The sequence below is a fragment of the Budorcas taxicolor genome, chromosome X, assembly GCF_023091745.1.
Source record: "Budorcas taxicolor isolate Tak-1 chromosome X, Takin1.1, whole genome shotgun sequence".
Lineage (NCBI taxonomy): Eukaryota > Metazoa > Chordata > Mammalia > Artiodactyla > Bovidae > Budorcas > Budorcas taxicolor.
The window spans coordinates 5,926,973-5,999,061 of record NC_068935.1 but is presented as its reverse complement, the minus strand read 5'-3'; the positions used below and the strand labels follow the sequence as shown (position 1 = coordinate 5,999,061).

General features: G+C 39.8%; 1 pseudogene; it reads right to left on the bottom strand.

Annotated features, from left to right (window-relative positions):
- Positions 1-37,281: 37,281 nt before the first annotated feature.
- LOC128070105 (MAGUK p55 subfamily member 7-like) lies at positions 37,282-40,211 on the bottom strand (annotated as a pseudogene).
- Between the last annotated feature and the right edge of the window lie 31,878 nt (positions 40,212-72,089).

Here is a 72,089-nt window from a genome sequence, read left to right as displayed (position 1 = left end):
GGCTATTATATCAAAGTACTATAAATGGGTTTATAGCCCAAAACTTTAGTTTTTACAGCCCTGGAAGCTGAAAGTCTGAGAACAGGGTGCCAGCATGGTCCGGTTCTGGTGAGAGCCCTCTTCTGTGTTTGACTGCCCCAGACTTCTTCTTGTGCTCTCACATGGCAAAAAGAAATAGGGCTTGCTCTCTTCTTCCTCTTATAAGGACACAAATCCCACCCTGAGGCCTTCTACCCTCATGACTTAATTCTCAAAGGCCCATCTCCTAATAACATACTATTGGGGATTAAGGTGAGAGTTTCAACATGAATTTGGGGGAGAGACACAAACTTGCCATCCATCAGTTCAGTTCAGTTCAGTTCAGTCACTCAGTCGTGTCCGACTCTTTGTGACCCCATGAATCACAGCACACCAAGCCTCCCTGTCCATCACCAACTCTCAGAGTTCACTCAGACTCATGTGCATCGACTCGGTGATGCCATGCAGCCATCTCATCCTCTGTCGTCCCCTTCTCCTCCTACCTCTAATCTGTCCCACCATCAGGGTCTTTTCCAATGAGTCAACTCTTCACATGAGGTGGCCAAAGTATTGGAGTTTCAGCTTTAGCATCGGTGCTTCCATTGAACACCCAGGACTGATCTCCTTTAGGATGGACTGGTTGAATCTTCTTGCAGTCCGAGGGACTCTCAAGAGTTTTCTCCAACAACACAGTTCAAAAGCATCAATTCTTCAGCGCTCAGCTTTCTTCACAGTCCAACTCTCACATCCATACATGACCACTGGAAAAACCATAACCTTGACTAGATGGACCTTTAATGTCTCTGCTTTTTAATATGCTGTCTAGGTTGGTCAGAACTTTCCTTACAAGGAATAAGCATCTTTTAATTTCATGGCTGCAATCAACATCTGCAGTGATTTTGGAGCCCCCCAAAATAAAATCTGACACTGTTTCCACTGTTTCCCCATCTATTTCCCATGAAGTGATGGGGCCAGATGCCATGATCTTTGTTTTCTGAATGTTGAGCTTTAAGCCAACTTTTTCACTCTCCTCTTTCACTTTCATCAAGAGGCTTTTTATTTCCTCTTCACTTTCTGCCATAAAAGTGGTGTCATCTGCATATCTGAGGTTACTGATAATTCTCCCAGCAATCTTGATTCCAGCTTGTGCTTCTTCCAGCCCAGCATTTCTCGTAATGTACTCTGCATATAAGTTAAATAGCAGGGTGACAATATACAGCCTTGACATACTCCTTTTCCTATTTGGAACCAGTCTGTTGTTCCATGTCCACTTCTAATTGTTGCTTATTGACCTGCATACAGATTTCTCAAGAGGCAGGTTAGGTAATCTGGTGAGATCTCATCTCTTTCAGAATTTTCCACAGTTTATTATGATTCACACAGTCAAAGGCTTTGGCATAGTCAATAAAGCAGAAATAGATGTTTTTCTGGAACTCTCTTGATTTTTTGATGATCCAACAGATGTTGGCAATTTGATCTCTGATTCCTCTGCCTTTTCTAAAACCAGCTTGAACATCTGGAAGTTCACAGTTCATGTATTGCTGAAGCCTGGCTTGGAGAATTTTGAGCATTACGTTAGTAGTGTGTGAGATGAGTGCAATTGTGCTGTAGTTTGAGCATTCTCTGGCATTGCCTTTCTTTGGATTGGAATGAAAACTGACCTCTTCCAGTCCCTTGGCCACTGCTAGGTTTTCCAAATTTGCTGGCATATTGAGTGTAGCACTTTCACAGCATCATCTTTCAGGATTTGAAATAGCTCAACTGGAATTCCATCCTCTCCACTAGCTTTGTTCGTAGTGATGCTTTCTAAGGCCCACTTGACTTCACATTCCAGGATGTCTGGGTCTAGATGAGTGGTCACACCATCGTGATTATCTGGGTCATCCATCCATAGCACCAATCAAAAAACAAAGGAATGTGAGAAATCATAGGGCTACAGAAAACTTTCTATCATTGAAGGTTTTTTGTCATTAGAGTCATAAATCATCAAACCAGAAGGGAACATAGTACATATTTTCCAGTCTCATTTCCCAGGTGAGAAAACTAAGACCTGAAGCGTGGTATGTGCTTGCTAAGTCACTTCAGTTGTGCCCCACTCTTTGGGACCTTACAGATTGCAACCCAATAAGCTCCTCTGTCCATGGATTCTTCAGGCAAGAATACTGGAGTGGGTTACCATGCCCTCCTCCAGGGGATCGTCCCAACCGAGGGGTTAAACCCCTGTCTCTTTCATCTCCTGCATTGTCAGGTGGGATCTTTACCACTAGCGCCACCTAGGAAGCCCAAAGAGTGGTAGGGGTAGATTAAACCCAGAGCATAAGACGATTTCTGACCAGTATTACTTCCTCTATATTGGGTGCACTGTTTCTCATATATCATTTGATAATGTAAGCCCTTGAGGCTTTTTAATATTTTCATTAAAATATTTGTTTATATTTATTTATTTATGTTTTCTAATATGTCCTCTAGTTGAAAATAAGAAAGCAGAATTTCTTTAAATAATCTTCTCTACCATAAACTCTTCTCAAAGGTCGACTGGCCCCCTTCTCAGCCTCTAAATATTTAGAATGAGTGTAAAATTTTTTGTGTTGGCCCCCCTCCCACAGAAACCATGGAGTAATTAGCAAGTAGAAGACACACCAAAGGCAGATGATAGTATACTGGCTTATAAGGATAATTGTAAGTTTACTGATAAAAATCAATTTTTATTGGCTTACTTATAGTTCATAATAAGGCCACTGTGGCACTTCCTGCTCAAGGCACATAAGTGAGAGCTAGTGTGTATTTGATTTTAATAAATACTGTCTGTGGGAAGCCCGGACAGGAATGAACAGATGTTGGAACCATATGATAATAGTGTGGCAGGGTAAAAAAACCTGTGCATTTGTAAGGCACACCTGGTGTTTATGATACTTTTGCAACTTTCATAACTACAGCATCTGGCCCTTTGCTGCTGTTCTTTAATTTTCAAATGCCCAGGATTTTATGTTTCTTGCAGTGCAGACAAGTCCATGAGAAGAAAAAAAAGTCATAAATATGTCATGAATCATGAAGAAAGATACTACTGCCTCCCCACAAGGAACTTATATTAAAATTGATAGTGAATTTGAAAAATACGAGAAAACATTTTGATCAGTTTTTCTCAGCTCTTAAGGGGCAAGAAAAATTTACTCAAGGATTGCTACATGATCCATCAGCACTGCAAACTTTCTCAATATTTTTAATCTGCAATATAGATCATTTCTGGAGCACATCTAAAATACATTTAGCACTATAGGCTCTATGTTATGCCATGCTGTATGTGTGCTAAGTCACATCAGTAACGTCCAACTCTGTGTGGCCCCATGGACCATAGCCCTCCAGGCTCCTCTGTCCATGGGATTCTCGAGGCAAGAATACTGAGGTGGGTTGTCATGCCTTCCTCCAGGGGATCTTCCCAACCCAGGGATCAAACCCCTGTCTCTTTCATCTCCTGCATTGGCAGGCAGATTCTTTATCATTCATGCCACCTGGGAAGGCCCCTAAATTATATCACTTGTATTCTACTTGATCCAAGTAATATAGGTTGAGGTGAACAAAGAGAATATAATCTGATGTTAACTCAAGTTTTGTTGAATTTCATTTTTCCTCTGAGCTTTAGGGGGTGTTCATGTGTTAAACGGTATCAAATGTATATGCCTGAAACTAACGCAATATTGTAAATCAACTATACTTCAATAAAGTTTTTTAAAATAACTTTTAAAAAGATACCAAATGCAAAATAGTTCATCTAAATTTTTAGTTGTTCTAATGAGTAAATTAATAGTATAACTCACTCAAGAACTGATTTTAAAAACATCACTAGACACACATATAGCTTTATATACTGAAGTTCATTGAGTGACTCTCTAAATCTTCTGGGGTTTTCTGGACTAGAACTTGGAAGAAACTTCACAGTAGTGAATATGATCTGATTTGAATAGCAAAACATGCTCCCTGAAGATGACCCCGCAGTATATTAAAAAAAAAAAATCACATCCTACTTGGGCTTTTGTGATGATGAACCTTCTAGTGTTTGCCAGACATCAAACTTATATTAAGACTTTCATGAATTGATAGATTCCAGTGAGAAAGAAATCTCTCAGATGGCAATCTAATTCAGGGATGGAAAGCACTCAGTGGGGTAATGGATCATGGATTCTTTTACATTAAGTACCAGAAATCTTCAACACAGGGTCCCAGGAGCCCACTCCCAAGCATTCAGAGTTGGTTTATGGGATAAACTAGGAGTGGAAGACAGAGGGAAAGAAAAGAGAACCAATTCAAGTCTGCATTATCAGGTGGCCCACCACTCTGAGTGCACAATCATGTAGGACCATCTAAGTTACCTCATGAAATGCAACCCAAGGGCATCCGTGTAGAAGAAAGGGAAAAGCATTCAACTACTGGCTAAAGGTTGCCCTACAGGGTATTGACTTTCCACACCCGTTTCCAGTTTGCCCCTGCTTGAATGCCAAATGCCTTCTTAGAGTATCCCTGGGCAAGGAATCAGAGAAGCCCTGTACCCAGAAGAGAGAGTCGTTTGTGGCTGGCCAAAGATAAGGGACTGCCAGCGGCACTGAAGTTGGCTGAAGCCTACCAGGTTGCCCAGGTATGACTGGGTAGGTGATGAAACCAGAGGATTTGAAGTGATGCACAAGCAGTGTTCACTACACCTTATACAGGACCTGCCAAAGAGAAATTATTGAACTATTCTATAGAGTAGTGACAAACAGAAGAGCACTTTGTTTTTTACACCGGCTATTTTTAAGCTCACCCACATAATTTAAGCCTAAACTGTAAAAGTTTGTTCCCCTTTCAATTAGTATTAATGAATTAATGCCACTGAGATTGGTTACCATGGTAAGCACCATGGAACTGATGAAAAATTGATTTTTTATTAGTATTTTATTCTTATTAGCAAGGAAATTCCACAATCATGCCATTACACATAATTTTGAATCAGCAGCTTCTCATAATTATGAAATATAGAGTTGTGGAATCTAATTTAAATAATTCTGCTTATTCTCTGAGGGTTTTAATCACATCTGTGATTTTTCTTTTCAAGACCAAAGATGACAGGTTTGCCTTTTGTGAAAGAAGACAATTTACTTATCAACAAAATCTTATTGTATCATAATTACTAATGTGTCTATTTCTCTTTCTGGCATTGATTTAAAATATTTTGAAATAACAAAACTGCTGTAACTTAACTTTGTGCATATGCTTCACAATTCTCCTACTTGGCCTGGTTTACTAAAATTACCCAAGTATATATCTATATGTACGGAGTTTGGGGTGGAGCATTGAGGGGAGCGTGGAGAAAGTTCATTTTGGAAGGCAGTATTATTAATACCTGCCGTTTGCTGAACTCTTGAAATGTGCTAAACAAATGATATTTCTGTATCATGTCATTTAATATTCATCAACAGGCATTTTAATCTGCATTTCATAGGTAAGGACAGTGAAGGTGGGTTGAGTAATATGTCCACAGTCACATAGCAGTAAGCAATTTGCGTGCATGTGTGCATGCGTGCATGCTCAGTTTTGTCTGTCTCTTTACGATTTAGCCAGGATTCAAACAAGTGTCTTTTATTTCAGCATTCAGGCTGTTATTCAGTACAGCTAGCTGCCTATGATTTAGATGTCTGCAATGACCAGGGGAGGACCTATAATTCTTGTACACTGAGTCCATTAGAAATTGGGTCTCTTGCTAAATGTCCGTAGTCAAGTGTCTGGAAGCATCTGTCACTGCTCACTCCTTTTGCAGTTTAGAGCCATGGACACCCTGTCCAGCTTGGCTGCCAGGTACTGTCCTTTCCTTGTCAGCTGGTCAGATCATATTGCTTGGCTTTCTTCTGGTATATTCTCATAGCATTCTAAGCAGCACATTATTCCCAAGAAATGCAATGCATTAAAAACAATCACATCTCTATTCATCAATTTTTCATCAACCTTACAGATGTCCATTTTGAGAGTTTTTAATGAAGTTTTTAAATATTACCTCAATTGCACTAATAATTTGAAAGCTTTGCTGTTGTTTGGGCCTCTTTCACAGGAAAAGTCCATACGGCCTCCCTATTCACTTTAAACCCACATCACTCCCATCCATATTCTCAAATATTGAATTAAACAGTATTCATTAAATTCATCAAAATCACCTATTATTTCTTTTAACATGTCTAAGTAGGGACATGGGCAATTAATGAAATTATTGTTCTTCATTTCTCATCAAGCAGAAATGACCCAGCCTCACTCTAATGGCAAAAAGTGAAGAGGAACTAAAGAACCTCTTGATGAAGGTGAAAGAGGAGAGTAAAAAAGCAAGCTTAAAGCTCAACATTCAAAAAGTTATTATCATGGTATTTGATCCCATCACTTCATGGTAAATAGATGGGGGAAAAGTAAAAACAGTAAAAACAGAAAAAGTAGAAAACAGGCAGATTTTGTTTTCTTGGACTCCAAAATCACTGTATTGTGACTGCAGCCAGGAAATTAAAAGATGCTTGCTCCTTGAAAGAAAAGCTATGACAAATCTAGAAAGTATATTAAAAAGCAGAGACATCACTTTGCTGACAAAGGTTGTATAGTCAAAGCTGTGGTTTTTCCAGGAGTCATGCATGGGTGAGAGTTGGACCATAATGAAGGCTGAGCACCAAAAAACTGATGCTTTCAAATTGTGGTGAGAATCCCTTGGACAAAAAGGAGATCAAACCAGTCAATCCTAAAAGAAATAAACCCTGAATATTCATTGGAAAGATTGATGCTGAAGCTGAAGCTCCAATACTTTGACTGCCTGATGTGAAGAGCCAACTCACTGGAAAAGACCCTCATGCTGGGGAAGATTGAGGTGAGGAGGTGAAGGGGGTGACAGAGGATGAGATGGTTGGATGGCATCACCAGCTCAATGGACATGAGTTTGAGCAAACTCTGGGAGATACTGAAGGACAGGGAAGCCTGGCATGCTGCAGTCCATGCAATCACAAAGAGTTAGACCCAGCAACTGTACAACAACAAGGCAAAGTGGGTTAGAGGCAATATTCTGGGTTTTTTTATTTCTAGAACATGTATGGCTCAACTTGGAGACAATCACCTTATCTCTGCCCGAGTCTCAGCAAATGTTTCTCTGTAATTGGTAATGCTTGACCAAATTAGCCTATATGTCTTGAACCAAGACTGCTGAAAAATGCTGAGCTTAATTAATTGGCAGGTAGAATGTCTTTATACACATCCTAGTTCCTGTTGGAGCAGTGTGTGTTCAAATGGGTCATCACACTAAAAGAGGTTAAATCTTTCATCTTGTTTTGCTACAAGTTTCCAGTTGATGTATGATACCATTTAGTGGTTATAAGAATGATTAAAGCACTGCAAAAGAGTCTATAGCAATAATTAGCTAACTATACATCAGAAGGATAAAAGACACTAAGAAAGTGTGTTTACCTAACTAAGCTTTACTCTGGGAGAGGTCTGAGTTCTTTTGCTTTGGGAGATTGTTATTGTCACTTCCTCAATAGAGCAATGGGCATATGATGAGGAGAGTTAAATTACCTACAGAGTAATTCCTGAATTGTGGGATCAAGATTCTTTGTGACAACTCCCAAAAGGGAATAAATACTTTTCTGAGATAGTCATATCCCTGTCTCAAGTTCTTACATTGATCCTGGCCCATCAGAGGCTACAATCACCTGATAAGTCAAGAGAGTCTAACTGCTGTAACAGACAATTTCAATGTCTCACAGACTACACCGAATAAAGATTTCGTTCTCATTCTCCACGTAGTCCAATTAAGTCATGAGTGGGAAGCCATCTATAAAGTCATTTAGGACCCCATACTCTCCCCATTTTGTGGTCTGCCATCCCTAGGTGCCTCAGAGTCCTCCACTGGATACTTTGCTTCAGTGACAAGAACAGGGAAAGAATATGGAAAAGGCTCACCTATTTTTAACATCCTTACCCAAACTGTGACATGCATGATGTCACTCACATTCCATTAGCAAGAACTAGTCACATGCCCCATCCAGATGCAAGAAGATTAGGAGATACAGTCTAGCCATATGCCCAAGAAAGGAAAGGAAATGTGTTGTGCCTGACACTGGCACAACAGTAAACACATTCCCAAAGGATGTCCTTTAGTAGCATTCTCTTTGATTACTTTCTAACATGTCACACAATCCTATTTATTTGTTGATTATTTTAAGATTTACCTGTTGTTTTCTCTTATCTGTCTGTCTCCACATCAAGAATGTATTTAGGACATGTCTGTGTTTTCCACTATTGTATTCCCAGAATTTGGCATAGTGTCTGGTACTTCATAGGCACTTCAGAGTTGCTAAATGAATGAATGTCAGCGCTACAGTAACAAAGATGAGGGAGTAACTGCAATTGTTCTTTAATTCTAAGATGTGCTATCTAATGAGTAACAGATTTTCAGTGGAGTGAGGAAATACCACCATAATAAATATCTTTGTTGATGATAAGACACATTCAGATGCCAAAAATATTGATCAGAAAAATATATAAAAATGGATCATAATTCTGTCTGACAAACTCTGGAAAGTTTCACTGAGAATATGTTATTTGAGCTAATGGAAAGATGGCATTGTCAGGTTTTAAAAAGTTCGGAAAATATGTTTTGGACATGGAAAAGAGCATGCACAAAGGCAGCATAGCTTCCTCCCTTTGGGAACAGTCAGAAATTTGGTAGTTAACTTGAAGAGTGCTTGAGGGGGAGAACTGAAGATGACCCGGAAAGGCAGGCTGGAGCAATGGGGTGCCATTGACAACCATGAAACCAAAAACTGTCATTTGCAGGCTTGTGTTTTACCGAGTTCATTCTGGCAACAGTAGGAAGAATAAAATTAAAGGGGTCTAGAATGGAGTCGAGGAAGGCAGTTTTAAGGTTACTGGAAGTATGGAAAGTACCCAGAAAGGTTTGTGTTCATTCTATACATCAGTTCCACAAAATGGAATATGAAAACACACAATTTAATCCCTTCTTTACAAAAGATAATATAAATTTAAGGAGTAGGCAAAACACTTGTTGTATGGGATTATTTATTGCACACAATTCTTTAGGCCCTATATATCTCAGTTTAATGGGAAAAGCACAGGCTTTATAGTCAGAGCAACTTTGCTGAGTTCCAGCTCTGCCACTTACTAGCTGTGTGACCTTGGGCAGATGACTCCACCACCGCCTCATGGGTTAGTTGTGGAAAGGAAGAAGTACCTCCCTACTCTGGATAGAGGGCCTACGACATTGTCCTAGGACTCAGCTAACAAGAATCTGATCCATCCTCCAGGGCCCTAGCCATCTCACTGCAGCCCAGTTTCACCCACCCTTTTTCTTTTCATGTCAGCACTATATTTTGACTGGCAGACAAACAGTGTTTTTTCCTTTTCTTATATTATTTATAGAAAATATTTTTGTATAATATTCCTTGTCTCTTGTGTTCCATGTAAAGTTGTTTTCCTAAGTGGCATGGCAGGCAATTCTGCCTATTTCTTCCCATCAGTTTTTATAGAATTTTCTCCCACAAGAGTTTATTTCTTTAAAGTTTGTTCCTTAACAGCAGTAATATTTGGGTTTTTTTAATATAATTTTTTTTATTTTAATTGGAGGTTAATTACTTTACAATACTGTATTGGTTTTGCCATACATCAACATGAATCCACCACAGGTATACACAGGTTCCCCATCCTGAAACCCCCTCCCGCCTCCCTCACCACACCATCCCTCTGGGTCATCCCAGTGCACCAGCCCCAAGCATCCAGTATCATGCATCAAACCTGGACTGGTGATTCGTTTCACATATGATATTATACATGTTTCAATGCCATTCTCCCAAATCATCCCACCTTTGCCCTTTCCCACAGAGTCCAAAAGTCTGTTCTATACATCTGTGTCTCTTTTGCTGTCTCACATACAGGGTTGTCATTGCCATCTTTCTAAATTCCATATATATGTGTTAGTATACTGTATTGGTGTTTTTCTTTCTGGCTTACTTCCCTCTGTATAATCGGCTCCAGTTTCATCCACCTCATTAGAACTGATTCAAATGTATTCTTTTTAATGGCTGAGTAATACTCCATTGTGTATATGTACCACTGCTTTCTTATCCATTCGTCTGCTGATGGACATCTAGGTTGCTTCCATGCCCTGGCTATTATAAACAGTGCTGCCAGGATTTGTTATAAAAATTAAATCAACAGCAATTGTTTTTAGCTGTCCCCTGTAATATATGCTTTGCCTTGTATCTTTCTTCCAGTTAAGTAGTAGCCTTGTGGCATGTACATATGATCCTCTTTTTACCTTAAAAAAATTGTTGTTGTTTTCTAAAAGTTGGAAGCAACACTTTTTTCCACCGAGGAGATAGTTTCAATGATATCTCAATTCTCTAATTTCCAGTTTAGTGTACACAACTATTTTAGTAATTGTTAATATTGATACTTTGGATCCAATCTTCTTGCCCTGAACCTTTACTGAGGCATCAGCATTGTATAATCTTTCTTACACTCCCACATCTAGTTATTCTTGGTCCATAATCATTCCATTTGGAATCTGGCTCTGTTAGGTTTTACTTAACCTCTGTAAACATCCTTGCTTATTCCTCCTATTCAATTGCTTTGGCTATGTAAACTTGATTACAATAAAATAGATTTTCTGCAACTTATGATATTCTTTCTTGGTGGTGGTGGTTATGGGGAATTCCTTTCAACATTCTTATGTATTTTAAGACTCTTTTGTTTCTTTATTATACAGGTGAGCAGGAATCACTGCTTCTGTGCAGTTTTTAATCTATACATTAAAAGCAACTTAAGACATATCAGTCTTGAAATCCCTTGGAAAATGGAGAATGTCCCCCATCACTGATATGGAGTATCATATTTTCTACTGAAAGTGTTGAAAGGGACATTACAAATAGTACCCCTTTCTTCCAGCTTTAAGCAAAGGACCACCTCCCAAACCATTGAATACACTCAGAGAATTGTTGGGGAGGAAGACATTTTTGTCTACCCTTCTAAGTACTTATATTGGAGAAGGTAATGGCACCCCACTCCAGTACTTTGGCCTGGAAAATCCCATGGATGGAGGAGCCTGGTAGGCTTCAGTCCATGGGGTAGCAAAGAGTTGGACACGATTGAACGACTTCCCTTTCACTTTTCACTTTCATGCATTGGAGAAGGAAATGGCAACCCACTCCAGTGTTCTTGCCTGGAGAATCCCAGGGACGGGGGAGCCTGGTGGGCTGCTGTCTATGGGGTCGCACAGAGTTGGACGATGACTGAAGTGACTTAGCAGTCGCAGCTAAGTACTTTTGGCTGGCCTAAGAATTAAATTGACATGAGACATATTTACAGGAGAAAAATTTTTTAAAGTTTAATTACATATGTGAGAGAGACCCAAGAGAACTAATTCTCTAAAATGGCCAAAATCCTCACCCGAAGATGATATTCAGATAAAGACAAAAAAAGATGTTGAGGGGAGTGGTTTGTGACTTCAAAGGGGACGGAAGCCTGTGAGTGTGTCATGTTGCTTGCTGATATATTACAGTAAGTGCATACTAAGGCTCAAGGTCTAGTGGAAGTCAACTCATCTGCCATCTTGGACCTAATTGGTTCTAACCAGTTTATGTTGTGTCACAGGTTATGTCATTTTTTTAAAGGTTGTGCCCTGATCCCTTCCTGTCTAACTTCTAGGCCCTAAATTCCTTGTTTCCAGTGGTAAGGGTGTCTCTCTATCTTCCTGGTACAAGGAGGATATCTTTCACATGGGATATTTAGCTCTTGCCTTCAGGAGGACAAAAGATCAGAGTGTCCATCTTGTGCCAACAATTTCCTAAGTAAAATTCAAAATAATCAGTATTCCGAAGGGGCAAATTTTCGGGTGACATATCCTGCTACCCTTCATAAGAATGGTTTCCGGTCATGTATACTGGAGCTTTTACTTTGCAACTACATGAGGAAAGAAAAAGTTTTGTTTGGAAGAGGGGGATTGAGGGAGACTGGAGTGAAGAAATCAAGGGGATGGAATAAGCTCTATCTACACTGGGTTTTTTCCTGATAGCTCAGTTGGTAAAGAATCCACCTGCAATGTGGGAGACCTAGGTTCTATCCCTGGGCTGGGAAGATCCCCTGGGGTAGGGAAAGGCTACCCACTCCAGTATTCTGGCCTGGAGGATTCCATAGACCGTAGTCGATGGAGTCACAAAGAGTCGGACATGACTGAGTGACTTTCACTTCACTTCACACTGGGTTTTTGGACTGGGTTTGGCCCTGTTACTACTGTTTCCTTCTGAAAAGAGTACATCAGAAAGAAAAGCTAAGAAACAAAACACAATCCTGCTACCCAAAGAGAAGATCCTTGACACAGAGGAAGAAAAAAAATTTTTTTTAATTTTTTCATGTTTGGGGGTGGTTCATTCTGCTACCCTTCATCATTATGGTCTACAATAGCAGTGAGGTCCTGCCAGGATATTTTAAGGGTAGTGGTTACAAACAAATGGGAGTCAGAGGGGAAGAATACAAAAGACTCCACTCATGAAAGTAGCTGACAAGCTGGTTTTCAGGCTTAGGTAAAGCAATACTCTGAGGACTCTCCGAAATAACTGGGGGAACATTCATAGGTTGCAAGTCTGAGACCCTGTTTCTACTCAGTTGGAAGTTAGTAAGTTAATGACGATCTGGGTTGCAGTTGATAACACTTTCCCATGCTAGCACACAAAGCACAAGGTGTGGAGAGCTACAACTCAAAATTGTCATGTTCTGGCCTCAAAAAGAATTTGTTACTAAATAACTAACCACTTCTCCAGAAATGGAAAACTCTCCAGCTACTCTGTAAGGAACCCCAACTCACACTGACACTCATATCAACATATATGCACACACATCATTGTGTTGAAAAGCAGCTCACAAGGCTGCATAGTCAGTTTACCATATACCACACCTCCATCCCACATCCTGGAATGCGAAGTCCAGTGGGCCTTAGGAAGCATCACTACAAACAAAGCTCGTGGAGGTGATAGAATTCCAGTGGAGCTATTTCAAATCCTAAAAGATGATGCTGTGAAAGTGCTGCACTCAATATGCCAGCAAGTTTGGAAAACTCAGCAGTGGCCACAGGAATGGAAAAGGTCAGTTTTCATTCCAATCCCAAAGAAAGGCAATGCCAAAGAATGCTCAAACTACCGCACAATTGCAGTCATCTCACATGCTAGTAAAGTAATGCTCAAAATTCTCCAAGCCAGGCTTTAGCAATACGTGAACTGTGAACTTCTTGATGTTCCAGCTGGTTTTAGAAAAGGCAGAGGAACCAGAAATAAAATTGCCAACATCTGCTGGATCATCGAAAAAGCAAAAGAGTTCCAGGAAAACATCTATTTCTGCTTTATTGACTCTGCCAAAGCCTTTGACTGTGTGAATCACAATCAACTGTGGAAAATTCTGAAAGAGATAAGCATACCAGACCACCTGACCTGCCTCTTGAGAAACCTGTATGCAGGTCAGGAAGCAACAGTTAGAAGTGGACATGGAACAACAGACTGATCCCAAATAGGAAAAGGATTACGTCAAGGCTGTGTATTGTCACCCTGCTTAGTTAATTTATATGCAGAGTACATCATGAGAAACGCTGGGCTTGATGAAGCACAAACTGGAATCAAGACTGCCAGGAGAAATATCAATAACCTCAGATATGCAGATGACACCACCTTTATGGCAGAAAGTGAAGAAGAACTAAAGAGCCTCTTGATGAAAGTGAAAGAGGAGAGTGAAAAAGTTGGCTTAAAGCTCAACATTCAGAAAACGAAGATCATGGCATCTGGCCCCATCACTTCATGGGAAATAGATGGGGAAGCAGTAGAAACAGTGGCTGACTTTATTTTGGGGGGCTCCAAAATCACTGCAGATGGTGACTGCAGCCATCTGCAGCCAACTTTACTCTTTGGAAGGAAAGTTATGACCAACTTGGACAGCATATTACAAAGCAGAGACATTACTTTGCCAACAAAGGTCCATCTAGTCGAGGCTATGGTTTTTCCAGTAGTCATGCATGGATGTGAGAGTTGGACTATAAAGAAAGCTGAGCACCGAAGAATTGATGCTTTTGAATTGTGGTGTTGGAGAAGACTCTTGAGAGTTCCTTGGGCCGCAAGGAGATCCAACCAATCCATCCTAAAAGAGATCAGACCTGAGTGTTCATTGGAAGGACTGATGTTGAAGCTCCAATACTTTGGCCACCTGATGTGAAGAGCTGACTCATTTGGAAAGACCCTGATGCTGGGAAAGATTGAAGGTAGGAGGAGAAGGGAACGACAGAGGATGAGATGGTTGGATGGCATCACTGACTCAATGGACATGAGTTTGAGTAAATTCTGGGAGTTGGCCATGGACAGGGAAGCCTGGAGTGCTGCAGTCCATGGGGTCACAAAGAGCTGGACACAACTGAGCAACTGAACTGAACTGAGGTATATATTCTAGGGTTCCTTTTCTCTGAAGAGTTTGATACTCCCTTATTGGTCTAAAATTCAAAATGACAATAAAAGTTCTTCTGGTAATTAATGTAAAACTGTCTTAATATGGTCTCAAAGCAAGACCAAAATGGCTGGGAAAAGGCCATCAGTGGGAAAATTTGCTCTTGGTCTAGTTTGCGGTAATGAGGACAAGACCTTAGTGGGTGAACCTAAATTATGCTCTTTTGTTATTCAGAAGCAGTGGGATGGAGACAGAGCCACAGGAATTGTACTTTCATAAATAGAAGTAGGTTAAAGTAATTAATCCTATGTCTTGTAGCTCTAACATTCTCTCCCTTAAGAGAAAGTATCTAGGGTCCAAGGCAGCTACAACAAGGTGAAATGATAAAGTGATCAAGTTCTCTATGATTTGGGACCTGTTATTTGTTTCAGTGTATGTTGTGTTCAAAGCACATGTTTTAATGAAAGAGCAAGTATAAATTTGGTGTAACCTCATTTGCTTTCCAGTCACAGATATGGAGGATCCTTTTAGAAACATAAAGTCACATTTTTTAAAGCAACTCACTGGAATTGTTTGAGAAGCAATTAGATGCCATCCTGGAGGGAAGAAAGCTTCAATAAAATGAGTGGGTGATTTCTCTTAGCATTTCTTATATTTCTAGTTTCATGCTTAATGAAACGGAAGCATGAGAAAGAAGTTCTGCCCGTTACTGGTTTGTTTGTTTGTTTGTTTTCTTTCTTTTCTTCCTGGGGTAACTTTGAAGTCATTTTTCAAAAATTCACCATTATTTAGACTCTGGAAAAATAACTGCATTTAGAAGTCTTATTTCTACCATGTTAACCCCAGAACTAAATGCTTCGTCTCCCCTTGTGGCTCAGCTGGTAAAAAATTCATACATTAGAAAACACCAAAACAACCTTCAGAAATCCATTTACATAACCCCCCAAAAAGATGAATCTGCAATTTTAAGGCTTTGCCAGCACAGTAGTACGCATATTCCTTTAGAGCAGAGTGCCTATTATGTGCCAGGCATGGTGCTAAGTGCCATGCCTAAGTTAACTCACTAAATACACAAAATCCTCAGACAGAGGAACTTAAACATTCCCACTGTAAATGTGAGGCAACTAAAAGCTCAAAGAGGTTAAATGGTTTGCCCCATGGAGTGTGGAGCTGCTCCAAAGTGGTTGAAAAGCCCATGAATTTCCACATATTCATCCCAGTACATAGCTTCGCGGGTACACAGCATGCTTCTAAGGCACATAAGTAAAGACATATGCCAGTCTGTGGGCGTTAGCATTAAAACTCCGTCTGACACTGATTAGAAAGAGCCTGAGACAGGTGTGGAACAGCAGAGTTGAAATATACTATGCCCAGAAAACACAGTCTTTTGTTGATTCAGCAACAGATCAGAAACCCAGGTTCTGTTGGTTCTCCTTAAAGCCTTGTCTGAGCACAGATGCAACCTTGATCTCACTAATAAACCATGCTGGCCTCAGTTTTCTCATCCATGAATTAGAAATGTAGACTTAGAATACTTCAAAACATACACAGGTGACAGGAAATTTTAAGAACCTAAGCTCTCATACTTGATGTACAACACATAGTTCTGTATGGAGTTAAGTATATGCTCTATACAGAAACGTGAATCAAAGACCTATTCCCTTTTAGGGGAATAAAAAATATTTACCAAGTTTCTCTCTGCTAATAATTGTCACCTTGATAGATATGACTAAATAGAGCATTGAAGGAATGGAAAGAGCTGCCATTTTGAAGAATAAACTTTTTGAACATTCTTTGTTTCTAGACTTAGTCAAAGTAATATGGCTTCAATAAATATGGAGCTAATAAAATAGTATTATTTTGAGCTTATGGATTGTTAAGCTTATTTTTTATAATGATTAATGATGAATCGTTTTATAAAGCTTGGGTGATTCATCAACAGAGCAACATGACTTTAAAACAGGTGTTCTGAGAATTTAGAAACTCTCTAATATAAAGTTTTTTTTATTCTCTAATTTGGAAATTTCCAAATTACCTACAAATAGGAATAGAAACCAGGACAGTAGGAGACATATACTCTTAGCTCTTTATATTGCTTCCATCATCATGAAATCTTAACAAATTCATCTATAATAACATGTAAAACAAGTAGAGTCCAATTTCAAAGGAGATCTAGCACCATTATCTAAAAAAGACTGTGTGGCTTTTATACTAGTATTTTCTTTCAAGTATTTTGTCCCTGCAGTTATCATAAAAGATTTTTTTAAGTGGAAGAGTAGCAAAGCTATGTCTGCTCCAGAGCTCAGATGTTTTATAAAATGTGGACTGCTTCCCTGAAAGTAGTTTTCAGAAGGAAAAGTATAAACTTTATTTTAGGTAGAGATAAAGGAGATGTGACAAAGACTAAGGAGGAAAAAAAAGATGATAACTATCCACTTAATTCCACTTCTCTGAACTCATAAAATCATCATTTGATGGAAAGACAATGATCATGACTATACTTTTATCTCATGATATTTTTATCTGGAAAGAAAGTCAACATAAATTAACAACAATGAAGAAATGCTTAAATTATAATATACCTATCAGATAGAATATGCTGCAGCCATTATAACAAATGTTTTAGAAGAATATTTAATAACAGATTGCTTAAAACATAAACAAAAATGCCAGAATACAAAACTATAAAGAAGAGACTGAACTCAATTTAAGATACACAACTAGAAAAAAAAAATAAGGTTAAGCAGTATTTCAGTGATGGTTTTATTTGATCCTTTATACTTTTCTGTATTTCTCAAGTATCCTACAATTAACATATATTTGTTTTTCTATTAGAAAATAAATAAGCATTTTTAAAGTTTAAAACTTGTACTACCTTTCAGATGAGTCATATATGTTGACTTATTTTTATCACTTATTTTTTATTTTTCTAGAAACAAAACAAAAGTTACTTGCATAAGGTCAAGAGTGACAGAATTTTACTTTTTATACTCTCTCTGTGTCAGGTTATATGACCCTCATTCTTGAGAGTTCTGTAAGCCCAAGCTTGAGAGCTCACATTTTATATTATGTTCAGCTTTCCTCTGTAAAGAAATCCATTGTGTTTATACTTATCAAGTGTTAATGTTTGTATAATCAGTTATACATTCATTTATTCACTCAGCATTCTCTTATTGAGAAACATAGGCATAATAAGAACTCAATGTGGGGGATAGTTTGGAAGAAGAGAAACTAAAGATGGTAGACCAGTCAGACAAGGAAAGATGCATGCCTAAAACAGGCTGGTTAGCATGAGAATGTGAAGGTAGAAAGTCAAAAGTTATCCTGAGAGAGAAAGACAAATATCATATGATATCACTTATATGTGGAATCTCAAAAATGATACAAATGAATTTATTTGCAAAACAGAAATAGACTTACAGACAAAGAAAACAAATTTATGGTTGCTAAAGGGGAAAGGAGGGAGAAGGATAAATTAGGAGTTTAACAGATATAAACAGATATATATATATAAAATAGATAAACAACAAGAGCCTATTGTATAGCACAGGGAAATATATTCAACATCTTGTAATAATCTGAAGTGGAAAATAATCTGAAAAAGAATATATATATATACACACACATACACATACCTGAAACATTGTACACCTGCTGTATACATGAAGCACTGTAAATCAGCCATACTTCAAAAAATAAAAAGATATCCTGAAAATATAAAGAACAGAATGCAATGACTTTTTATGTGTAGTTACGCCTAGTACCAGATAGTGTGATAATTTTGATTATATGACAGTAAACAAAACACCTTCTCATTTCTCAAACCTCCAACCCAACCTCACTTATTCCCCCTCACTCTCAACTGATGTTCTGGGAGAATATCTGGGGGAAGAAAACAACTTGCTTCTTAACGTCAGAAGAATTTGTATTTTAGTTTACTGCTGCTTAGTCACTCAGTCATGTCCAACTCTTTGCGACCCCATGGACTGTACACCACCAGGCTCCTCTGTCCATGGGGATTCTCCAGGCAAGAATACTTGAGTGAGTTACCATGCCCTCCTCCAGGGGATCTTCCCAACCCACGGATCGAACCCAGGTCTCCCGCACTGCAGGCAGATTCTTTATCATCTGAACCACCAGGGAAGCCCAAGAATACGGGAGTGGGTAGCCAGTCTTCTCTCCAGGGGATCTTCCCAACCCAAGAATAGATCCTGCAATCAGTTCAGTTCAGTTCAGTCGCTCAGTCGTGTCCAACTCTCTGCGACCCCATGAATCACAGCACACCAGGCCTCCCTGTCCATCACCAACTCCCAGAGTTCACTCAAACTCATATCCATTGAGTCAGTGATGCCATCCAGCCATCTCATCCTCGGTCGTCCCCTTCTCCTCCTGCCCCCAATCCCTCCCAGCATCAGAGTCTTTTCCAATGAGTCAACTCTTCCCATGAGGTGGCCAAAGTACTGGAGCTTCAGCTTTAGCATCATTCCTTCCAAAGAAATCCCACGGCTGATCTCCTTCAGAATGAACTGGTCGAATCTCCTTGTAGTCCAAGGGACTCTCAGGAGTCTTCTCCAACACCACAGTTCAAACACATCAATCCTTCGGCGCTCAGCCTTCCTCACAGTCCAACTCTCACATCCATACATGACCACAGGAAAAACCATAGCCTTGACTAGACGGACCTTAGTTGGCAAAGTAATGTCTCTGCTTTTGAATATACTATCTAGGTTGGTCATAACTTTTCTTCCAAGGAGTAAGTGTCTTTTAATTTCATGGCTGCAGTCACGATCTGCAGTGATTTTGGAGTCCAAAAAATAAAGTCTGACACTGTTTCCACTGTTTCCCCATCTATTTCCCATGAAGTGATGGGACCGGATGCCATGATCTTCGTTTTCTGAATGTTGAGCTTTAAGCCAACTTTTCCACTCTCCACTTTCACTTTCATCAAGAGGCTTTTTATTTCCTCTTCACTTTCTGCCATAAGGGTGGTGTCATCTGCATATCTGAGGTTATTGATATTTCTCCTAGCAATCTTGATTCCAGCTTATGCTTCTTCCAGTCCAGCATTTCTCATGATGTACTCTGCATATAAGTTAAATAAGGAGGGTGACAATATACAGGCCTGACGTACTCCTTTTCCTATTTGGAACCAGTCTGTTGTTCCATGTTCACTTCTAACTGTTGCTTCTTGATTTGCATATAGGTTTCTCAAGAGGCAGGTCAGGTGGTCTGGTATGCTTATCTCTTTCAGAATTTTCCACAGTTTATTGTGATCCACACAGTCAAAAACCTAGAGCCAAACATCCTGGAATGTGAAGTCAAGTGGGCCTTAGAAAGCATCACTATGAACAAAGCTCGTGGAGGTGATAGAATTCCAGTTGAGCTATTTCAAATCCTGAAAGATGATGCTGTGAAAGTGCTACATTCAATATGCCAGCAAATTTGGAAAACTCAACAGTGGCCCCAGGATTGGAAAAGGTCAGTTTTCATTCCAATCCCAAAGAAAGGCAATGCCAAAGAACGCTCAAACTATCACACAATTGCACTCATCTCACACGCTAGTAAAGTAATGCTCAAAATTCTCCAAGCCAGACTTCAGCAATACGTGAACTGTGAACTTCCAGATGTTCAAGCTGGCTTTAGAAAAGGCAGAGGAACCAGAGATCAAATTGCCAACATCTACTGGATCATCAAAAAATCAAGAGAGTTCCAGAAAAACATCTATTTCGGCTTTATTGACTCTGCCAAAGCCTTTGACTGTGTGGAACCTGCAATGCAGGTGGATTATTTTAGTTTAGCAGACTAAACTAAGACTCTAAAGAGCTCAACATTCAGAAAACAAAGATCATGACCTCTGGCCCCATCACTTCATGGGAAATAGATGGGGAAATAGCCGAAACAGTGTCAGACCTTTTTTTGGGTGGGGCCCAAAATACTGCAGATGGTGATTGCAGCCATGAAATAAAAGACACTTACTTCTTGAAAGGAAAGTTATGACCAACCTAGATAACATATTAAAAAGCAGAGACATTACTTTGCCAACATAGGTCAGTGTAGTCAAGGCTATGATTTTTCCAGTAGTCATGTATGGATGTGAGAGTTGGACTGTGAGGAAGGCTGAGCACTGAAGAATTGATGCTTTTGAACTGTGGTGTTGGAGAAGACTCTTGAGAGTCCCTTGGACTGCAAGGAGATCCAACCAGTCCATTCTAAAGGAGATCAGTCCTGGGTGTTCTTTGGAGGGAATGATGCTAAAGCTGAAACTCCAGTACTTGGGACACTTCATGCGAAGAGTTGACTCATTGGAAAAGATTCTGATGCTGGGAGGGATTGGGGGTAGGAGGAGAAGGGGACGACAGAGGATGAGATGGCTGGATGGCATCATGGACTCAATGGACGTGAGTCTGAGTGAACGCCAGGAGTTGGTGATGGACAGGGAGGCCTGGAGTGCTGCAATTCATGGGGTCACAAAAAGTCAGACACGACTGAGCAAATGAACTGAACTGAAGAGCAGGTATGTATTCTCATAGTGATATGGTTTTGTAAAATTTATTAAGATACAAATTCTTCTGATGTTGTGAAGCCAATTTGAGAAGATACTTTGGAAACATTCCATAAAACAAGTGGAATTATATAGACTCCTTATTTGGTTGAATATAAAATGAACTCCTTTTTTCATCTTTAAATTTATCTATTAAAGCACAGAGAGAAAACTCAGATAACAAATTAATAAAATGTGAAGCAAAAGTGAAGTGATGTGAAAAAGATGAGCGATGAAATCAATAGAAATTATTCTGACATTGAGAAGTGAATTGAAACATTTTTTCCAGATTATGCCAAAAGCAATAATTCATTAAGAGGAAGAAATAAATTTTGAATAGAAGCAATGAATAGGCTCTTAGATTGTTTAAGAGTTCAAAAAGTGAAGAGAAGTTAATCATATGACTATATCGGGAAAAGATTTAAATTTCTTGCTGGTTTGATACAAAATATTGACATTGATGAAGATAATGTAAAACCCATAATAATGCCACTTACAATGAGCACATTGATGCAAAACTGGTTCATGGGTGTCATCAATTCAAATTGTATTTAATATTAGGCACTGTACAAAAAATTGAAGTACTCTGAACTCTTACAGCTTATAAATTAAATAAACTTGATAGAAGTTTCCCAAATTTGACAAAAATCCTTAATCCTTATACATTTTACCAATATATGTGGAGATGAAGGAAAGTGCAAATGTTATCAATTAAAAAAAATTGATCAACCATGATAGACTGACTTCTCAAAGAGTTGCAGACAAAAACTATACGGGGGAAAAAAATATATACTATAGCATGTACCAGACAGTTAATTGCTATGAGTATTATGTTATTTGCCTGGATTTGTGTCATGTTTGTGGTATTTGCCAGCTTTTTAAACAAAATGGATGATTTATTGTGATAACTTTTCTTGTTCTATAAACAACTGCTACTGTCAATTGCTGCGATAACAAATGAGTCCAAAACTTAAACAATAACACATGTATTATTTCATATCTGTAGGTCAAGAATTCAAAGGGTCTTAACTTGGTAGCTGTCATTTGAGGGAGGCTGCAGTTAAGATGTCAGCTGCTATGCTAAGTCACTTCAGTCGTGTCCGACTCTGTGCAACCCCAGAGACGGCAGCCCACCAGGCTCCCCCGTCCCTGGGATTCTCCAGGCAAGAACACTGGAGTGGGTTGCCATTGCCTTCTCCAATGCATGAAAGTGAAAAGTGAAAGTCAAGTTGCTCAGTCGTGTCCAACTCCTAGCGACCCCATGGACTGCAGCCTACCAGGCTCCTCCGTCCATGGGATTTTCCAGGCAAGAGTACTGGAGTGGGGTGCCATGTGAAGGCTTGCGTGGTGATGGTGTTGCTAAACTTTCCATCCTGTATATAATAAGGATTCCCTTTCCTGCAGTTTCTAACATTCCCCATTTTCCTTAAAGCCCTCATCTGAAGCCTCACTAAAGCCCATCAGGATGCTATGAACAGTCTTAGCAGTGATAGCCTTAACATAGCACTTCATCAAAATCCTTCTACCCTCTGATTACTATCTAATTTCAAAGTTTCTGCATAGTTTAGGTCTTTATTATGGTAGTGTTCCACTCTTGGCACAAAAATCTGTGTTAGATGTTTTTTCTTACAAAACAAATTAGCCCCAAACAGTGTCTTAAAACATTTAGTAACTCACACAGTTTCTGTCTGTTGGGAATTCAGGAATGGCTTCACTGGATAGTTCTAGCTCAGGATCTTTTATATTAACAGTTAAAATATTCTGGATGCAGTCAAGATCAAAGGGGACCACCTTGGAAACAAACCACAACACATTCAAAATAAATATTTGCCTTCATATCTTATTTTTATTTGCAATTTTATATTCATTACATGTAGAATTTTCCTTTTCCACAACTCTTGGATCTCCAATAAATCAGACCCAAACTCATGACTTCTCTCATTGTCTCAGACCACATAGATGGTCTATTAGTATTACACATCCTGTTAGGTCTACCTTCAAAATGCATCCCTAATTCAGTTACATATCACAACTTCAATTGTTACCAAATTTCCTTAAATGATAATCATTGCTCACTGGTATATACTACAATAGTCTTTTCACTGGTTTCCCTGCTTTTGTCTTTGTCCTCCTCTCATCTGTTGGCAACATGCAAAATGATTATTTAAAAATAATAGCCATGTCATGTTACCACTTTTTCAAATCTCCAATGACATTTTTTCTGACTGTCAAGCAAAAGCCAACTTCCTTTTATGTTCTGTAAGACTCTAGGTGATCTGGTCCCTGTCTCCCTCCCTGACAGCATAACCAGCTCTCTCCTCCTGCTCACAGTACTCCAACTATAACGGCTTCCATGCGGTCCCCACCTCAAAAACTTTGTACTTTCTATTCTTCTGCCTGAATGCTCTTTCCTCCCAAACACCCCTTTTTATATGTAAACACACTATATGTTTTACTCTCTAAAAAATAGTTTGTATTGCCTCATGACCTCCACTAAAATGTAAGGTCTCTGGGGGCCAGAACTTTGTTTGGTACTTGGTAATATTTCTACCACAAAGAACATGATAGATAGCCAATGAATATTTACTGAAAAATAAATAGATTAAGGAATGAATAAATAATTGAATGTTTTAAGAGATCACATCAGAGTTAGAACTGTGCAGTGTTCATACAGCCAAGAGGAAAAAAGATTCAGGAAAACAAGGGTTATTATAGGCTCTGTTAAATGCTGGAGAAAGGTAGAATAAAATGAGACTGGAATACAGAGAAGAGGGGAAAAAGTTCAAATTTGGTGCTTAGAAGATTCAGTTCAGTCAGTTCAGTTTCTTAGTTGTGCCTGACTCTTTGTGACCCCATGGACTGCAGCAGGCCAGGCTCCCTGTCCATCACCAACTCCCAGAGCATGCTCAAACTCATGGCCGTTGAGTTGCTGATACCATCCAACCATCTCATCCTCTGTCGTCCCCTTCTCCTCCCGCCTTCAGTCTTTCCCAGCATCAGGGCCTTTTCCAGTGAGTCAGTTCTTCGCATCTGGTGGCCAAAGTATTGGAGTTTCAGTTTCACTATTAGTCCTTCCAATGAATATTCAGGACTGATTTCCTTTAGGATGGCCTGGTTGGACCTCCTTGCTGTCCAAGGGATTCTCAAGAATCTTCTCTAACATCACAGTTGAAAAGCATCAATTCTTCACTGCTCAGCTTTCTTTATGGTCCAACTCTCATATCCATTCATGACTACTGGAAAAAGCATAGCTTTGACTAGACAGACCTCTGTCAGCAAAGGAATCTCTCTGCTTTTCAATGTGCTGTCTAGGTTGGTCATAGCTTTTCTTCCAAGGAGCAAGTGTCTTTTAATTTCATGGCTGCAGTCACCATCTAAAATGATTTTGGAGCCCCCCAAAATAAAGTCTCTCACTGCTTCCATTGTTTCCCCATTTATTTGCCATGAAGTGATGGGACCAGATGCCATGATCTTCGTTTTCTGCATGTTGAGTTTAAAACCAACTTTTCCACTCTCCTTTTTCACTTTCATCAAGAGGCTCTTTAGATCTTCTTCACTTTCTGCCATAAGTGTAGTGTCATCTGCATATCTGAGGTTATTAATATTTCTCCCAGCAATCTTGACTCCAGCTGTGCTTCATCCAACCCAGCGTTTCTCATGATGTACTCTGCATATAAGTTAAATGAGCAGGGTGAAAGTATACAGCCTTGACATGCTCCTTTTCTGATTTGGGACCAATCTGTTTCCCATGTCCAGTTCTAATAATTGCTTCTTGACCTGCCTACAGGTTTCTCAGAAGGCAGGTCAGCTGGTCTGGTATTCCCATCACCTGAAAAATTTTCCACAGTCTGCTGTGATCCACACAAAGGCTTTGGCATAGTCAGGAAAGCAGAAGTAGATGTTCTTCTGGAACTCTCTTGCTTTTTTGATGACCCAACGGATGTTGGCAATTTGATCTCTGGTTCCTCTGCCTTTGCTAAATCCAGCTTGAACAGCTGGAAGTTCACTGCTCACATACTGCTGAATCCTGGCTTGGAGAATCTTGAGCATTACTTTGCTAGCGTGTGAGATGAGTGCAATTGTGTGGTAGTTTGAACATTTTTAGCATTGCCTGTCTTTGGGATTGGAATGAAAACTGACCTTTTCCAGTCCTGTGGCCACTGCTGAGTTTTCCAAATTTCCTGACATATTGAGTGCAGCACTTTCACAGCATCATCTTTCAGAATTTAAAATAGCTCAACTGCAATTCCTTCACCTCCACTAGCTTTGTTCAGAGTGATGCTTCATGAGGCCCTCTTGACTTCACATTCCAGGATGTCTGGCTCTAGGTGAGTGATCACACCATCGTGGATATCTGGGTCATGAAGATCTTTTTTCTATACTTCTTCTGTGTATTCTTGCCACCTCGTCTTAATATCTTCTGCTTTTGTTAGGTCCATACAATTTCTGTCCTTTATTGTGCCCATATTTGCAAGGAATGTTCCCTTGGAATCTCTAATTTTCTTGAAGACATCTCTACTCTTTCCCATTCTATTGTTCTCCTCTATTTCTTTGCACCGATCACTGAGGAAGGCTTTCTTATCTCTCCTTGTTATTCTTTGGAGCTCTGCATTCAAATGGGTATATCTTTCCTTTTCTCCTTTGCCTTTTGCTTCTCTTCTTTTCTCAGCTATTTGTAAGGCCTCCTCAGAGAGCCATTTTGCCTTTTTGTATTTCTTGATAGAATAATTGTAATGCAATTGTGGAAGCAGAAATCACTGCCAGAAGTTAATGAGTGAGGTAGAATATCATATATTCATAGATGCTATGAATATCCTTTTGAAAAAGAGGATAATGAAAAAAGGAACAGAGGGAGATAAGAAAGGAAAGAGGGAGGAAACAGGGAGGAGAGAGAGAGAGGAAGGGAGGTATATAAAGAGAAGGAGAAATGGAGAGAGAAAGAGAGAGTGTGAAAAAGAATACCCAGCACAGTGGTTAAGATCTTGAGTTTTAGGTTCAGACAGTAATGCTTTCAAGTCCCAGCTCCACTACTAAATACTTGCATGATTTGGAGGTAAGCTGCTTAAACTCAAGTGCTTCAGTTTTCTCTGTCAATTGAGGATAATATTACCTATTTTATAAGGCAGGTTTGAGGATTAAATAAAATAACTCATGTAAACAGTTGAGTTTGATCCACTTTCCCAAACACAGTAAAAGCTTAGTGAATGCTAGCTTAAGAATAAATACCATTTTAAAAGTCACAGGGTTGAAAATGGGAGTTGTGGAGTTTTGTTTTATTTTTTTTTCTTTTCAGATATGCAAAGACTTGATTGTGCTTAACAGCCAAGAGGAATAAATTAGTGGAGGGAAGAGAATGAATATGTAAGAAATGTTCAAGTGAAATGGAAGTCGACAAGTACTGATATTGCTGAAAAGAGTGAGGTTGAATGAGAAGAGCTTCTTTCTGACATTGAAATAGGTAAGTGCAATTGAATGAGTGACATTAAGGGAAGAGGGAAAGCTGACTTGTATTTAATAAAAGAGAAAAAATAAAGACATCTGCTGAGAGGATGTAGATGTGGGGTTTAAAGCTGTACAATGCACTGGCTTGTTTCAAATTTCCGTTTGCTTTTTAGAGGCTCACACATTATTTCTACTCAAACATATTCATGTTTTCATTTTCTCCAACGCAATCAGATATTGTCTTATGCTTGTCTTTGTAAGAGAGAGAAAAATGGAAGTTCCTTTTAAAAAGATGATATTTATCACTTGGTAGATTATATTATATATTATATATATAATGTAAGTGAACTATGAATAGTACATTCACAACATGTGGACCATGAACTTCCAGATGGTCAACAATTTCAACAACTTTATGTTGAATTTCCAGATGTTCAACAACAGTACATGAACTGTGAATTTCCAGATGTTTAGTACATGAACTGTGAACTTCCAGATGTTCAAGTTGATTTTAGAAACGATAGAAGAACCAGAGATCAAATTGCCAACATCCATTGGATCATCAAAAAAGCAAGAGAGTTCCAGAAAAATATCTACTTCTATTTATTGGCTATGCCAAAGCCTTTGACTGTGTGGATCACAACAGATGGTGGGAAATTCTTCAGGAGATAGAATTACCAGACCACCTTAGCTGCCTCCTGAGAAATTGGTATGCAGGTCAAGAAGCAACCACTAAAACTGAACATGGAACAACAAACTGGTTGCAATCGGGAAAGGAGAATGTCAAGGCTATCTAGTATTATCCTGATTATGTAACTTATATACAGAGTACATCATGGGAAATGCCAGGCTGGATGAAGCACAAGCAGGAATCAAGATTGTGGGCAGAAATAGCAATAACCACAGATACACAGATGACACCACTCTTATGGCAGAAGGCAAAGAAGAACTAAAGAACCTCTTGATGAAAGTGAAAGAGGAGAGTGAAAAAGTAGACTTAAAACTCAACATGCAGAAAATTAAGATCATGTCATCTGGTCCCATCATTTCATGGTAAATAGATGGGGAAACAATGGAAGCAGTGAGAGACTTTATCTTTTGGAGCTAGAAAAATCACTGCAGATGGTGACTGCAGCCATGAAATTAAAAGACACTCCTTGGAAGAAAAGCTATGACCAACTTAGACAGCATATTAAAAAAAGAGACATTACTTTGCTGACAGAGGTTCGTCTAGTCAAAGCTATGGTTTTTTCAGTAGTCATGTATGGCTGTTCGAGATGGAGCATAAAGAAAGCTGAGCACTGAAGAATTAATGCTTTTGAACTATGGTGTTGGGGAAGACTCTTGAGAGTCTCTCAGATAGCAAGGAGATCCAACCAGTCAATCCTAAAGGAAATCAGTCCTGAATATTCATTGGAAGGACTAATAGTGAAGATGAAACTCCAATACTTTGGCCACCTGATGCAAAGAACTAACTCATTGGAAAAGGCCTTGATGCTGGGAAAGAGTGGAGGTGGGAGGAGAAGGGGATGACAGAGAATGAGTTTGAGTAAGCTCTGGGAGTTGGTGATGGACAGAGAAGCCTGGCATGCTGCAGTCCCTGGGGTTACAAAGAGTCAGACACACCTGAACAACTGACATGTGTATATATATATGTATATGTATGTGTGTGTATGTACGCGAAAAATTAAGTTCATGGCATCTGGTCCCATGAAAGTGAAAGTGAAGTCGCTCAGTTGTGTCCAACTCTTTGCAACCCCATAGACTGTTGCCTACCAGGCTCCTCTGTCCATGGGATTTTCCAGGCAAGAGTACTGGTCTGGTCCCATATATATATAATAAATTGCTCAGGATGCATCTCAAAAGCAATTTTAGGAGGTTTTTATGTCTCTCCTACTGGGTCATTGATAAATATACAAAAAAATGGGCTAAAGATTTACTGAGCACGGCCCAACCCATCAGAACAAGACCCAGTTTCACCCTCAGTCAGTCTCTCCCATCAGGAAGCTTCCATAAGCCTCTTATCCTTCCCCATCAGAGGGCACACAGACTGAAAACCACAATCACAGAAAACTAACCAATCTGGTCACATGTACCACAGCCTTGTCTAACTCAAAGAAACTATGAACCATGTCATGTAGGGCCACCCAAGATGGACAGGTCATGGTGGAGAGTTCAGACAAATGTGGTCCACTGGAGAAGGGAATGGCAAACCACACCAGGATTCTTGCCTTGAAAACCCCATGAACAGTATGAAAAGGCAAAAAGATAAGACACTGAAAGATGAACTCCCCAGGTTGGTATGTGCCCAATATGCTACTGGAGATCAATGGAGAAATAACTCCAGAAAGATTGAAGAGAAAGAGCCAAAGCAAAAACAACATCCAGTTATGGATGTGACTGGTGATGGAAATAAAGTCCAATGTGTAAAGAGCAATATCACATAGGAACCTGGAATGTTAGGCCCATGAATCAAGGCAAATTGAAAGAGGTCAAACAGGGGATGGCAAGAGTGAACGTCAACATTTTAGGAAGCAGCAAACTAAAATGGACTGGAATGGGTGAATTTAACTCAGATGACCATTATATCTACTACTGTGGGCAAGAATCCCTTAGAAGAAATAGAGTAGCCATGATAGTAACAAAAGCATCCAAAATGCAGTACTTGGATGCAATCTCATAAATGATAGAATGATCTCTGTTCATTTCCAAGGCAAACCATTCAGTATCACGGTAATCCAAGTCTATGCCCTGACCAGTAATGCTGAAGAACCTGAAGTTTAATGGTTCTGTGAAAACCTACAAGACCTTCTAGAAATAACAACCAAAAAAAATGTCCTTTTTATTATAGGGGACTGGAATGCAAAAGTAGGAAGTCAAGAAATACCTGGAGTAACAGGCAAATTTGGCCTTGGAGTACAGAATGAAGCAGGGCAAAGGTTAACAGAGTTTTGCCCAAAGAACACACTGGTCATAACAAATGACTAGACCATTCTCGTATGACCTAAATCAAATCCATTATGATTATACAGTGGAAGTGACAAATAGATTCAAGGGATTAGATCTGATAGACAGAGTGCCTGAAAAACTATGGACAGAGGTTCGTGACATTGTACAGGAGGCAGGAATCAAGACCATCCCCAAGAAAAAGAAATGCAAAAGACAAAAAGGCTGTCTGAGGAGGCCTTACAAATAGCTGAGAAAAGAAGAGAAGCAAAAGGCAAAGGAGAAAAGGAAAGATATACCCATTTGAATGCAGAGCTCCAAAGAATAACAAGGAGAGATAAGAAAGCCTTCCTCAGTGATCGGTGCAAAGAAATAGAGGAGAACAATAGAATGGGAAAGAGTAGAGATGTCTTCAAGAAAATTAGAGATTCCAAGGGAACATTCCTTGCAAATATGGGCACAATAAAGGACAGAAATTGTATGGACCTAACAAAAGCAGAAGATATTAAGACGAGGTGGCAAGAATACACAGAAGAAGTATAGAAAAAAGATCTTCATGACCCAGATATCCACGATGGTGTGATCACTCACCTAGAGCCAGACATCCTGGAATGTGAAGTCAAGAGGGCCTCATGAAGCATCACTCTGAACAAAGCTAGTGGAGGTGAAGGAATTGCAGTTGAGCTATTTTAAATTCTGAAAGATGATGCTGTGAAAGTGCTGCACTCAATATGTCAGGAAATTTGGAAAACTCAGCAGTGGCCACAGGACTGGAAAAGGTCAGTTTTCATTCCAATCCCAAAGACAGGCAATGCTAAAAATGTTCAAACTACCACACAATTGCACTCATCTCACACGCTAGCAAAGTAATGCTCAAGATTCTCCAAGCCAGGATTCAGCAGTATGTGAGCAGTGAACTTCCAGCTGTTCAAGCTGGATTTAGCAAAGGCAGAGGAACCAGAGATCAAATTGCCAACATCCGTTGGGTCATCAAAAAAGCAAGAGAGTTCCAGAAGAACATCTACTTCTGCTTTCCTGACTATGCCAAAGCCTTTGTGTGGATCACAGCAGACTGTGGAAAATTTTTCAGGTGATGGGAATACCAGACCAGCTGACCTGCCTTCTGAGAAACCTGTAGGCAGGTCAAGAAGCAATTATTAGAACTGGACATGGAAAACAGATTGGTCCCAAATCAGAAAAGGAGCATGTCAAGGCTGTATACTTTCACCCTGCTCATTTAACTTATATGCAGAGTACATCATGTGAAATGCCAGGCTAGACATGCTAAGTTGCTTTAGTTATGTCTGACTCTGTGCGACCCTATAGACTGTAGCCCGCCATCCTCCTGTGTCCATGGGATTCTCCAGGCAAGAATACTGCAGTGAGTTGCCGTGCCCTCCTCCAGGGATCTTCCCAACTCAAGGATTGAATCCCTGTCTCTTATGTCTCCTGTATTGACAGGCAGGTTCTTTACCACTAGTGTGACCTGGGAAGCCCCCTACAGTAGGGCAGTCACACTGAAATAATCCCACTGAATACAGTTGCTGTTCTACCACTTTGGTAGTGAAGGCTGGTATTTAAAAAATAAATAAAAATAATTTTTTAAAAAAGATTTAATAGTACTTAGTGCTTCCTGTTAACAGCAATCCAAGGACTAGCTCTATTTGTAGTTTTAAATAAACTGAGAGTGGCAGGAGCAGATGACGGGGAGAAATGGTGAGTCAGTCCTTAGATTTGAAAATGTTTTTTGGTCTGAAAATACCATCATCATCAAGAACAGCAAACATCTGTTGAGCATTTAGTACTTGAGAGCATTTCTAAGGTCAGAGGAATGATTTTTAAATGTCACTCCTTAGTGTTGGGAGATTTATCAAAACAAAAAGAACATATCAGCTGGGAATTACTTGAACAGCTTTTTAAAAGACAAATGGGTTATTTAAATCATCCTCCTCATGTGTCTTCTATGTTCTTAAGTCAAGAAAATATTATTAACTTAATGTGGAATATGTATTTTATTTTTCATGCCTTTGACTTAGGATCATGATAGCTGCATTTTTTTTTACGTGATAATACATGCTTAATTCATTTTAGAAACATACAGTACAGCATATTATAAGGATCACATGTATTTTTTTCAATTTCAAAATTTCTCTCTTGAATCCATACCTTAAAGTTACTTACCAGCGGAGTGTCTTTTTTTTTTTAGATTCATTGAAGTGTTGTTTCTTTTTAAATTTTTTAAATTGAAGTATAGTTGATTTACACACATTCTTTTTATAGCTTTTCCATTATAGGGTGAGCAGCTTGATTGGAATCAGCTGAAAAAGCATGCCCTCTCCTCCCCCACAGGGAGAGAACATCAAGTCCTAGAGAAATACCAACTTGTTAAAATCTCAGGTACTTAGAGACTCGCTCTGGAAACCTGTTGTGGAGAGAATCTCAGGGAGAGAGGTATGAGGCAGGAAAGAAAGAAAAAAAAAGGCTAGAAGGGAGGTTATGTTCTAAAGAAATGGCTTTTTAAAAGGAAGGGTACTTCAGGATGTTCCAAGAAGAGGCTATTCTGAAACTTTGAAGAAGCTGCTGGCCCTTCTTAATTTCAACAGAGTGGTGAGAAAGTAAGTACTAATATTAAACTGAGGTCGTAAGAGAACCTTGAGTAGCTTAGAAGCATCATCCGTGAGCATGCTCTGTATGGTGAAGTGGCCCCAAGGATATGTGTTACAAGGTAACGTGAAAATAGAGGATCTGACTTGTATTTCAGTTTTGCTTCTTTTCTCGGCTCTGTATTTTACTGTTGTTTTATTTACTTGGGGCTCATAAAGTGAATGAGAGAGAACCGGCATAACCAAGTCACCAAAAGTTTTAGCAAAAAGGAATATTCGATAGGAGGAGGAATCGGTACAACCTTTTTTAAAGGGAATTCACATTGAATTTCAAGGCACTTACAAATATTTGTAGGCTTTGACTCAAAAATTCCACTTTAAGAAATCTTAAGGAAATCAAATGTTCATAAGAAAAACATCATAATAAAAATCACCTGTAATTCCACTACCCAGAGACAATCACTCTAATTACACTCTTCTTGGTGTTATTTTCTTCCAAACTGCCTTGTTAAGCTTCTCTTTGAGGCTACCATAACAAATCATCAAAAACGTAGAGACTTGAAATAATACAGGCTTATTATTTTACAATTCTGTAGGTCACAAATCAGATGCAGGTCTTAGTGGGCTAAAAATCAAGGTGCCTTCAGGGCGGCATTCCTTTCTGGAGGCTCTAGGGGAAAGTTCATTTTCTTTCATTTTTAAGCTTCTGGGGTCACCCACATTCCTTGGCTAAAGTTCTCCTTCCTCCAAAGCCAGCAATGTTATCTCTCTGTGCCTTCCATAGATACAGCTTCCTCTGACCACAGCAGAGAAGGATTCTCTGCTTTGAAAGACCCATGTTATTAGACTGAGCTCGTTCAAATAACCCAGGATAATCTCCCCATTTTAAGGCCCTTAAACATAATCACATGTGCAAAGTTCTTTTTACCACATAAGGGAACATACTCACAGGTTTTGAAAATCAGGGCATGCAAAGGCATCTTTAGAGACTTCTGTGGTGAAGTAAAGAATCACCTGCAAGGTAGGAGACCTGGGTTTGATCCCTGGGTTGGGAAGATCCCCTGGAGAAGGGAATGGCAACCCACCCCAGTATTCTTACCTGGAGACTCCCTTGGACAGCAACATGAATTTTGTGACTAACACTTCTAGGAGAGAAAGAGAGAGATAGGCATCTTCGGTTGGGGAGGCAGGCATTATTCTGTCTACTACACGAATGTTTTAATGTATATTCAAAAATATATATTTTCTAAAAGTAGAAACATAAATAATTTTGTATCATGCTCTCTTCCTATTTACACGTGTATAATACCAGCATCCCAGAAGCCCATTTCAGAACACTTTCTAGTCACTACCACCAAAGTAACCACTATCTTAATTTATAACAGCATAGATTAGTTTTGACTGTTTTTGTAGTTATACAGAATGTATGCATTTATATGTGGTTTCTTTCTTTCATGCAACATTATATTTATAAGATTCATCTGTATTGTTCACAGTTAGTTGTAGGTTGTTAAGTCTCTTAATCTATAATGTTCAGTTGTGTAAGCATACTACAATTCATTTATCCATTCTACACTGAGTATTTAGGAAATTTCTATTTGGGGTCTGGTGAGCATATGAACAGGTTTCCCAGGTAGCTCAGTGGTAAAGAATCTGTCTGTCAATGCAGGAGACACAGGTTCAATCCCTGGGTTGGGAAGATTCCCCTGGAGTAGAAAATGGTGAGACACTTCAGTATTCTTGCCTGGGAAATCTCATGGACAGAGGAGCCTGGCAGGCTACAGTTTATGGGACAGCAAAAAGTAGACACAACTGAGTATGCATGAGCACGTGAGCACAGTGTTTTGGTTATTAATCTAAGAGAGGAATTGCCGTATCATAGAACATGCATATAATTTTAGCATAAGTAGATACTACCAAACCATTTTCTGACGTGATTATACCCATTTCACTCCCATTAGCAATGAGTGACAGTTTCACTTGCTCTATAGTTTGTCAGCACTTGTTTTTTTTTAATTTGAAGATACTTTATTACACTCAATGTTTTCCCATTACTTTTAATTGTAAACTCTTACTAGTCAAAAAGAAAATAAATAATAAAAATCTATATCTTCAGGAAACTTTTAACAACATAGTTTTCCTTTATATGCTTGTCAACTTTAAATTATTACAAGTTAGATACATTCAGTCATTACATGATACCAGGAAGATCAGCCTTAAAGATATCAATAATGACTACACATTCCTGTGGTCATGTATGGATGAGAGTTGGACTGTGAAGAAGGCTGAGCACCAAAGAATTGATGCTTTTGAACTGTGGTGTTGGAGAAGACTCTTGAGAGTCCCTTGGACTGCTAGGAGATCCAACCAGTCCATTCTGAAGGAGATCAGCCCTGGGATTTCTTTGGAAGGAATGATGCTAAAGCTGAAGCTCCAATACTTTGGCCACCTCATGTGAAGAGTTGACTCATTGGAAAAGACTGATGCTGGGAGGGATTGGGGGCAGGAGGAGAAGGGGACGACAGAGGATGAGATGGCTGGATGGCATCACTGACTCGATGGATGTGAGTCTGAGTGAACTCCGGGAGATGGTGATGGACAGGGAGGCCTGGCGTGCTGCGATTCATGGGGTCACAAAGAGTCAGACACGACTGAGTGACTGAACTGAACTGAATGTCTACACTGGTAAGTAAAATAATGGTAATAAATGGTATTTCAATTTTACCTTAAACCAGAGTCCAGTTTGTTAATGATAGGAATACAGACTTATCTTCTTAATCTTGGATATTAAATATTTGGACTTAAAAAAAATAAATATTCCTGTTCTCTCAAATAGTGACTCACATTGTCTTGGGAGCAGGCTGCCTAAAGAACCAGTCTCTCCTCCCTCAAGAGGGATCCAGGGGTACACCAAGTATAGGATCAAGAGCCCTTTGCAACATTTATCACCAAGCCTATGGAGCTACTAGCCCTGCCTTACTAAATTAAAGAGAACTGAATCTCTTTCTAAGAAGTATCAAGGTGGCCATGTGGACGTCACTAGCAAGGCTGCATATGTGTACTACTGATGAAAGATTTTTCAAATTGCTGAATTTCCCCTTTTCATTATTTTAAAAAATATTGTTCAGCTCTACTGTAAAAAGTGAGAGAGACTGGACAATTATATTTTTATAACACTTCCATCACCACCCCTGCCACCAAAAGGGATTCCATTTTTATCACATGATCTCTACCTCCACAGTAAAGAATTGAGGCAAAACACAAAAACAAACCATGTTCTATTTCTGAACAAAGAATTCGGACTACCTAAATTATAATTCATTCCCTAGGAAGTCAATTTATTGGAAATTTCAATCAGTGTTCAAAAAGAATATCCTACACAAACCATCCGAGGAAGACTTGTACTTTCTTAGACCAGCCACACAACCATGAAGTATGGCTTCAGTATTAGACTTGGCAACCACAAAACCCTTTTTAAACTGAATTGGTTGCTGTTTACTTAATTAACTTAGAACTTGCTGTCTGGATGAGGCTGTCAGGTAACATTGGTTATCTAACAATTTAGCTGCGAGTGTGTATCAGGTATGAAATCTCACACATATGAAGGAAACCCGGTGACTCGTGCTATCAGATGTGCACAGAGCACACCTGTGGATCTGAGTACAAAGGTCAAAATATTTACATGGAACGTTGACCCTGACTTAAAAAGCTACAATTTTAAGTTACAACATCTTTATATACAATCTGTTTTATGAATAGCCTCATTTGATAATTTTAAAAAATATGCCTTTCAAATACTTGATAAACATAAAATTTCACTACACTTATTTTTCTTTAAACAGGACATCTAAACTCTTTAGAAATCAAAAAAAAAATTTTTTTTCTGTTTAAAAGTCACAGATGCAATGATTCTGAGTGGCAGGGTCTTACTGCATGCAAGAATGGGACACACATTCTCTTATACAACCATGCACATTTCTAGTATCTTGAGCTATATAATTTACTTGCTGAAGATCACTAGTATCAAAGAAAAGTGAGAAATCCCATCTACATATTTACAATATATACCCATGGCTGATGCATGTCAATGTATGGCAAAATCCATTACAATATTGTTAAGTAATTAGCCTCCAATTAAAATAAAAATTAATTATTTTTTTGAAAAGAGTCTTTCTTAAACTTCTTTAAAAACAGCAAGATTAGGATGGTATGTGGCCAATGTTAAGAAATATTTTGATGACAAAGACATAAGTTAACATTACATGAACAGTTTTCTAAAATACATCTTATAGTGCAATTTAAATATGGTGATCAACTGCACATATTTGGGAAAATGATCACATTTTCTTTCACTGTATCAGTAACATGTAAAACCTACATTTAGAATAGGATTCACTCTTGTAATCTACTGGGAAAATGCAAAACCAGGTGAGTCCAAAAAGAAATGTCTGAGAATTTATAAATAAAATTGTCCTTTGAAATCAGTGCTTTGGGGTGTGTAATTACCATTCTAACTATGATTAAGCCATAAGGAAAGGTTTTTAGTTTCATATATAATAATTTTCAAAGCCTACCTTCCCTTATTAAGCATTTGTTGAGTCACTGGTATATGTACTCACAAAACCTTCTCAAACTATAACATGAAGGCCACTCATTAAGGCAGATTTTCAATAATTCCTTTAAGGAGAGATTCTTGAGTGCACACACTGTGACTATACTGTGTCTATGTAAGAGAAACGGTCACACTTTTAGCATAGTAAGAGGACTCCACCTTAATGCCGGTCCACGTGCATCTATGATGATCCACCCAAAATACACCTAGACTGTCTTGTCTGGAGTTGCTCAAGGCTGTAAACATAGCATCTTCCATGGCTAACATGCAAATGCAAAGGCAGCAACCACGTCTGAGACCAGCGGAAGCACTGGACACCCATGTACATTCTCTAGCTAACTCTCTCTATAAAAAGCTCAACCTCCTCTTGGAGGTAAGAGCTCTGTATTCAAGACAGTCAGAAGGTTCAAAGTTCTGCTCAGAATATAGTACTGAGTACATTTTAATTCTGGATCTTAAACTGTGTTTGAAATAAGACTGTAAAAAGATACAATACAAACATTCAGTTTTAACCAAGATTGTACATCTCTAACAGTGATATAGATTTTAAAAACCCTACCACCAAAATGGCAACTGATTTAATCATGCACTCTACAAAAAAAAAAAAAGATAATTAGGAAAACTTCCCTTAGTTACGAATGTAACCAGCTCACTGGAACCCAATGAGTATCTGTCTCCAGTTTCTCAAAAGTTGTTTTCAGCTCATTGAAGGCCACAGCGAGATCATCATTTACTATCAGTTCAGTCGCTCAGTCATATCCAACTCTTTGCGACGCCATAGACTGCAGCACACCAGGCCTCCCTGTGCATCACTAACTCCCAGAGTTCACTCAAATTCACGTCCATCGAGTTAGTGATGCCATCTGACATCTCATCCTCTGTCGTCCCCTTCTCCTCCCGCCTTCAATCTTTCCCAGCATCAGAGTCTTTTCCAATGAGTCAACTCTTCACATCAGGTGGCCAAAGTACTGGAGTTTCAGCTTCAGCAGCATTCCTTCCAAAGAACACCCAGGACCCAGGAGCCCAGAAAAATAGTCTGACACTGTTTCCACTGTTTCCCCATCTATTTCCCATGAAGTGATGGAGCCAGATGCCATGATCTTCGTTTTCTGAATGTTGAGCTTTAGGCCAACTTTTTCACTCTCCTCTTTCACTTTCATCAAGAGGCTCTTTAGTTCCTCTTCACTTTCTACCATAAGGGTGATGTCATCTGCATATCTGAGGTTATTGATATTTCTCCCAGCAATCTTGATTCCAGCTTGTGCTTCTTCCAGTCCAGCATTTCTCATGATGTACCCTGCATATAAGTTAAATAAGCAGGGTGACAATATACAGCCTTGAGGTACTCCTTTTCCTATTTGGAACTAGTCTGTTGTTCCATGTCCAGTTCTAACTGTTGCTTTCTGACCTGCATATAGGTTTCTCAAGAGGCAGGTCAGGTGGTCTGGTATTCCCATCTCTCTCAGAATTTTCCACAGTGTATTGTGATCCACACAGTCAATGGCTTTGGCATAGTCAATAAAGCAGAAAGAGATCATTTACTGTAGTTTTGTCCCAAAAATGACCACACTGACTCTCCATTTTCTGAGAAGATTTAATCATTTCTTGAAAGTTGTCTTCCATAAAGGGCTTCACAGCACCTTGGTTGTCTCTGCCTGAGATAATCTTTGCATTTTTTCTTGTCTCCCTCAAACGCCCTATTGACAGAGGCTTTATAGATATCACATACAGATTAAACTCTAGTATCCGTAAGTGCTTCATTGTATGAGGCTGAACATCCAACAAACTTTGATTTTAGCCAGGACAGACCGAACTGAGTCTATACTTGTGCTGTAATAGCTGTTTTTATATTCACCATACTCAATAAACTTGTTATTTCATCTCAAACAAATGCTTGGAAATGAAAATATATTCAACACCATCACTCTCCTAGCTGCTTCTTGGTCTGATAGTATAGGGCACTGTCACACCGTATTGCTGTGTGTCACTGATCAGCAGCTTTTGTTTCACTTCATTCAAACCTACTCCAACAGGACCAACCAATACCAACCAAGTCTGTATTTCTCGCTTGTCTACTGGTGATAGGGTGTTACTTCCTCATAAGTGGGCACATCAGCTGTGTCATACTGGTCACTCTTCTTGAACTCATACATGGACTTATTTGTTTTCTTATCTTTCCTACTAAGATGGAAAGTTCTTCTAAAAGCAGATGATTTCCTACTGGAAACTTTCAGGGGCTGGACTAATATTTCTGGTCGCCTGTCTCATTTCCTGGAAATGTTTAGAGGGATTCAGTCCTGCTCTGGGGTTGTCATCTCCTTCATACTTTCCTTGCCACCACGTTGCATCATCTTGGCTCATAATCTGAAGAATATCTCCCTTTTTGAAAGAAAGCCCGGCTTCCTTACATGGAATTGCTTTATTCTCATTAGGGTCATTGTCAAAGAGGGCTTTGATAAACATCTTGCCTTCCTTCGATGGCCTCTCTTCTTTAATGCTGTGTATAATCTTGAACGTTATTGCATCCTGAGACTGAGCCAAGATCGGGATGATTTCCTGGATTATTACCCTCAACAGGTATCCCATTCACTTCCCTAAATTCATCGCCAACGTGAATAAGACCACTTCTGTCTGCAGCTCCTCCTCTCATGATCCTGGCCACTATGATGGCCCCAGCCTGTTCATCCTTTTTAATAGTGGCTCTCAGTGGTTCTCTATTTTTGGCCAGGCAGATGGTTTTCACTGAGTCTTCCTCATCATCAGTGTCATCGGGCATAGGAGGCAATACAGGATCGTAATTCTTCTGAGCCACAGTCTCATGCACAGAGAGCAAAGCCTTCACCTTGGGTTTTGACAGTAGCTTCTCAGCAGCTCTCAGATCTCACTGTTATTGGCTTGTTCTGAAGCTCCTCCGCCAGGTCATCGGCCAAGCCTGCCACTCCCTGGAGGATGGGCACGGGGTTCTGTTTCTCGTAGTAGTGAAGTTTCTCATGAATCTTGACTAGTGAATGCAGGCTTTTTTCACCAAACACATCCCAGAGGAAGGTCAGGTCTGGCTATCCACATGTGGCTGCATCTGGGCTGACAGAGCCACCAACAGCTCATACAGACCTGTGTTGCTCCCTGAGCCTGTGGACAGAGCAGGCGTGATGCTGAGGCCAGCCGGGTGCTGCCAACTCACTCCCCTGGAATGTGGCCAAGATGCCAACCCCTGCAACCACTCCCGGGCTGACTACCAAGGTCTGTGTGTCCCCGTGCATTATGGCCACGGCAGGAGCACACTCTCCAGTGTCTGCAGGCCGGGTGGAAGTACAGAGGCTGCGACTGCGGCCACTTCTAAGGACAATCAGCAGCCTGCGGGTTCAGCGCTGCCGCGGCAGGTGCAAAACTCACGAGCCCAACACTTGTTATTTTCTGTCTTTCTCATTTTGGTGGGTGGACTGAAACATTTTTATGTTTATTATTCTCATTGTAGTTCTATAGTTGTATCTATGGGTTTTCTTAGTTGATTAAATACAGATCTTCCTCAACTTACCATGCGGCTACATCTCACTAAACCCATTATAAGTTGAAAATATTGTTAAGTCAAAAATGCATCTAAGGCATCCGAGTTCCAGAACATCATCACTTAACCTAGCCTACCTTCAGTGTGGTTAGAACACTTACATTAGCCTACATTTGTTCAAAATAATCTAACGCAAAGCCTATTTTATAATGAAGTATTTAATATCTCTTGTAACTTATTCAATAGTGTATTGAAAGTGAAAAAGAGAATCGTGTATGCTTTGTAAGTGTATCAGTTGTTTATCCTCATGATCTCATGACTGACTGGGACCTGGGGCTGGCTGCCCTTGCCCAGCATCATGAAAGCATATCACACCACATATCACTAGCTCAGGAAAAGATCAAAATATAAAATTTGAAGTACAGTTTCTACTCAGTGTGTATTGCTTTTGCACCACTGTAAAGTCAAAATATCTTAAGTCCGAACATTATAAGTTAGGGACAATCTGTAGTTATTTAGGAATGTGTTTTGCTTTTAATTATAACTAGTTCTGTCTTTTCCTTTCAATTGTTGTTAAATTTTAGTTGTAGCAGATTGTGATCAAATACTGTGGTCTTTATCATCACAGATTTTGGAATTTGTTTTCTTTTAGAATGTAATGTATGATCAGTTTTGTAAATGTAAAAAGAGTGGTTGAAAGTAATATATATTCTCTGTAGTCTTTTAAGGTTGTTATGACAGCCTGATTAATATTTAGATCATTTATTGTTCTTTCTACTTAATCTAAGACAGAAAAGGCAGATTAGAGATTTCCACTTAAATTGTGTTTGTCTCATTTTCTTGGACATAGCACATGAAGTGCAGCAGCTCTCAAATTTTAGCATGCATAAGAATAGACTGGAGTACTTGTTAAAATCCAAATTTCAGAGCTCTAGAATACATCTGAGGTGACTCCTGGAGTTTACATTTTTAGTAAGCAAGGATTAACCTTTCAGATACAATAAGGTAGTGTCTCAGTGCTCTTCAAGTCATAAAGACCTGGGTCCAAATCCCAGATGTGCTCTTAACAGTGAGTACTTTGAACAGTTCATTGAACTTCCCTGTGCTCAGTTTTTTCATCTGTAAAATGGGAATAATTACCATGTCTACCACATTGTGTTGTTCTGAAAAGTAAATTAGTTAATGCATGTGAAAATAGTAGTGCAGAATCTGGCCACACTGTTAATTACTATGTAAGGCTATTCACTGACCATATCCTAGTTTTTCAATGTAAAGTGACTCTGCCTCATTTATTGAATTCTTCTTTGATTATTATTCATCACCACCTATACATTTTATTATATTTTTCTATTATATCTTTGCTCATTTAAAAAATAGTTTTAACTTCTAAGGTACTTTATATGTCTCTCATAAGTTGCAAATAGTATTTTCTTGTCAATTCAGTTGGAAACTTTATTAGAGGAGTTAACTCATTTATATTTGCTTTATCTTCAATAGCCTCTTTTTGCTTTAATATTTTCATATCTTTATGCTGTTGATTTAATATACTATATTTTTGTTTTTTGTTCAGATATTTGGAAGAAAATAAGCATCTTACAAATTTACCTTTGCGTTTAAATTTTATTTTTTTTTAGATTAAAGTGCTTTTTTTAAATTTAGTTTTAAATGGAGGATAATTGCTCTACAATATTGTGTTGGTTTCTGCCATATATATACCTATTTTTATGTTGTCAATGTTAGGTATTTCTTGATTCTTTCTCCTGACAATATCAGTAATGTAAATAGGGTAATGTTTTACATAGCTAGATATTCATAAGACATGAATTTTAAAAATTTAATCAGGAAATGTCTGATCTTGCCTAATTTATTTTGTATTATATTGACCTTTTTCAGCTAACAGTTTTCTTCTAAACTTTGGTTTTTCATTTTATTTGATCTGTTCTTCATGTAATTGGAAAGTTTTGATCCCCTAGATCAGTTCTCCCTACCTTATTACATTTGTTTTTCATTCTGGAATAATTTTTTAAAGGCCTTTAGGGTTTGACTGTGACCACTAAACAGTATCAAGCTCTCTAGTATTATTTCCATATCCCTTACTCTACTCAAAAGGCACTTACTCAACCCTCACAAAATATATAACTTATCTCTGATATAGAATAAAAATAAAATGGATGTAGTGTAACCACAATAAAGTAACTAAATGGACTGAGCTTTGGTGTTTATAAGAACAAAGTTCTAAATGTCGTTAAGTCTGCTATATCTTTCTATCCCTCACTGTGTGCCTATTTGGTGGAAGAACTCTTTCTATATAGATGCCCTGAACTTAGTGTGTATTGCCTGCAGAAACAAGGCCCACAGACTTTGCCTCTGCCTGCTCCTCCAGCTGTATTTTGTTTTACTTCATAGTCTTGTTATACTGAATTGCTTCTACCCTGTCAAATACTCTATCAGTTAGAATACTTGTGACTTTAGACAGAAAACACGTACTCAAACTAGCTCAAGTAATGAGAATATGAATTGAAACTAGAAGTCCAAAGAATAGAAGGCTCTAGATATGATAGAAATCAATTGTCACTCAATTACTACTATGAAATATTTCAGTTTTGTGTTAAGCTCCCCACAGTTTGTCATGTTAAGGCTGGTGTAGTAAGGGAAATAAGGGTTATAAGTTGTTGTTGTTGTTGTTTTTTAAATCACATCCAGCAAGAAAGAGAAAGGAAAATCTCTCCTTGAAGCATGGGCTACATATTTCCCTTTAAAGTGTATTGGGCTAAACAGATAATAGTCACCAAGGAAATGCCACACACTAGTTTAAACTAATCAAAATTCTCCTGATTATCCAGAGATCGATTTGGATATCTGAACAAAATTGAAATCAAATTCTGGGTAAGAAAAGATATTGAGGCTGTGAATCGTATCTACCATGGATGCTGCTCTTTCTGAAATACCAATCTTTGCACACATTGTTTCCTCTGCCTGCAATACTTTTTGCCTCCCTCTTTTCCTAGCTTGACTTCCCTGGTGGCTCAGATGGTAAAGAATCTTCCTGCGATGCAGGAGACCCGGGTTTGATCCCCTGGGTCAGGAAGATCCCCTGGAGGAGGGCCTGGCTATCCACTTCAGTATTCTTGCCTGGTAAACTCCATGGAAGGAGGACCCTGGCGGGTTACATGAGGTTGCAAAGAGTCAGACACAACTGAGCGACTAACACTTTCTTTTATTTAGCTTACTTTTACCATACTTATCTTTTAGCTCTCATTTTTTTCCCCTGATTTTTATTGAGGTATAATTGTGATATAGCACTGTAAAAGTTTAAAGTACATAGCATCATGATTTGACTTGCATATATTGTGAAATGATTACTACAATGTTCAGCTAACATTCATCATCTCATATAGATATAGAATTTTTTAACAAGAGGTTTTTATTTATTTATTTTTGGCAATACTGGGTCTTCGTTGCGTGTGTAGGCTTTTCTCTAGTTGTGGCAAGCAGGGACTACTCTCTAGTTGCCATGTGTGAGCTTCTCGTTGTGGTGGCTCCTCTTGTTGGGGACCATGGGCTCTAGGGCACACAGGCTGCAGTAGCTTTGGCACATGGACTCAGTAGCTGTGGCTCCTGGGCTCTGGAGCACAGGCTCAATAGTTGTGGCACGTGGGCTTATTAGTTGCTCTGTAGCGTGTGTGATCTTCTGGATCAGGGACTGAACCCATGTCTCCTGCATTGGCAGATGGATTCTTTACCATCTGAGCCACTGGGGAAGCCCTCATATAGATACAAAGTTTTTAAAAAGAAAAAAAAAGGAATTTGTCTTTTTGTGATGAGAACTCTTACGATATACTATCTTAAATTTTTTCATATACCCTGTAGCAGTGTTAACTGGAGAAGGAAATGGCAACCCACTTCAGTATTCTTGCCTGGAGAATCCTGTGGACAGAGGAGCCTGGTGGGCTGCTGTCCATGGGGTCGCACAGAGTCGGACACGACTGAAGCGACTTAGCATGCATGCATGCATTGGAGAAGGAAGTGGCAACCCACTCCAGTATTCTTGCCTGGAGAATCCCAGGGACAGAGGATACTGGTGGGCTGCTGTCTGTGGGGTTGCACAGAGTCAGACATGACCGAAGTGACCTAGCAGCAGCAGTAGCAGTATTAACTACAGTCATTAGGTTGTACATTACATTGCCAGAATGTATTTATCTTATAACTGGAAGTTTGTACCTTTTCACTGCCTTCATCCAATTCCCCTACCCTTTCACCATCCATATTTCTGATAACCTACAAATCTAGTCTATTTTTCTATGAGTTTGTTTTTTCCTTCTTCTTCTCTTTTTTTAAGAATTTTTTTTTATATTTCATGTACAGTATTTTTCACGTAGCATAACGCCCTCAAGTTCCATCCATGCTGTCACAAATGACAGGATTTCTTCATTTTTAAGAGTTGGACAATGTTTCCATTGACTATACATACTACAACTTCTTTATCCATCCGTCCATTGAGGAACACTTAAGTTGTTTCCAAGGGTTAGATATTTTAAATCATTCTGTTACCATGATGGTGCAGATATCTTTCCACACAGTGCTTTTGTTTCCTTCAGACATATTCCCAGAAATGGAATTGCTGAATCATATGATAGTTCTATTTTTAATTTTTTGAGGAAACTCCATTCTATTCTCCATAGGAGCCGAACCAATTTACAATCCCACCAACAGTGCCCAAGTGTTCCTTTTACTCCATATCTTTGCCAACACTTAATAGCCATTCTGACAGATGGCTTCCCTGATAGCTCAGTTGGTAAAGAATCCATGTGAAATGCAGGAGACCCTGGTTCAGTTCCTGAGTTGGGAAGATCCCCTGGAGAAGGGATAGGCTACCCACTCAAATATTCTTGGGCTTCCCTTGTGGCTCAGCTGGTAAACAATCTGCCTGCAATGTGAGAGACCTGGATTCAATCCCTGGGTTGGGAAGATCCCCTGGAGAAGGAAAAGGCTACCCACTCCAATATTCTGGCCTAGAGAGTCGGATGTGACTAACCGACTTTCACTTTCATTCTGACAGATGTGAGGTGATATCTTATTGAGGTTTTGATTTGCATTTCTCTAATAATTAGGGATATTTATCCTCTTTTCATGTTTTTGGTTTTTTGGAAATTGAGTTGTGCAAGTTCTTTATATATTTTGAACATCAACCCTTTAATAGATATATCATTTGCAAATATCTCCTCCCGTTCAGTGAGTTGCTTTTCCATTTTGTTGGTCATTTCTGTTGCTGTATAGAAGTTTTTTAGTTTGATATAGTCTCACTATATGTATTATCTATTTTGTGGCTTTTGCTCATAGGTATCATATCCAAAAAATCATTGCCAAATCCATGTCAAGCAGCTTTTTTCCTATCATTTTTTAGGAGTTTTATGTTTTTTCAGTCTTTCATTTCACATTTAGTCTACTTAGAGTTAGTTTTTGTAAGTGGTATAGGGTAGGGGTTTCATTCTTCTACATGTGAATGTACTACATGTGAAGCTACTATTTATCATCAGTAGTAGTTATTACACTGCACAATGCTCCCTACAAATGAAAACATGGCAAAGGAAAGAAGTGAATTGTATCTCAACTGGGCAACCTGTCTTCACTCTGTCTCTACTCCTGGGACTGGCGGTATTTTTAAAGAAAACCTAAATCTGATCATGCTATTATCTTGCTCAAAATCCTTTTGTGACATCTTATTGCTCTAAAATTATTAATGTGGTTCAAAATGTTCAGCACACAACTATTCATGACATCACCTCTACCTACCTCTTAAGCCTAATTTTATGTAGTTCAGTTCAGTTCAGTTCAGTCGCTCAGTCGTGTCCGACTCTTTGCAACCCCATGAATCGCAGCACGCCAGGCCTCCCTGTCCATCACCAACTCCTGGAGTTCACTCAGAGTCACGTCCATCGAGTCCGTGATGCCATCCAGCCATCTCATCCTCGGTCGTCCCCTTCTCCTCCTGCCCCCAATCCCTCCCAGCATCAGAGTCTTCTCCAATGAGTCAGCTCTTGAGGTGGCCAAAGTACTGGAGTTTCAGCTTTAGCATCATTCCTTCCAAAGAAATCCCAGGGCTGATCTCCTTCAGAATGGACTGGTTGGATCTCCTTGCAGTCCAAGGGACTCTCAAGAGTCTTCTCCAACACCACAGTTCAAAAGCATCAATTCTTCGGTGCTCAGCCTTCTCCACAGTCCAACTCTCACATCCATACATGACTACTAAGTCAGGCTATTTCTCAAGTTATTTTTTGTGAATATACATTTTTCTGAAAACTCATCTATTCTGTCTAAAATTCTAATTTCCCCTCTGTAGCTGCTTCCATCTTGGTACCTTTGCATTTGTTGTTCCCTTTCCTTGGAATATTCTTCACCTCTACTCTTCTCAGCTCCCACTTCCCTCTATGCTGAGTCAACTTCAATCCATCTATTAGATATTAGTGTAATTTTTCAGGAAGGTCTGACGTGATCTCTCACTGTCATTTCAATATTTATCATCTATGCTTTCATAGCACCCAGTACTTTATCACTGATTATATGATTATTATATTGAAACAAATTAATTACTTAATATGTCTTTCCCCAATAGGTAGAATACAGACTCCCTGAGGGCATGGACTTTGCTTATAGTATTCAACATTGTACTTATAATGCTTTCAACAGTGTCTGGCATATGGTGGGAAGAATTATTGAATTAATCTTTTGGCTTTGTACCTTTTGCAAATGAGTCAGGAACCAAGGCAGAGCTAGGGCTCCCTATGCAGTATATAGTTGGCATTATGCTAGCTTTACTGCCTTTCATGAATCAACTTTGTAGACTGGAATCACAATTCACATTTGGTTCCAAAGCATATTTGAGTTTATAAAAAAGCATCATCTTTCTGAGTAATTGGACGTTGAGTTTTCTGATATTGACAGGCTCTGACTTTTTCTTTTTTTGACAGGCCATTTGTAAGAAATAGAGCACAGAGTTGCCTTGTTAGTCTGGGGCAGTTCAAGCATGCTTAAGTCCCTGAGCTCTTTATGAATATGGCTATGACTACAGATCATGGATATAGTCTACCGTAATAGGCCTTATGTGTGCTTTTAACAGCAAATACACCATTCTAGTTGCACTTATTTGAGTTTATTACTATTTCACTTACATTTTTTTCTATAAGAGAACACATAAAATTATAAGAAGTAGAAAATTTTCTGAATTTTTCCCTCCTTAAAGCAATGAATTAATGAAAACATTCAATCTTGCTTGATTGCCCAGTTAGACTATGTTATTTTTATTCCATATTCACAAACTTTTATTGAGCAGCCTAGCACTTAATCCTCTTTAGGTGAAAGCAGTATAAGATATAGTCTTTGTCTTCAACAAGTTCACCACCTAGAAAAAGTAATCAGGTGCAACTTTCCAAGTAAATCTTTTTATACCGTACATCTTCATAAGACTATTAGCCATCAATATAGATTGATAAATCTGCTTTTTTACTGTAGTCCAGTAATGTGATTAATGGATGCTGCTGCTGCTAAATCACTTCAGTCCTGTCCGACTCTGTGTGACCCCATCAATGGCAGCCCACCAGGCTCCCCCGTCCCTGGGATTCTCCAGGCAAGAACACTGGAGTGGGTTGCCATTTCCTTCTCCAAAGCATGAAAGTGAAAAGTAAAAGTGAAGTCGCTCAGTCGTGTCCAACTCTTAGCGACCCCACAGACTGTAGCCCACCAGGCTCCTCCATTCATGGGATTTTCCAGGCAAGAGTACTGGAGTGGGGTGCCATTGCCTTCTCCAGATTAATGGATACGTGTGTATAATTTTAAAATGTTAAGTTTGTTTAAGTACAACAGATATAGAAAACCATCTATTCAAAAGCAAGAGAATTCCAGAAAAATATTTACTTCTGCTTCACTGTCTATGCTAAAGCCTTTGACTTTGCTGTGTGGATCACAACAAACTGAAAAATTCTTAAAGAGATGGGAATCCCAGACTACCTTACCTGCCTCCTGTGAAGCCTGTATGCAGGTCAAGATGCAGTACAGCAGTTAGAACTGGACATGGAACTGATTCCAAATTGGGAAAGGAGTATGTCAAGGCTGTATATTGTCACCCTGCTTATTTAACTTGTATGCAGAGTGCGTCATAAGAAATGCCAGGCTGAATGAAGAACAAGCTGGAATCAAGATTGCCAGGAGAAATATCAATAACCTCAGATATGCAGATGACACCACACTTATGGCAGAAAGCGAAGAAGAGCTGAAGAACCTTTTGATGAAAGTGAAAGAGGAGAACGAAAAAGTTGGCTTAAAACTCAACATTCAGAAAACTAAGAACATGGCATCTAGTCCCATCACTTCATGGCAAATAGATGGGGAAACAGTGGAAACAGTGAGAGACTATTATCTTGGGCTCCAAAATCACTGCAGATGGTGACTGCAGCCATGAAATTAAAAGACACTTGCTCCTTGGAAGAAAAGGTATGAAAAACCTAGACAACATATTCAAGAGCAGAGATATTACTTTACTGACAAAGGCCCATCTAGTCAAAGCTATGGTTTTTCCAGTAGTCATGTATGGATGTGAGAGTTGGACCCTTAAGAAGTCTGAGCACCAAAGAATTGATGCTTTTGAACTATGAGGTTGGAGAAGACTCGTGAGAGTCCTTTGGACTTCAAGGAGATCAAGGTAGTCAATCCTAAAGGAAATCAACCCTGAATATTCATTGGAAGGACTGTTCTGAAACTAAAGCTCCAATACTTTGGCCACCTGATGCATAAAGCCGACTCATTGGAAAAGACCCTGATGCTGGGAAAGATTGAGGGCAGGAGAAGGGGACGACAGAAGATGAGATGTTTGGATGGCATCTCCAACTCAATGGACATGAGTTTGAGCAAGCTCCGCAAGATGGTGAAAGACAGGGAAGCCAGGAGTGCTGCAGTCTATGGGTTCCCAAACAATTGGACATTGCTGAGTGACTGAACAACAACAATAGCATAAAACAGAAGATAAAGCAGCAAGAACCTGCATGGATGCAAAGACTTTCCATTTATCTCAGTTTTTCATAGTGACTTACAACTGTTGCTGACAATATGGTGTGAGGAATCTAACAAGTGTGAGCCACTCATCTTTGTCCTGTGTGTCTGTGAACTCCTGTCCCACCCACACCCTCTTCCCTTAATTGTTATAGAAACTATGGTCACTGATCTGCATGCTCCCCAAGTGCAAGTAAAAGGGGCAAAAAAAGCCTGTTGTATTTCTATTGTTTAGAGGTAAGGGTGGAGAAGGCAATGGCAACCCACTCCAGTGTTCTTGCCTGGAGAATGCCAGGGACGGGGGAGCCTGGTGGGCTGCTGTCTATGGGGTCGCACAGAGTCGGACACGACTGAAGCAACTTAGCAGCAGCAACAGAGGTAAGGGTAGTCAATTTCAAGTCAGTTTCCGCACATGTAACAACTCTCACAAGGCCTAAAGACAAGGTCTGTTGTATGTTGTTCAAGTCAGAGGATGGCTTTTTTTTTTCTTATAAAGGAACACATAATAAATATTTTTAGCTTGTAGGCCATACATCAGTAAATATGGATATGCTTAAATAAAACTTTATTTACAAAAGGAGGTGGTGGCTGGATTTGGTCCATTGGTCATATTTTGAGGACCCCATGACCCTAGTCCTGGAAGTGTCATTTAGTTGTAGCACACAGCCTGTGAGGCCATACTGTACAGTCCTTCTCTACCACAAGACATATTCTAGGAACAATAATTTCTGAAGTTGTTGAGCTATCCTCACCTTCTTTGCAAAACTGCATAAAATCTACATAGGCCCCCAATTCTATAATGTAGTTTGCATGGGTCGGGAGATTCAGTTTAAGATGAGAACTAAGTCAACTAATAATTGACAAGAGTGTCAAGAATACTTAATGGAAGCATAAAATTGTCTCTTCAATAAGCAACTTTAAGAAAATTTAAAACTAAAACAAAGCTTTTTTGCTTATATGTAAATTACTTCATGGCAAATACATGGGGAAACAGTGACAGACTTTATTTTGGGGGGCTCCAAAATCACTGCAGATGGTGACTGCAGCCATGAAATTAAAAGACGCTTACTCCTTGAAAGAAAATCTATGACCAACCTAGACAGCATATTAAAAAACAGAGACATTACCTTGCCAACAAAGGCCCATCTAGTCAAAGCAATGGTTTTTCCAGTAGTCATGTATGTATGTGAGAGTTGGACAGAAAGCTCAGCACCAACGAACTGATGCTTTTGAACTGTGGAGTTGGAGAAGACTCTTGAGAGTCCCTTGGACAGCAATGAGGTCCAACCAGGTCATCCTAAAGGAAATCAGTCCTGAATATTTATTGGAAGGACTAATACTGAAGCCTAAACTCCAATACTTTGGTGATCTGATGCAAAGAACTGACTCATTGGAAAAGAGCCTGATGCTGGGAAAGATTGAAGGCAGAAGGAGAAGGGGTCAACAGAGGATGAGACGGTTACATGGCATCACCAACTCAATGGACATGAGTTTGGGTAAACTCCGGGGGTTGGTGATGGACAGGGAAGCCTGGCGTGGTGCAGTCCATGGGGTCACAAAGAGTCAGACACAACTATGCGACTGAACTGAACTGAACTGATCTTAACTGGTAGACTGTACTACATGTTGTCTTCATTCCAGAACTCAAGCTGACAGAAGTGATCTAGAGTGTTACCTATTTCTGGGACATTCACTTGGGTTTACTTACGTCATATAGCACACTACCTCCTAGAAATCCCACCTAGAAGCTCTTCCACACATTACTTCTCTTATCAAGGAGAAATGTAGTACAATAACATGATTTAAAAGAGGAGAATGAAATTATTGTGATCAAAAGACAATCTACAGAATGAGAAAAAAATTGCAAATCATGTATCTGTTGAGTCTAGTATGTAGTGTGTGTGTGTATATATATATATATATATATAGTTATATATATAACTCTTAAAACTCAACAATAAAAGAGACTACTCAGTTCAAAAATGGGCTAAGGACTTTAGTAGACATATTTACAAAGAAGATATACAAATGGCCAACAAAAACGTGAAAAGATACTCAACAACATTAGTCACTAGGGAATGCAAAACAAACCACAATGAGTTACTATTTCACATCCACTAAGATAGCTAAAGGGCTTCCCTCATAGCTAAGCTGGTAAAGAATCTGCCTGCAACGCAGGAGACTTGGGTTCAGTCCCTGGGTCAGGAAGATCCCCTGGAGAAGGAAATGGCAACCCACTCCAACATTCTTGCCTAGAGAATCCCATGGACAGAGGAACCGGCAGGCTACAGTCAATGGGGTCACAAGAGTCGGACACAACTTAGTGACTAAACCACCACCAAGATAGCTAAAAAAAAATTATTGGAAAATAACTAGTGTTGGTGGGGATTTGGAGAAATTGGAACCCTCATACACTCCAGGTGGGAACATAAACTGACTTAGCTACTGTTGTTCCTCAACAAGTTAAATATAGGATTACCACATCACCCAGCAATTTCACTCTTGGGTTTCATACTCCAAAGAATTTAAAACAGATATTCAAATACAATACACATGAATTCACAGCAGCACTGTTCACAATAAACCAAATATCCATCAGATGATGGGTAAACAAATTCTGGTAAATATATATAATGAAATATTATTTAGCCATAAAAAAGGAATAAAGTACTGATACATGATGCAACATGGATGAACCTTGAAAACATGCTGAGTGAAATAAGCCAGACACAAAGGGTCACCTATTGTGTTGTTCCTTTTATATGTATTATTCCATTTTTATGAAATATCAAGGATAAATAAATTCATAAGATATAGAAAGCAGATCGATTGTTGTCAGATGCTTGGGGGATAAGAGAGTGGAGAATAATGACTTAATTGGTAAAGGGTTTCCTTTTGAGGTGATGAAAGTGTTTTCAAACTAGATAGAGGTCATGGTTGCACAACACTGAAATGTACTAAATGCCACTGAATTATTCACTTTAAATGATTAATTTTGTTACATGAATTTCCCCTCAATAAAAAAAAGTGTTTACAACAAGAACTAATGACTACCACACCTCTTTCTAAAAATCTGTCACGAGGGCTTGTAGGATATTTTGAAATATTTATTTAAGGTACAAAAATACATTTTAGAATATAATATGATTCTTTAGGAATTGCTTTGTTTTAACTATAATCTCCATCTTCCTTTGTAGTGCTATGACAATATCGGATATTTTCCTACATACTTACATATTTTAACTTTCTCTCCAGAAAGGTCATGACCAGCAAGAAACTCTGACAAAGATCCACTCCCTGATGATCATTAGGTTTTCCCTTTTCCTTTTGTATAGAGATAAGGCATGGCTGCCATCTGAATATTTAAGAGCCAAAGTTAGCAGAGTATTTGTTATAATTGTTCAAGAGGAGCCAGTTTTAGTAGAGGTCAAAATGATCAGAATCTTCAGATCTGGCTCAAAGTGCTTATTCTGTGTTTTTTAATGACATATTGGCCAGCCCTGAAAAGAATCCGTCAAAGTGGCTAAGAAATAAAGAAGGTTAGGTATGCTTACTAAGGAAAGGAGAACAGGCACCATTACCATTTCAGGCTGCAGAGTTCATGCTATTCAGACCTTAATATGCTTGCTGATTAAGAGCATATTGATAAAAATCTGATTGCTCAAGGTCACTCGGGATTGTACTTTCTGCCCAGAGATGGTTTCATGGTGTGGTCAAGTGATGAAATTCAAATTTTTTATTTGCAAAATAAAATGAAAGATATTTAAATTGTTAGAGCAGGTCAAAATAATTTGTCTAATGGTTCCCCAAACAGTCACTGTCCTTTGTAATCTAAGTTGACACTGCTGACAATGGGGTTTTCTATGTCAGACTTCTCTACCTCAGCAAGCAATACACAAAGAATCACTCCAGTGGTATGGCCAGTACACGCACCCCTTCATCTCTGACTAGCCTCATGCCAAGCATTATGGATGTTCGAGAGCAACTGGGTCCAAGAAAGGTGTAGATAAAGCAATAGGTGGTAATTTTGCTTTAGCGCAGAACACTAAAGGCACAAAGACATGGGAACAGGCTATGATATCAGAAAAGGGGAGGAAGTAAAAAGAGAAAGGCTTGTCTGAAGAAATTTTTTGAAATTTTGAAAATTTTAAAATGAGGTTAAAAACTTTGTTTCCACTTCTTATTGGCTATCTCACCTTTGTCACTTACTTTCCTTTTTGATGCCTCAGTTTCTTCATGTTTAAAATAGAGAAAATAGTACCTACCTCATTGGGTTGCCATGAGGAAGTAATGAAGTCAATTCACATGAAATGCTTACAACAATGATTCTCAATCTTTTGTGGGCATCACAATCACCTGGAGGGACTTGCTAAAACAGAGTGCTGATTCCCATGCCCTGACTTTCAGATTCAGTGGCTCTGGGATGGGGCCAGAGACAGCACCCTTCTAACAAGTTTCCAAATGATTCTAAATCCGCTGGTCTGGGGAACCACATTTTGTAAACCACCATATTAGAATGATGCTTGACATGTGGTATATTAGAAATTAGTGTTTTATAAAATTACAATTTATTAAGAATTTACTGCTTGTCCAGTACTGTGGAGACTATGTGTATTGCCTCACTTAGGCATTACAACAGCAATCTGAGAAGATGCTCTGACCAGCAAATGATCGAGAGGAACAATGAATACCCAAAGTAGTTGGGGAAATTGACCGAGACCTCATAGCTTATAAATGGAAGAGATGCAAATTAACTCAGACTGACTCTAGAGATTATGTAGCTGACGGCTCCAGTCTGGCAGTGCCTTCCATCTCAGTAGGGCCTTGACACTGCCCCAGGTACTTTTGTGGTGGTCTGTTTGGTAGCACCAAGGAAACATTCTCCTTGCTAGGCTGCACTAGACCTTTTGAAATGTCTGTTTATTCTTCTCTATCAACCCCCACCCTTTATCTTCTTCATCTGTTAATCCCAATCAAGGAGTATTTTCCAAGTCATCACAGTCTATATCTAGAATGCCCCCAATACAAATGTATGCTATTTTCTATTTTTCATCAATACATAGCTCAGATGTCATCTTTAGAATCTATTGCCTGATCATTTCTTTCCTTCTCTCTCCCCTCCCCATCTCGCTCTTTCTCCTCCCCACATTGCTCTTTTTTTCTCTCTCCATCCCTCTCTCTCAACCTAAGAGTTGGTTGTAGTCTTTTCTGAGGATGTAGTATAGTGAATAAGAGTACAGGACTGGATTTTAATTCCAAGCCTACCTCTGCTCCTTACTATGTGTCTGACCTTGAGCAAGTTACTTAACCTCTCTGGGCTTTAGTCTCCTCATCTCTAAAATGCTGATACTAATGGTGCTTACCTTTGGATTGTTGAGGACTGAATTAGCTTATTTGTGGAAAATACCTAATACAATTTAGAGGATATATACTCTGATATGGGCTTCCCAGGTTGAGCAATGATAAAGAATCCACCTGCCAATGCAGGAGACTCGGGTTCCAACCCTGGCTCAGAAAGATCCCCTGGAGAAGGAAATTGCAATCCACTCCAGTATTCTTGCCTGAAGAATTCCATGGACAGAGGAGCCTGGTGGGCTACAGTCCATGGGGTGGCAAAGAGTCAGACACAACAGCATGCACCATGCATTCACTGTGATATAAAGAAAATACTCAATAGTAGGTATGATTCTCTTCATACTATCTTTATATTATTGTTGTTTAGTCACTAAGTCATGTCTGACTCTTTGCAACCCCATGGACTGTTGCCTTCCAGGATCCTCTGTCCATGGGATTTCCCAGGCAGGAATACTGGAATGGTTTGGTATTTCCTTCTCTAGAGGCTCTTCCCAACCCAGGGATTCAACCCATGTCCTGCAATGCAGGCAGATTCTTTACCACTGAGCTACCAGGGAAGCCCATCTTTATAATATAGTCCATATCTAAAGTTTATCACACTGTATTATAAACCACCTGTTTCTGTACTCATGCCTTTTACTGGGCTAGGAGCTCCCTGAGAAGCTTTTTGCCTCTGCAGTCTCTACACCAATCGTACTCAAAATGTGGTCTCTGCTTGTAACCCACTGCTTGGGTTTGTGGCCTAGGTCATGAGCCTGAGTTCACTGCCCACTGGGACCCCATTTCTTTGACTCCAGGCCATATACTTCCATCAGCTCTCTAAGCACAGTGTAATTCTCTAGGGATGCTGTAAAGTGGAAGGTTTGGTTTATTTTTTTTCTCCTTTTTAAAAAATTTTTCTATTTAATTTTTTTAACACAAAAAACATTTTGTATTGGGATGTAGCCAATTAACAATGTTGTGATAGTTTCAGGTGAGCAGTGAAGGGACTCACCCATACATATGCATGTATCCCCAGGGCTTGTGAAAACACAGATTGCTGGGCCCCTCTCCTGGATTTTTCTTTTTAACTAGTGATTCTCACAGTGTAGTCCTTGAATCAGCAGCATCAGCATCACCTGGGAACTTGGTAGATCAGAAACTCCAGGAGAGGGGCCCAGCAATCTGTGTTTTCACAAGCCCTGGGCTGAAGTGTGAGGACTGTTCTCTCCTGCCCAGCTTAAAAAACGTATGATTTCTTAAGGGTCCACACTTTCTTTGCTTTCTTTTTTATTTACAAAGCATAGTATATTTGAGATTTTTCCAGGGACATACTCTACTAACATCCCAGTGAACTAGATATTACTGGACTTGGAATTCATACCAAGGTTATGAGGAGAAAAAAGTATAGATCTCAATATTGTGTGTAATATTCTTAAAATCACTGAGCGTTGGGCAAGCTAAAATTTTCTAAATCTATGCCATTCCTAAGAGGAAAATATAACTTTTAACCATCCTTATCACAATTAATAAAGCATCAAAAGACTTAGGGAAAATAAGCTTCTCTTGACAACGACAATAACAACAACAAAATGCCTTCTTTTATGCTAAGCTAAGACAATTTCTCATTGATTTCAAGATATCTCTTAATCACTTATTTAACTCCTCTATTGAATTGCTCTGCCTATTTATGCATACACACAATTACTGACAACTATAGAGAATTTTAACTCCTTGAGAGGTTTCCAGAGGCAAATCCTTAGTGGAAGAACAAAAGTGGCAACTTTATCAAAATGCTGTAGACTTCATTTCCACACTGCAGTGTATTCAGGACTCTTGATAGCTCCTCAAAATCATTACCACATGCTTTGTTTGCATAGATCTAAACAAGAGTCTGGGTTGGTGAGGCAAGAAAAGCTTACTTTGGGGGATACTTGGAGAATCCCATGGACGGAGGAGCCTGAAAGGCTACAGTCCATGGGGTCGCAAAGAGTCGGACACGACTTAGCTACTTCACTTCACTTCACTTCACTTTCAGAGAACACTGAATAGGGAGTTAGGACACTGGATTGTACCCCAAGCCCCCTGCACACTAGCTGTGTGACCTTGAGCAAATCACCCCTCCTCTCCACTGCATTTCCCCATCTATAAAATACAGAGGCTTGGACCATGTGACATTAAGTGTCCAGACGGGGTGAAGGTCAAGATTTAGAATTAAAATGATAGTAAAAAACAAAAACAAAAAAACCCTAAGCTCACCTTCTTGTAGATGCAACTGTAGGAACCAAAATCTATACGGGTCTTGCTAAGGGCTATGTGGAAGCCGCTGAAGACAACATAGTCGTCATCAGACTGATGAAGCTGGATGCTTGCCAAGCTTAGCCTACTTCTTGATTGCAGGTTGAATAAACACCAGACCCAAGGAAGGTGGCTTAGTGGTAAAAGAATCTGCCTGACAATGCAGGAGATGCAGGTTTGATCCCTGAGTCAGGAAGATCCCCTGGAGGAGGGAATACCAACCCATTCAGGTATTCTTGCCTGAAGAATCTCATGAACAGAGGAGCTAGGCGGGCTACAGTCCATGTGGTCATAAAAGTCAGACATGGCTTAGCAAGTAAACAAGGCCCTCCTAGATTCATTCTTCTCTTAAGGACCATTCAGACTCATGCTATTTAATTTCTAACCCCCTTCCATAAAATTCTGATCCCCTCTTTGTGTCTAGTACTCTTGAACATCTCTTTTTGGTGTTAGTAACTGTGTCTCCAGTGTTGCAAAAGTAGCATCACTCCCTCATGGGTTCATCTGGAGGTCTGTAGGGCTTCCTAAGGCAGTTATAGGCTTGGTGTACCAACTCTCTCTTCTCTTAACTCTTAGGCCATTCTGCTTTAGAGGATGCTGACATCTCAAAGGAGCTTCCCAGGTGGAGCTAGCAGTAAAGAACCCGCCTACCAATGCAGGACACATAAGAGATGCCAGTTTGATGCCTGGATCAGGAAGATCCCCTGGAGGAAGGAATGGCAAACTACTCCTGTATTCTTACCTGAAGAATCCCATGGACAGAGGATGCTGGAGGGCTACAGTCCATGGGGTTGCAAAGAGTCAGACACAACTGAAGCAACTTAGCATGCACACACGCCCTCTCAAAGGCTTTGTGATGTAGGGACATACTTTAGAGCCTCTTAGGTGTCAAAGAGTGATCCAGAAAATATCTTTGACAGTGGAAAACTTGTAGATCATTGAGTATGAAAAGGGAAGTCATAATTTTAAGTCAGTCAGTCACTTCAGTTGCTCAGTCATGTCCAACTCTTTGCAACCCCATGGACTGCAGCATGTCAGGCTTCCCTGTCCATCACCAACTCCTGGAGCCTACTCAAACACATCTCCATTGGGTTCGTGATGCCATCCAACCATCTCATCCTCTGGCGTCCCGTTCTCCTACCACCTTCAATCTTTCCCAACATCGGGGTCTTTTCCAATGAGTCAGTTCTTCACATGAGGTGGCCAAAGTATTGGAGTTTCAGCTTCAACATCAGTTCTTCCAATGAATATTCAGGACTAATTTCCTTTAGGATGGACTGGTTGGATCTCCTTGCAGTCCAAGGGAATCTCAAGAGTCTTCTTCAATACCACAGTTCAAAGCATCAATTCTTTGGTGCTCAGCTTTCTTTATAGTCCAACTCTCACATCCATACATGACTGCTGGAAAAAACATAGCTTTTACTAAATGGACCTTTGTTGATAATGTCTTTGCTTTTTAATATGCTTTCTAGGTTGGTCATAGCTTTTCTTCCAAGGAGCAAGTGTCTTTTAACTCCATGGCTGCAGTCACCATCTGCAGTGATTTTGGAGCCCCCCAAAATAAAGTCTCTCACTGTTTCCATTGTTCCCCCATCTATTTGCCATAAAATGATGGGACTGCATGTCATGATCTTAGTTTTCTGAATATTGAGCTTTAAGCCAACTTTTTCACTCGCCTCTTTTTTTTTTTTTTTTCACTTTCATCAGGAGGCTCTTTAGTTCTTTGCTTTCTGCCATAAGGGTGGTGTCATCTGCTTATCTGAGGTTATTGATATTTCTCCCAGCAATCTTGATTTCAGCTTGTATTTCATCCAGCCCAGCATTTTGCATGATGTATGAAATGCTATATAATTATAGCTTATATGCTTATGTAATACATATAAGTTAAATAAGCAGGGTGACAATATGCATATTAAACTAATTGTCTTCATGGTAATAAGTTTTTCTTCATTCTTAATTCTTCATTTCTTCATTCTTAATAAGTTTTTCAGAAACAGTGACCAAAGTAAGAGAGAGCTTCTGATTCACTCCCAAGAAAGGTAGTGATACATCAACCCATTCCCCACAAAAGCCAGCCTTTAAAAGCTTTGTATTCGGTAGTGCTGACAAAGCTATGCTAAAGGCATGTCAAAAATTACAATGTGCTGCAAAGTTAATTGGCTCATTCTAAAGAATTTTCTATTGCTGCCTGAACTTCTAAATGGTTGTTTGGGTCCACAGTTATAAGTGTGATGGCCTCCTGATTTCACTTGCCTGATTTTGAATCATTACCCTTATTTTACTGTTGGTTTTCATATTTCAATTCTGAGGAGTTTTTTTTTTTTTTTTTTTTTTTTTTTTTTTTTTTTAAGCTAGTAAATACTAAAGCAGCTTCAAGACGAACATAAGCATCTGAGTGCCCCAGGATCTGGCAGTTAGACAAACAAATACAGTCTAAGCAGATGCTTGAACAGCCAGGGGAGGCCTTAGGCAGAACAGAGTACTCAGACTACAGGAGATGCTGGCAGAGCCCAGAGACCATCATTTCCTAGCTTGTAAGCTGCCTAATCCCCCAACATTATGCCTCCAGCTTGGGGAATTTTATTTCAGGTCTCAAAGTACCTTCCAGTAGCATTGCCTCACTCCTCCCAAACCTCTGCCTGAAATGCTCCATCCCTCAGAGACTAAGGCCAAGAAAACCCCACGGGGAAGTACAAACTCAAAGCAACAGAAGTGAAATCCCCATAGTTCTAAAAACCCTTCCATGAATTTTAAAAGAAGAGTTAACATTTGTAGAGCACTTCTGATTTGCCAGACACTGTGCCAAGTGCTTTACTGGAATTATTTAATTTAATCCCCCACAATAGTCAAGGAGGGGAGACAGTGTGATTTCCTCACAGGATAGCAACAGGGAAAAACTCAGGCTGAGGGAAGTTAAGAGTCTTGCCTAAGGTCCCAGAGGTAATAAGGGATGGAACTAGAATTTGGAGTCAAACAGCCTGATAAGGGGGCCCAGGTTCCTAACCTCTACATTATGCTGGGTGTAGTGGGGGAGGAGGGAGAAACAGGCTTCCCAGGTGGCTCAGCAGTAAAGAATCCGCCTGCAATGCAGGAGCCACAGGAGACATGGGTTCAGTCCCTGGGTAGGGAAGCTCCCCTGGAGGAGGGCATGGCAACCCACTCCAGTATTCTTGCCTGGAGAATCCCATGGACAGAGGAACCTGGAAAGCTTGTAGTCCATAGGGTTGCACAAAGTTGGACACAACTGAAGAGACTTGGCATGTACACAAGCAGTGTGGGCGATGGGTGGCCTGGAGGGACAACTCATGCAGGATTGCTACTGCTGAAGACAGCCCCAGGCGTGCTGTGTTGCAGGTCAGTTGTATGTACACAGCAGTTTTGCAGGACACTCAAGCCCAGGGCCATGGCCCTGCCGTCCATTGCCCAAATGTCTGTCACTGTCTCTAGAGCATAGCTTTGCCAGGAGAGGTGATTCTGCCAGGCACAACTCTGCAGATAAAAACCACCGCAGTCAAAAATTGGCCTGACAGGACACCAGGTGGCAAGAAATAAGGAAGGGAACAGCAAAGGCCTGGATGATTTGATGGGAGCCTGAGAGTCCTTGGAGGCAGAGAATAAATAGCTTCTACAGATCATTTGCCAAATACACCTAGTGAATGTCTCATTAAAAAAAAAAAATCCTGCCAAGACGCTGAGCAGGTGAATAAGTGGTTAGTAGCAGGTGCGCAAAACCATAAAAAAAAAAAAAAAAATCCTGCATAGTCCCATCCTTGATGGCTGTTCTTGCTGATTCTAGCCTGGCATGCCAAGATTGCTTCAGCACCTGTCCTTTGAAACACCATTATCTTCCTCAGAGGAGTCCAGAGACTCTGCAGTCAGGGAGAGTTCCGCAGGTCAACCAAGCCGTTCTCCTGGACAAGGAAGTGATGCAAACAGGAAAGCTTTCTGGAGTCTTGATGAAAATACACCAGGAGGGAGGAGTGTGCCAAACAGGAAAATAATGCTGCAGAGAATCCAAGGTGGTAGTGGGTCCTCAAGAAGGCCCCGTGTCTCTTCCTCATGTTCCCTATAACACATTGAACTTTGTCCCATGGGCATTAAAATCCACTTGACTTAGGAGCACATGCATTAGTAGTCAGTGGCATGATGCACCTGCATTTTTATCATCCAAGTTGATCCTGTTCTGACCTCCTGGAGTATTTCCCCACCATGACTCTGCCCCACACTTCTCAGTTGTTATGTCTGGAGAACTTGGGTACCAAAGCTCGAGTCTCAGATGATCCTGGCTCCCTGCCTTGGATGCTATGCTCCATTCGTTCATGTGTTGAGGGCCCACTCTGATCCAGGCTCTGTAGGAAAGCATCATCACGGCTATGAAGAAAAAAAAAAAAAAAGACCCTTAGACACAGCCTCAAAGGGGAGAGAGAGCTGTAAAGAATTGTTTCCCAAATTTGAATTTTCCCCAGCCTCGGGAACTACAAGTACAGATGAGGCCACTTAATGGCAATGACCTGGTTCTCCACAGCCTCTGCCCTCCTGCTGTTGTAGGAACTGCAGGCTCTGTGCCAATAAAGTTAATCGTTTTCAGCAAAAAGGCACTTGCAAGTTTTTACTTATAGACCAGGCCCTGTTCTTTGTGGGATTGCTGCTGCTGCTGCTAAGCCGCTTCAGTCGTGTCCAACTCTGTGCGACCCCAGAGACGGCAGCCCACCAGGCTCCCCTGTCCCTGGGATTCTCCAGGCAAGAACACTGGAGTGGGTTCCCATTTCCTTCTCCAATGCCTGAAACTGAAAAGTGAAAGTGAAGTCTCTCAGTCGTGTCCGACTCTTAGCGACCCCATGGACTGCAGCCTACCATGCTCCTCCGTCCATGGGATTTTCCAGGCAAGAGTACTGGAGTGGGGTGCATTGCCTTCTCCGCTCCATGGGGTTAGACAGGAGCTAAATGGGGAGCTGAACCAGGTGCTTACTCCAAGTGGCACACAGTAGATGACGGGACACAGATTCAGCTCTATTTGATTTCAGGACCTGAATTCAGGACCTGTTTCCATACACTTAAGATCTTATTTTACTTTGGGAAGGTGAACCTTCCAGTGGAATTTTTTTTTATCCTTCCATTTACACATTCCAAATTTGAGTTAGGAGTGTGGGCATAAGGGACACTGGAGAAGGCAATTTTAAAAAAAAGAAGAAGAAGAAAGAAAAAGATGAAAGCCTCATTCCCCTATAAAGCTAAGTTTACAGTCTCTCTCAGCTGTGGAAACTGAGAATTGGGCTTTTGACAAAGTTCTTCCCCAGTCTGAGGGTAGAGAGTTTCCAGAATTTGAAAGCAGAAACACTAGACTGACAAGGCAAGCTACAAGCTACTGAGTACAGAGTCCTCAACAGCCTGTTCTCCATCTTTATTTTTAGATTCTTTTGTGTGTAATAGTGGTGGCTAAGGCAGCCTGCAATCCCTTCTTGGAATATATTCTGTCCTATTTTCCTCCCCTAAGACTATGCTTTCAAATTCACCTAATTACTTCTCTGTGCAGCATCAAATTATGGTGGCTTCAAAATGGAGATGACCCAGTGAGTTTATTCTATAACATGCGTCACTGTGACAAAGATGTGTTTACTACATAAATAACAATTCTAGAGGACAGCAAGTGTTTTTGTTTGGTTTTATTTTGTTTTGTTTTACAAAGACAGAATGTAAGATTATTCTGGGTTTTAAACCTTGAGTGCCATCTTTTTTTTTTTTTTTTTTTTTTTTTTTTTAAGAGACCAAGTCTTATTTTTAGGGAAATTGCATTAACTATTGCTGTAATGATTCTTTTTTTCCATGGAAATCATTGATATATTAGTCAACATCTGTCCTACTTATCCAGGGGTTAAGTGGGAACACAGCAATGCATGGGTTAAAATGAGAACAAGACAAATGCAAGTGTAGGAAAAGAAAGTTTGTTGACCTTTTATCCTTCGACTCATGTCTATTGGAAAACCAGAATTTTATTTCTCTTTGGGTCATTCTTGATTGCCCTTTTATTTTTTTTCTGCTAAAGTGTGGCTCTCAAACAAGATGACCATCTCTTAATTATCAGGTGTTATTTCTACTCCACACTTGGAAATGAATCTACAGATAAAATTTTTTTTTGTTACTTTTTGTTTTTGTTAACCACAGACAGATTTTCTAGAAGGGCTTTATATACCTATTTCATGAGGGGGTAGAATCAGTTGCTCTGAGATTTCTTTGAGTCATAACGTGGAATCAGGCTTTAGTACCCATGGTTCCAAATAGGAAAAGGAGTACATCAAGGCGATATATTGTCACCCTGCTTATTTAACTTATATGCAGAGTACATCATGAGAAACGCTGGGTTAGAAGAAACACAAGTTGGGATCAAGATTGCTGGGAGAAATATCAATAACCTCAGATACGCAGATGACACCACCCCTATGGCAGAAAGTGAAGAGGAGCTAAAAAGCCTCTTGATGAAAGTGAAAGAGGAGAGTGAAAAAGTTGGCTTAAAGCTCAACATTCAGAAAACGAAGATAATGGCATCTGGTCTCATCACTTCGTGGGAAATAGATGGAGAAACAGTAGAAACAGTGTCAGACTTTATTTTTCGGGGCTCCAAAATCACTGCAGATGGTGACTGCAGCCATGAAATTAAAAGACGCTTACTCCTTGGAAGAAAAGTTATGACCAATCTAGATAGTATATTCAAAAGCAGAGACATTACTTTGCCGACTAAGGTCCATCTAGTCAAGGCTATGGTTTTTCCTGTGGTCATGTACGGATGTGAAAGTTGGACTGTGAAGAAGGCTGAGTGCCGAAGAATTAATGCTTTTGAACTGTGGTGTTGGAGAAGACTCTTGAGAGTCCCTAGGACTGCAAGGAGATCCAACCAGTCCATTCTGAAGGAGATCAACCCTGGGATTTCTTTGGAAGGAATGATGCTAAAGCTGAAGCTCCAGTACTTTGGCCACCTCACGCGAAGAGTTGACTCATTGGAAAAGACTCTGATGCTGGGAGGGATTGGGGGCAGGAGGAGAAGGGGATGACCGAGGATGAGATGGCTGGATGGCATCACGGACTCGATGGATGTGAGTCTGAGTGAACTCCGGGAGATGATGATGGACAGGGAGGCCTGGCGTGCTGCGATTCACGGGGTTGCGAAGAGTCGGACATGACTGAGCGAATGAACTGAACTGAACTGAACTGAACCCATTTTAGTTAAACCCCACTTAACTTTACACTGCAAAGAGCATGGTGAAGAGTCTGTAGGGTCCCCAGAAGAAAGGAGTCAACATTCAAGAAGAGTTTGCTCATTTCATTTTTCATTTATCTAACATTTCATCCTTGGGAAAACCTGCAATCGACTCATACCAAAATAGAGGATAGCAAAAGAGTTATGTTGAATTAAATCCATTTAAGATCATGGGGCTCCACTGCAACCAAAGAGAACTGGACTCAGGAGAAAGAAGGTAGTATTCAATAGACCACATTTATTTGTGCAGCCCTCTCTTATCCAAACATCGCAGGGCCCGGAAACCTTTGCATATCATGCCTCTTTCACTAAGATGCCAAAGTTTCCCATCACTAACAAAAACAACACAGGGGATAGTATGACACTAGGGATTCTTATGGGCTTCCCAGGTGGTGCTAGTGGTAAAGAACCTGCCTGCCAATGCAGGAGATATGAGATGTGGGTTGGATCCCTAGGTCGGGAAGATTCCCCTGAAGGAGGGTATGACAACCCACTCAAGTATTCTTGCCTAGAGAATCCCATGGACAGAGGAGCCTGGCAGGATGGGATTTTCCAGGCAAGAGTACTGGAGTGGGTTGCTATTGCCTTCTCCATAAGGCTATAGTCCACGGGGTCACAAAGAATCAGATACAACTGAAGCAATTTAGCATGCATGCAGAGGTTCTTATATAGATTAAGAATTTTTACTAGATCAGTTCAAACTATGGGATAGCATTGTCCTACAGAGACCTGAGTTCTAGGGTAAGATTTGTTCATCTCTAACCTGGGTATTTATGAGCTTCAGCCTCCTCATCTTTAAAATGAGAAGGTTGGAAAAAGATTATCTCTGCAATAGCTTTTAACTCCAGCATTCTCTGATCTTTTCCTTCTCCTCCTCTTCCTCTTTTGGTTTAAAGCAAACCACTGAGCCAGGGACTGGCTGATTCAATGCCCTTGTCAAAGGACCTCTGGGATACGTGAGGCACTGGGGCTCTGCACACATGACCTGAGCATATTCATGGCTAGATCCATCTTCATTTCCTAGGCAATGAACCACTATCCTCACCCAAACTCTATGTAAATGTATTCAATATCTGTCCTCTGGGATCCAGGGCTATAAGCCACATTAGGTCACTCTACTATTTTGGTTTATGATCTCTTCTGCTTTTTTTTTTTTTTTTTCGCTAGGTAATGGTGATGGTTGGAGGCTTCCCCAGTGACCCATCAGTAAAAGAATCTTCCTGCAGTGCAGGAGATACAGGACACACAGGTTCAGTCTCTGGATCAGGAAGATCCCCTGGAGGAGGGAATGACTACCCCCTCCTGTATCCTTGCCTGCAGAATTACATGGACAGAGGAGCCTGACAGGCTATAGTCAATAGAGTCACAGAGAGTCAGACATGACTGAAGTGACTGATCATGCAGTGGTGATGGTTACACTTTCCTTTTTCATACACCTTCAATTCTACAAATATTAATTAAACATCTGCCCAGTTCTCACTACTGGACTAGAGGTCATGGTGGGTTGAGTGTATATATATATATATATATATATATATATATATATATATATATATAATATTTATGTGTTTTACATTTATATTATTGTACACACATACACACATATTGGAGAGATGAGATTTACACAGGAAATAGTTGTATATGGGCTACCATTTGTAAGTGGGATGTCCAAGACAATCGAATGTCATATTATGTAATGGAAGCTGTATGATCAATGGGCCATCAACAAGGAGAGAGGAAGCTGTAATGATTTAAGGAAGACTTCATCAAGGAAATAGGGTTATAATTGACTCAAATGATGAGCAGGATCTGAAAAGCAGGAAGGCCTTACAGAATGGGGTTGCAATCTGAGAAAAGATACTGTATTAAATTAAGGTTCTTTTGGTTTCAAGCCACAGAAACCATGCAGAGCTTTGCTACTCAAATGTCATCCTAAAGTAGTAGCATTGACATCATCTGGGGAATTATTGGAAGCAAAGTATCTTGGGCCCCACCACAGACAGACCTACTGAATGAGAATGTTCAATTTAACCAGATCTTCAAGTGAGTCACATGCAAGTTAAACTTGCCTAACATTGGAGTAATATAACTGTTCTCAGCCTTGAATGCATATTGGTGTCCAAAATCCAGAAAGAACTAAATTAGAACTACCAAATCAATACATAGTATTTAGTAAGAATTTATTAGACATATAAGAATATTTCACAAACTGACAGCTTTCAAGTTAAAAGACTGGTATGAAGCTCAGGGGCATGAAGTTACAGAATGGCTCGTAAAGTGAAAGTGAGCAAGTTGTTTATCCTTTATAATGATTGGTTACTACATTGGAGGTTTCCAGACAGGGGAGGGAGAATTGGATAGAAGTGATTATCTCATACCATTTTTAAGAAGATGACTTGAGTTTCTTTTATGATTGTCAGAGACATTTACAATAAATAGCTTAAGTTTCATTTATGTTCATGAAGTAAGATAGATTTAGTTTTGTTTATGTGGCTTAGATGGTTTGTCTGCTCAAGAAATTCTCAAGTCTGCTCTCCATATTGTATTTAATTTTAATATTGGGATCACCTGGGGAACTTTAGAAACAAACAATACTCCCACTGACCTGAAGCTAGTTTAAATAGTGTACACTGAAGAGGGTGAGTTCATTGAAATGTCACTAGAATGTTTCCTGGAATTAGTGAAGAACAACTCAAGCTGTCCAGGAATTGTTAGCTATATAGAAATATGAGGCATATTTCTTGAATCCTCCTAGAGCAGTGTGTCTCAGTTTTAATATCTACCACTAAACGCAATCAGCTTTGGGTAGAAGGAGACAGAATGATTACTTTATATTCAGAGTCATTTTCAGAGAAGGGGAAATGAATGAGGCAGCTGCCCTACAACCAGTACTATACCCACCAGGGTGAAAACGAGCATGGAGGAAGCACTCAGATGAAAACATAGAGTTGATACCTCCTTTCAGTTGAAAGCTTTTTGGTTTAGATAACCATGATCATATTCATATGCAATCTTATTTCTTCTTTGTTTTTAAGGTGTGGAAAAAATTTTCCTTCTTCTCCTCTAGGTTCTTTGGCTGGTCTAGTAGTTAAATTGATATAAGACCAATTAACAGGAGAGAAACAAACACATTTTATATATACAGAAGCCCCATAAAAATGAGACCCAAAGAGCAGCTAGGCAATTGAGGCTTACATAACATCCTGAGCTAAGGACAGGTTATTGGGGTCTTGGGGATGCAAAGGGGAGGAAAGCCATTCACAGGAAGGCAGAAAAGATGTTTGGAAGACAAAGTTTACTCTGTTGTGCAGATAAGTTTCATAGGTAGAAAGGTACCTCTAGTGCAGGCTGTCTTCCTGGTCCAGGCTCCCTTTTCATGTTGAGGAGGCAGTAAGCTTTTCCTGAATCAGATGGATTTTGCTTGCCTTTATCTCCAAGTAATCCTCAAGCCAAAGAGATGTATTGTGGTACTGTAAAATCTGCTCCTCTTTGGTTTCATTTGTTTCCTTTTAGGTATTTTGTAAATGGTTAATTTTTTAAATAAAATCTCTAACAGTAAGAAAAAAAAAAAAACAGCAAAAAACTTACAATGAAAAGTAAGTCTGCGTTCCACTCTAGGCTATCCACCCCACAGTCTTTTCAGATCCCCTGGTAGCTCAGCTGATAAAGAATCCACCTCTAATGCAGGAGACCCAGGTTCAATTCCTGGGTCAAGAAGATCCCCTGGAGAAGGGCATGGCAACCCACTCCAGTATTCTTGCCTGAAGAATCCCAATGGACAGAGGAGCGTGGCAGGCTCCAGTCCATGGGGTTGCAAAAAGTCAGACACGACTGAGTGACTAAATGCACACAAAGATACCAAGGTCTCTTACACTTGTACTTTGCAAAGATCGTGGTTTCTAGCTCTGAGTTTGATGCAATAATCCTATAGCATTTGGAGAGTTTCCATAATCATATTATTATGGAAAGACTTTCCAGGAAATAAATTGTATGTTAACCATTTGAAATGGAAACAAGTAGATCAAATTAGCACCCTAATACCACCTTACCATTGTATCACAAGACTTTAAATTTTACATAGCACTTTTGTATGCATTATCTCATTTGATCTTTATATTGATTCTGTGAACTTCTGCAGGGCAGGTATTTTCCCCTAATTAAATGGTTTCTGAGGTTCAGAGAGGTTATGGTTTGTCCCATAATTACATTTTTCACCAAAGTAAAAGTACTTCTAAGAATGCTTTGCACATTTCATGGGTAAAATTGAAGTATTGTCAAATATTTTTTTTTCAGCACTTCTCTTAGGAGGCCTCTTGACCCTGCCTGCAAAATTCTACTTGGATTACCCACTATGGTATAGCACCTGACCCCTTTCTCTAATACATTCTCTAGATTTTCCCAGGCCCAGCTCTTATGATTAACCAAACTCAGGTAATAATGACAATGCTTCGCCATTAAACTTGAGTTTTCCAGTTTACAACACAGCTTCCTCTTTAAGCAAGCATCAATTCATTCAACAAATATTCCATCCTGCTCTGTGTCAGGCACTGTTACAGACACTGGGGACAGGAAACAGGCAAGCTCCCTGCTCTCTTGGAGCTTACATGCCACTGGGGGTGGGGGGAAGACAAAGAAAAAAAAAAAGAATACAGATTTTAGATGATGGTCAATGCTATAAAGAAAAGAAAAAAACAATGATGGGAGATGATACAGAGAATTACTCATGGAGGGTGCTGACTACTTTAGAGGAGTCAAGAAGACTGAAGAGGTAAGCTCTGAGCTAAGAATTAAATTCTACTCCTGGAGCTGTGCTATTTGCTAGCTGTGTGAACCTCAGGCATGTTCATTAACCTCTTTAAGTATTACAGTTCACTCTTATTTAAAACTAATTTATTTATTTTAATTGGAGACTAATTACTTTATATTGTGGTGGTTTTGGCCATACATCAGCATGAATTAGCCATGGATGTACATGTGTCCCTCCCGTCCTGAGCCCCTCTCCCACCTCTGTCCCCACCTCATCCCTCTGGGTTGTCCCGGTGCACCATCTTTGAGCGCCCTGCCTCATGCATCAAACTTGCTCTGGTCATCTATTTTACATATGGTAGTATACATGTTTCAATGCTATACTCTCAAATCATCCCACCCTTGCCTTCTCCCACACAGTCCGAAAGTCTGTTCTTTATATCTGAAAGCATTACAGTTGACTCTTGAACAACACAGGGGGTTAATCTGCCTATAACAGAGTTGGCCATCCATATCCACCATTCTTTCACATCTACAGATTCAACCAGCTGCAAATCTTGTAGTTCTGTAGTGTTTACTGTTGAAAAAACATCTGCATATGAGTGGACCCACACCATTCAAATCCACCTTATACAAGGATCAATGGTAGTGTATTCTTCTGTAGAACATGAATTATATATAGTAGTATAATAAAATCTACTTCAAGGTATCATTTTGAGGATTTAGTTGAGCTCATGTATGCAGCAAATTGCGCACAAAGTTCACTACATAGATCAGTGCCCAACAAAGATTAGTGTGTGCTTATCCATGGTTTCACTTTGTCCATGTAAGGAAATTGAGATTTATAGAGGTGAAATGATAATAAGTTACCCAATGTGATACCTTGTCCAGGTTGTCTATTTGCAGTTAAACAGAGAGTTCTACCAGCAATGATATCTTTGAGATACTTTGGCAGGTTAAAGACCAAAGGGAGACTTGGTGACAGCTAACCATTTTATGCTATTCAAATCAGAACAGGGCTTGCTATCCCATTCTCAGACTTCTAGAGCGGTATAAAGCAACCATTATAATGGTTTTTAGAAAGAAAGCATTATAAGGGATCTGCTGCTGCTAAGTCACTTCAGTCATGTCCGACTCTGTGCGACCCCATAGACGGCAGCCCACCAGGCTCCCCCATCCCTGGGATGCTCCAGGCAAGAACACTGGAGTGGGTTGCCATTTCCTTCTCCAATGCATGAAACTGAAAAGTGAAAGTGAAGTCTCCCAGTTGTGTCCAACTCTTAGCAACCCCATGGACTGCAGCCTACCAGGCTCCTCTGTCCATGGGATTTTCCAGGCAAGAGTACTGGAGTGGGGTGCATTGCCTTCTCTGTTATAAGGGATCAGTAATGCTAAATACAGTAGGTATAAAGCATCTTCATTAGGTTAGTTGAATGTGTGCATCACTTGCTCCTGAATAATAAGCAATACTCATTCATTAAAATGAATACTCTCCTGTAAAACTCCAACCTATTTTTTGCTTAGCCCAGTACATTTCTAATCTAATAGAGCTAGAAAAAATTAATTCTCATGTGCTCAAATCATTACATTTTTATATTCAACAGTGTCTGATATATAGAATCTATAAAACTTGTGTTATTACAAACTGATAGGTTGTGATGGTGCATAATAAAGTTAAACCAACGTTTACAGGAATGATTCGCAACCCTAGGAGAAAAAGAGCAAATTTCTTAGTGAAATAATCTTCTCTTTAAGGAAATGTTAAGTATGTCTTCCTATACCCATCAGAGAGTCAATCACAACATACCTATTAGGATCTCTAGAATCTGGAATTCCCTTCAGGGTAGAATCTGGGGTCTATTTTCATCCAGGTCTTTAGCAAAATGAACAGGAAGGGGCATGACTCCTGTCCAAAGTAAGGTCAGAGGCCAATGTGCAGGTGGCTTTGAATTATCCTCAACAACAAAGATAGTCCCCTTTTGTTGTTCCACGCAGTAGCTAACATACAGTTATGTTGAGAAGTCAGAGCTGGTGTATTGCATGAAGAATATGCAGATTGTGACCTGCTGGATGAGGAGGCACCAGCTATCACATGGGGGCGCCAGGGAGCTCCCTCTGCATCCTACCTCTCACTTTGGAGACCTGAAACCCATGGGGTCAGTTTGATTGAAGGCACAGTTTCAATCAATACAAACACAAAGGAAGTCAACACAAAGCAAGTCAAATCACAAGATTTATTATTGCTTGCAGATCCGGGGTTGGGGGCTGTTGGCAGCACAATGAGCCAGGGGAAGGGCAGTCCTCCAACTCAGGTCACAGCCAGTAGGAGATAGAGAGCAAGGCAGCAAGTACCTATTACTTATAAGGTGCTTGGGGCAGAGCTCACTATCTTTTTGTAGGCTTAGCTTTAAGTGTGGTTATTTTAAAGCACAGGAAAAGCAAAGAGGGGACTTATGGCATCCATCCTAAACTCAAGTCCTTATCTAAATGTCCAGACTCTGGGTGTGAACAGGATTGCCTACTGTAAAATTCCTGTGCAGCAAGTCAGAAAAACAAAAGTTGTTTGTTTGATTTTTTTCTCAAAAGTTCTTTTTCTCATCACAAGTGTTAACTAGGTGCCAGCCTTAATTTGGGGCATTTCACGTGGATTAACTAATTTAATTCTCATAGCACCCTTACAAGAATAAGAACTACATAGTAGTTTGTTAGGGCTCCCATGACAAAACACAAGAGAGTGGGTGGCTAAAGCAATAGAAGTTTATTTTCTTGAAGTTCTGGAGACTAGAAGTCCGAGTTCTAGGTCCTGGCAGTGTTGGTTTCCTCTGCAGCTCTCTCCTTGGCTTATTGAAGGCCGCCTTCTTGCTGCCTCTCCTCTATGCATGTGCATCCCTGGTGTTTCCTCCTCTTCTTAGAAGGCCAAAAGTCATATTGGAATAGGACCCCATTCTATCGGGCTCATTTTAACTTAATTACCTCTTTAAAGATCTTATCTCCAAATAAGGTTGCATCCTGAGGTACTGGGGGTTAGAACCTCGCCTAATGAATTTTGAGGGAAGGGAGAGACAATTCAGCCCAAAACATAGTATTACAGTGAATAAAAAATCTACCTATTGGTTAGCTTCAGAACTGACTGTGGATTATGCTTCTCCCTCTGCCATTGACAAGAAATGATCTTGCCAATCTATTCTTGAATTTTCAAATTCAAAGAATATCAGAGATTACATAGCCCAGCTCCTTCGTAGAGCATGGTGGAATCATTAAAT